This window comes from Aethalodelphis obliquidens, unplaced genomic scaffold (assembly GCF_003676395.1).
Source record: "Aethalodelphis obliquidens isolate GAN/ISIS:26980383/991018 unplaced genomic scaffold, ASM367639v1 scaffold25, whole genome shotgun sequence".
NCBI lineage: Eukaryota > Metazoa > Chordata > Mammalia > Artiodactyla > Delphinidae > Aethalodelphis > Aethalodelphis obliquidens.
This window is the reverse complement of record NW_020837969.1, coordinates 21,229,757-21,301,597: the sequence shown is the minus strand read 5'-3', so window position 1 is coordinate 21,301,597 and position 71,841 is coordinate 21,229,757. Positions and strand designations below refer to the sequence as shown.

The window sequence follows — 71,841 nt, the reverse complement described above, 5'->3', positions numbered from 1 at the left end:
CTGTGGCGGAACCAATCCTCATAGAGCCTGTCTGTCCCATGGGGACTGATGGAAATCTCACTGGGTCATCTCTGTGTTCCTTGCCTTTCAGAGGCTCAGCAACAGGTCAACAGGAATGGCCATCCTGGACTCATTCAGGCCCTAGTGATTTTCTTTCCTTCTTTCTAGAAATGAACATTTCTGTGTTCATTTTCAACTTACCAAGTATTTCAAGCGTACGATGAAGTTCAAAGAATAATTTAACTCACTTTCATGTGTCCCCCTAAGATTTTTCAAATATTAACATTTTGTTACCTGTTTTGGATTTTTTAAAATAAAATATTGCAGGTACAGTGGAAGATCCCTGTCCATCCAATTTCCATTTCAATTTCCCCTTGCTACCCAGAGTCATCACTATCTTGAAGTTGATGAAGTTATTTCCATTTTACCACATATATGTAATATATAAAGAATACATAGCATCATTATGTGTTTTTAAATTGTATATAAATGGTATCACACTTTACATGAGCCTTTTGCAATCTACTTTTAATATTCAACATTTTAAGAATAATTTTCATACTGGTACCTTAAAATCAAGTTTATTTATTTTTGAATGCTATGTGGTATTCCATTACGAGACTCTACCACAGTGTATCCACTCCTTTATTGATGGACATTGGACTGTTTATGATTTTGTTTTTGCTGTTAGTAACACTGTGAACAGTCTTGTCCATGCATGAGTTTCTCTAGATCTGCACTGTACAGTGTGATAGCCACTAGTTAAAATGTGGTGAGCCTAAATTGCAATGTGCTGTAAATATAAAATACATACCAGAGTTTGAAGACTTAGAATGAAAAAAATATATAAAATATCTCATTAATAATGTTATATTCATTGCATGTTGAAATGAGAATATTTTTATGCATTTTGTGAAATAAAATACATTATTAAAATTAATTTCATCTATAATTTGGCTACTAAAATTTTTTAAATTTTATATATATATATACATGTATAGATATATGACTTGCATTATACTTCTGTTGAATAAGGCTGTTCTATCAATAGATCAGGAGTCAGTAATCCACCACCCACAGGCCAGCCATCTATGTCTGTGAATAAAGTATTACTGGAAAACGTACCCATTTGTTTACATATAATGGCTGCTTTCCTGCTACAACAGCGGAGTTGATACTTGCAACAGAGACTATATGATCTGTGAGCCTAAAATATTTACCATCTGGCCTTTAAGGAAAAGTTTGTCTATCCCTATTTAACCTTTTTTGAACCAGGTTTTTAAAATATATTTTAAAGAAATATATTTAATATTGTGATCCAACACACATACACACACGAAACAAAAGTTCCACAAAACAAAGTTTCACAAATCCTCACTCTATATTTTCATATTTTTTTCTCGTCTGTTCTTATTAAAATAAACTGCTAGTTGGTAAACTGCCTTGGCTCATGAAATTGACCTGGCCATTCATTCACTACTAGTCATTTGAAAATCATTGTTCCCTTTGCATCTGGCACTGCGCATTTTTCTTTCTTTTAATGCTTCACTGTTATACTAAATAATTATGTGTATGTGTGCATATGTGTATCTGTATATACTCATACATACACACATTTATGTATTTCTTAGTTTCATCTATTTATATACATTTCATCTAGTGTTTTTCTGCACCAGCTCAGCAGCTATGGTGCTGGAATTTCTCCCTTGGCAGCTTTCTGAGCCTGAAAACCAAGAGACTCCAGGGGCCACTTTGAAGAGGGCAGCGTAGTTGGATTGCCATAGATCTGGCTTTTTTCCTAGACTGAGGACTTGTCGTTATTCACAGCTTCATATCTTGGCTTCATCTGCAAAAGCCATTATTGATGGATTTGATGAGGATAAAAATATTTCATGAAACTTTCTATGATTATATTTTGCCAGAGGGTAAAATAAAGATAATATACTGCCGTAGCACTTCCAAAAGATTTGACATCCCCACGGTCCCTACAGTGACATTGAAATATAAAGAATACTATTAGTTGTAACATTGCCATCACTGTCACACTTAGGTGTAACAGCTTTAAAACGTCTTTTAATCTGGTTCTAAGTGTTGGAGGTGGGGAGACAGACATGTTTCTAGGGAGCACATTTCATGGGAGCGAACTTTCTCTAAACTTTTCTGTTAATGAACAAGGGATTCCAGTGCCTGTGAGGACCAGTACAGGGCTGCGCAATATTGAACACAGAGAATGATCGATACATTCTTGGCTGTAAGGTCATGTGCGTTAAATGAGGCAGTTCTGATGCCAAATCAATACTGTATTGTGTATTTCCTACAGCAGATATTGAGATATAGATCTGCCGTAGTGGGAGCAGGCATGTAATCAGGAAATATCAGTTCAGACAAATCTGGGTTACCACCAACAGGGAAAGGGCTGGATTGATTGTGGTCTGTCCGGCTGCGTGGGGGAAATGTCAGGTCAGAGTGAATATTCATGTAGTCCTTGGAAAGAGGGAAAGAGAAATCAATAAGCTAAACCTTCCACTTAATAATGGAACTGTTTTCTCCAAGGCGAGTTCTTTTCTCTTGAACTTGGTATTCCTGTCCCTGATGTATCGGTCGTGCTATCTTAGAGATGCAATCAAAGATTTCATAGAAAGCCTAAGGGCAGATTCATTCCATAGTTCTGGAATAAGGGTTATGTTAACATGGTTCCATCTAAACATTGCACTAGATGTCTGGTTAAAATTGACCTTAAGTCTAAGGAATAAGCTAGACCCTTTGAAGCTATGTCAAGAGGGTATCAGGCACAAAAGAAATCTCTTGTTTTTGGTCTGAATTTGCAATTCCCTTGTCCTGTGATCTTGCAAAACCTACCCAATCTCTGTGTATCTCTATACATTGGCTTGTATGATAATGTTCAGTTTTTCTTTGTAGAGATGTTACATAGAATGTAGTAGATGACGTAAATGTTTTGGCAGACGGGGCCAGAATATGAAGGCAGTTCCTCCCAAATCATGATTTTGGTGCTTTTCTAAATTTAATAGACTCACTTCTCCTTAACCATGCTTGAGAAATCTCCTGCCATTCACGTGCGTAAGGTTTCAGAAGAGTCCCTGTTCTCTCTTCCCCAAATTGTTTTTTTAAAACTTACTGGCACTGATCAGGCTTCAGGAGCATAGTAGGTTCATAATCCATCAGCTGGTTTTTGAATAGAAACCAAATTAATTACTTTTATCATTTGTTTCTACATTTTCCAGGCACCTTTTAAAAATGAACAAGAGCAGCTCTGATTTGGAGAAGGTGAGCCAGGGCTCTGCTGAGAGCCTCAGCCCATCCTTCAGGGGCGTCCACGTCAGCTTCACCACGGGCTCCACGGACAGCCTGGCCTCCGACTCCAGGACCTGCAGTGATGGAGGTAACAGACTTGACCTTGATGGAGAGGCTTAGATTCCCTGAGTCTGGAAGGCCAGCCTGGGTTAATTGCCTAGATTCGGAAGGGCCGAGCTAGACCTACTGTCTTGGTCCCACTTTCCCTGTGAAGTAGACTCTACCAAGGAGCAGTTGACATTTATTCCCTATTGAGTTTATGACAAGGCGCCTCATCCCATATCTCCCTCTCCAGTTACACACAGCGCATCCGCATGGCAGCAAGGTGGGAGGAGGCTGAAGTCGGAAGCATATCGAAAGACTCCTGATTCCTTGGGTAATGAGACATCTGTGTATAGGTCTGCGTTCCATTTCTGTCCTCAGGATTAGTTTACAGGGGATTGGGTGCATGCCAACCACAAATTCCCCCTCCTCCACCCTCTGTCTCTCTCATTCTTTCATGGGCACACACACACACACACACACACACACATATGCACACACTTCCTTGGACACACAGCAGGCGTTTACATAAGTGTGTGTTGAATTAAAGCATGCCGGCTTCATTAGACCACCATCCACCCCACTTTCTGGATTAAGCTCTAAGGCGTAATATGTGGCTAAGTCCTGACTGGGTGTACAGTCGGCCCTTGGTATTCTCGGGCTCCAAATTCGCAGATTCAAAGACCTTCCAACCTCTGTTGGTTCGGGTTCAGAGGGCCGACGGTACTCCGCCATTTTATATAAGGGACTTGAGCATCCACGGATTTTGGTAGCTGAGGCGATTCCTGGAACCAATTCCCTGCACATAATGAAGGACGACTGTATTCCTAAAAAAAAGAACTCTTGCTTTCCTGTAGTTGTGATGGGTACTATTAAAACCTTCACCCTTTAACACTTGTGTGTGTGTGTCCTCTCCTGCTTTTCTCATTGACTTGCCCTAGCATGTTAGGTTTGGACGTGTGCTAGCATGACTGTCTTTCTCAGTCCTAAGGAAGTATTTCCTCTCAGTAGGCATTTTTGGAGTAGAGGGTTCCATTGTGAATTTACTGTCACCAACATTTTTCTATCTAAAAGATTAGCGCTGCTAAGACAAAAGCATATGTTGTACGTCAGCCTGTGGTGTGTTCTGATGGGAAACCTCTGACAGCTCTGACTTCAAAACAGGAAATATCTTAGCCTTGATTTGGGTGGGACGTGGCAAAAGAGGATTTTCTTTCTCTGCAGATTTTCCTGGGTTTCTATCTTTTTCCTTTTCCCATTCCATTGTGCAGAAATTCTACAAGGCACCTTATGCCATCGAAGGCTGGGCTGGGCACGTGAACCGTTAGTCCCTGTGCTGGTCAGCCCTGACCTGCTGTCTTGGGATTGTGAGCAATTCTGAGGGAGGGGTCTTTCATCCTCCACTTGCCAGCTGGTGTTAGTGAGAACTGGACTTAATTGCCCCAGCACTTTGCTTCTCAGAACCAGCAGATCATGATGTTTGCTCTCAGGGCTCTTACACGGTCTAGCCAGGAAGGTAAGATTAAAATACGTGACATGTGGGTGGATGGGTTAAGCTAGGAAATTGGGCTGCTCAGAACAGGAGTGCTTATGAAAGCTTCCAGAGAGAGAGAAATCAATGAGTGCCGATGTAGGGTTCAGAGAAGGCTTTTTTTTTTTTTCTTTTGGGCCGCGCCTGAGACATGCGGGATCTTAGTTCCCTGACCAGGGATTGAACCCGTGTCCCCTGCAGTGGAAGCGTGGAGTCTTAACCACTCCACTGCCAAGCAAGTCCCCAGAAGGCTTTTTGAGGACATGGGACTTCAGCTCTTGTCTCCAGAGTGGTTAAAATTGAGACGGTAGAGGGAGGAGGAGGGGTCTTTGCAGGTTAAGGAAACAATTCAAGAGGATAGAAGGCACAGGGTTAGTGGTGCACATGGGGAAAGGGTCAGACCAGCCCAACGCACTTCAGTGGCAGCAAATGAGGGGCAGTGGGACATGAGGTGGTGGGAGGCTGGGGGCTGGATTGTACAAAACTCTCAAAACCAGTTTGTGGAGTTCGGAAATAGGGAGCCATTTGAGGGTTTATGAGTACAATGGTGACACCTAACTCAGTCATTTTCGAATTAAAATGAATATATTTTCTTGTACGCCTGACACTGAAATCACATTGTAAATCAACTGTACTTCAATTTTTAAAAAAGAATATATTTTCATGGTTAGTCCTTTATCACGAACGAGTTATTCAGTGGAAATGCACCTCGAAATTTAGATTCCTAGAAGATCAACAAAAAGGTATATATACCTTCTTACCGGACTCTGGCTTCTCAGAGCAAAGCAGTTTCTATCTGCTGCTCCTGCTTATGGCTCTGTACCCAGAACCATGCTTTGAAACTGGCAAGAGACCACAGGCATTCTCTCTCTCTCTTTTTTTCCTTTTCTGTGTCTCTTAAACATTAAGCTGGAGAATGTCCAGAACCGCAGGTCCTAAAATGTAGGAAACCCTTCATTCAACCGCTCGTCAGTAGCCAAGACAGCTGGCTTTAATCTATTACTGAACAATTAGCTTTCCATCCTGTGAATCCGTACTCACTTTTACCTCGTAGCTGAAATACTGACCCATCGTGCCTTTTGTTACTATTCGGCATCTAGCGCCAAAGCTGAGAGAGGGAATCCAAACGGGAGAGGTAGAGTTAGGTCAAGAATGTAGCGTCCACCTCTTTAATATTATATATTAAGTCAAAAGAGACCATTCAACTATACATTGATTTTTGTCAGTAAGAATTCAGTAACGAAAACAATGCATTTCGTGGACTTTGTGCCTCTGTGGTATGGGTGGGCCTGGGGGAGTTAAGGACAAAGTCATTCTGGGGCATAGCATAGTAGTAGTCTGTGTAAACTTCTTGGAAGCTCATCAGGGTTAATGGTGAAAATTAGTTTTCTACCATTCAGGTTTTGTGGTTCCCCAAAATATAGTTTTAAATTTTCTAAGTAAAATAAACATAATCGAAAGCTATAACTTGGTTGCATTTTAAAAACGAGTGTGTCTAAACTTTTCGTTGACAAAATATTTTATATCAGTGTTAATGTCAGCTCTTCGTGCTTGTATCACATTCCATACTTCTCCAAGCACATCTGTTATCCCATTTGTCCATGTGGGCAGTTCCATTGAACAGTAGGTCAACTTGGTGAAAGGAAAAATCCATCTAAGCAGTTGTCGGGTTTATGCTTGGTTGGGGAGGGACAAACTGCATGTATTAGGACAGATCCACGAACGCTGCCAAGGGGAAGGTCCTCTGTAGTGGATGGATGGATGGGCGTGGGGGGAATGATCAGCAGAAATGGTCACCAGAAGACTCTTGTGCTTTTAAATGGTTACTTTTAAATACGCAGACCTCATAATTGCATTAAGATCATTTTCCCTTTTGATTTAGGATAACATTACAACTCAGTTCCACAGTAAAACAAACATCATAGATGCCAGGTTCCCCTCTTCCCAAAGGAGATGAGTGCTGTGTTGAACTGAAAATATGGGCAGAAGTGATAGATGAGAGGTCTAAATAACTATACAGTAGTGAATATACTTATAAACTCCCATGAAGCTATGCACCGAGGCAGTGTTTGTGTTCTGATTTTTTTGTAACTGCCAACCCAGAAACACAGGAAGTTAATTAAATATCTTGACAGTAGTCAGCTTGTGTTTCTCAACAATAATGCCAGAAGATTTTTGAAATATAGACATTAATTCAGTCATTGGTTTGATAGATATTTGTTGAATACAAACTATGGGCTGGATACAGTTTTAGATGCTGAAGATACAGCAGTGACCAAAAAATGCCCTGTCCCTTCCTTTCGTGGAGCTCACATTCTAGTGGGGAGAGATGGGCAATGAGGAAGATAAGGGACTAAAGTAGCCAGTGTGTCAGATGGCAGTAAGTGCTATGGGGAAAAGTCAGCCAGGAAGGGGCCAGGGAAGGGTGGGGAGATAGTAAGTCCACAAAGACGTCAGTCAGAATGAGTGACAGCCTGACCCTCACTGAGCCCTTGCTCACCCACTCAGGCTGTTACCTGAGACTCTAAGAAGAAATAGTATTTTTAAAAGAGTCATGTACCACAATGTTCACTGCAGCTCTATTTACAATAGCCAGGACATGGAAGCAACCTAAGTGTCCATCGACAGATGAATGAATAAAGAAGATGTGGCACATATATACAATGGAATATTACTCAGCCATGAAAAGAAACGAAATTGAGTTATTTGTAGTGAGGTGGATGGACCTAGAGTCTGTCATACAGAGTAAAGTAAGTCAGAAAGAGAAAAACAAATACCGTATGCTAACACATATATATATGGAATCTAAAAAAAAAAAAAAGGTTCTGAAGAACTTAAGGGCAGGACAGGAATGCAGACATAGTGAATGGACTTGAGGACATGGGGAGGGGGGAGGATAAGCTGGGACGAAGTGAGAGAGTGGCATGGACATATATACACTACCAAATGTAAAATAGTTAGCTAATGGGAAGCAGCCACATAACACAGGGAGATCAGCTCCGTGCTTTGTGACCACCTAGAGGGGTGGGATAGGGAGGGTGGGAGGGAGAACACAAGAGCGAGGAGATATGGGGATGTAGGTGTATGTGTAGCTGATTCACTTTGTTATAAAGCAGAAACTAACACACCATTGTACAGCAATTACACTCCAATAAAGATGTTAAAAAAAAAAAGAAGAAATAGTATTTTTAAAAAGGTGGTCCTGGGAGTTCCCTGGTGGCCTAGTGGTTAGGATTCCAGGCTTTCATTGCCGTGGCCCAGGTTCAATCCCTGGTCAGGGGACTGAGATCCCACAAGCCGCACATAGCAGCCAAAAAAAAAAAAAAAGAAAAAAGAAAGGTGGTCCTGAAAAAGGCATCTAAAACTCTCTAGCCAAAAATAGCGTGCTTTCTGACAATTAAGCAGGCTTGTTAGAGCACTTGATCCTAAATTGATGGGTTCAGTCTAATATATTACACTGATGTTTTGCTCTAACACAGTATATCCCCCACGGAGACAGACTGAGTCACCGGTTCTATTCTGGGAGATGTGTTACTGAAGGATGGAGAAGTTATCCTAAAGGAAAAAATAAGCGTTTTTAAGATTGTCTGTGGCCTGAGCCCTCACAGTATCTCTAAAGTGAAGCTTCGTTTTAGTTTGAGCTATTCCCTTTAAACTAAATTTTTAAAAATATATTATTACTTCAATGAAGTCAATACGTGTCTATGATAAAAATCCAAACAATGGAGAAAGATATAAAGTGAAAAGTCAGAGTCTTCAGACTCCCAGCTCCACCCCCCATTTGGAACATTTTTTTCTATATCATCCCAGAAATTCGTATCCATATTTTAAATATAAACTTCAGTTCTACACATTTTTGTACTTAATGTATCTTGAAGTCCTTCAAATCAGAACCTCTAGGTCTACCTCATTTTTTTTCATGCTGTATATTTTTTTCATTGTATAAATTGGTTAAACCCTTCTCTTGTCAATGCATGTTTAGGTTACTTTCATTACAAGTCTGCAGGAAGATCCTGTGACGTACACCAAGATAATTTGGTGAGCATATCTGTAAGATAAATTACTAGAAGTAGAATCGATATGTCAAAATGTATATGCATTTTTAAACAGATGTTACCAAATTAACCTCTAAAAATGTCAGTTTATGCTTCTGTCAACAGCATGTGAAAGTGCCTTGAACTAACTTTTAATTTTACTGTTCATTTGGAAGAAAACCCATGATGATTTTGTTACAACAGGGGAAAGATCATGGAACCACACATGGGCTGTAGACACGCAATATTTTCCACGAGCCTGTTTTCCAAACTGAGACGGTGCTTCTCCTGTTTTGCATGTCAATTGCCTACCCATCTGGATCACTGTTTCTTGGGATGATTAACTGGTCTGGAGAGACTTCTCACAAATGCCACATTTTCCATCCAATTGTAAAATGCTAATACTATGCTTCCATTTTCAGACCACGTTTACCTTCTTGAAAAAGCAAGGGTTCCTCTTGAAGGAATGCTATGTGCCTTCCTTTAAAAAAAAAAAATTAGAGTTTATTCTGACCAAATTTTCCTTTGGAGGAAAAAATTACTCTCTGTGAGGCTAGAACATCCCCTCTGCCACCACTCTTCACGTCTTCTGGGGGTGGGAAGAGGGGTTTTGGCCAAAACCTGTAAGACTGCCACTTCCTGTGCGACCCTGGCCTACACAGATGCCTTTAGTTTTCTCACCTTGAACATGAAGGGATTGAACCAGGCCACAGAGTGTGGGCGAGGTTTTCTCCATCTGCTTTGTTCCCTCTGCCTTGCATTTTGTAGGTGCTCAAGAAATGCTGAGTGAATGCATGGATTCATCTATACAGCCGTTTCCAGCCAAATCTCTTATCCTCATTTTTAAAAACAATCCACAGAACACTCAGTGTTTCGAACAAAACACTTTAAGTTGGAGAATCGTCAGACACCGAAGCTGAAGTTTGGAGCTGGGGGACTCTTAGCTGGGACCCTGCCCTTTGTCCCCACATTTGTTCTGGCCCAGCTGCCGTCAGGAGGCAGAGCCGGGCGCCAAGCAAGCCACACGGGCTCATTTATACGGTTCAAAACTGGACTGACCACTTCCTCCTGAAGCCCAGCTCTCCCTTTGGCTATAGAGAACAGTGAAAGTACCTATTAAAACCCAGCCAGAAGAGAGGACTCTATAATCAGAAAACCTCACAGTGCTGGGTTTGAACTTTTAGCCTGCATTTCTGCATAGGAGTTGAGCCTTTTTTTCCCCCACCGTTGAAATCCTGATTTCTCTTCTCTGCTTTATAAATATAATGGCACCAAACTGGTATACTTTCCTCTCCATCGTTTTAAGATCCCACCCAGTGCACCAAATGTGATGTGTAGTTTTTTCCTAGAAAACTTCTCTAGGAAGTTCTCTAGAAAACTTTTTTCTCTTCTCTGAAGCACAGGCACTAAGGAGATGCAGAGGTGTTCTGCTCTATAGCCGGCTGCAGGGTTGACACGCAGAATTGGAAATTGGAAGGAAAACTTAGGACATGGGATTTGTAGCTCTCTGGCCCAATTAGGACTCAAAGTCATTTAAAAAAACCAAAAAAAACACTAATTATGTAACTATGATGTAGGCAGACTTCCCAGCAAAGTATTTTTCATTCATATCCTTTGATATGAATTTTCCATTCATATCCTTTTTACACCCTTAATTGTAAGCCAGAATTTGGAAACAGGGTGGTCTAACACCGGCATAGAACCGGGATAAGCTGTGTCTGTGAGGAGGTGCCCCATGCGAGAGCCAACAACACGACAGAACCAGAGCGGGTCTTCTGGGGGGCTCTCTGGTCCCGCAGAAGACAGCTAACTGCTTGTCTCATGCTGGAGAAATCGGTTTTATCGAGAAGGGCTACACGTAGACATCTCCCTCCAAATATTAACAGCCAAGAATATTAACAGCTGAGATGTTATATGGTCCTGGGGTGCCTGGGGGCGATCAGAGTGAATTATGGTCTTTTTGCCTGGTGCGGGTCCACATCTGGAGAATGGTCAGAAGATGGTGTACCTGTCACCCAAGTAGGAGATTTTTTTTTAAATGCAAAAATCACAATATGTGTATGTAATGCCCAGTTATACAGAGGAAGTGCACATTTCAGACGAGCCTCACTTCACCAGATGAGGTCTGTGTAATGCAGTCCTTTACAACCTCTGGGGAAGTGCATGGCTAGGAGCCTTCCTGTGCAGTGCCGTCCTCTGATTACCGTGTGCTTTAGGCAGTGATTGTTGGGTGAGAAACACCTAACATCTAAGAAATAAAGAAAAATGAACCAGTCCACGTGCTAATCCCTGAAGCCGCACCTCCTTCTAATACCCAGTACTCCTGCCCCTACTTAGCTAAGTGGTTATGGGATATAGATCTGATCAAAGCCACGCACTCACAGTTCCCACAAGAAAGCAAGAGAACACACACAGGGCAAAGGAGAAAATCACTTCCTTCCAACGCCTGAACACACGCGTTATTTTCTGTGCTAAAGCACAACCTCTTGGTTTGCTTTGGTAATCTAGGGAATGAGAAGTGTTACCGATATATATATATATATTTTTTAAGATTCCTGCTATGCTTAAAGATTGAAAAGTTTTCCAGCAGCAGCTTGTGGGAACTAGAGATAGAGGAACAGTGGAAGCAAGATAACCATCTGCCTAGAGGTATTTTATTTCAGGGGCAGCTTTGAGACAAAATGCACATGAGGAGTTGTTGAAAATGGAGAGAATGGCTGAAATTATAGACTATTAGTGCTGGAAGGAGCCTTCGCAGGGATGCAATCCGGTCAGTTTTTGTTTTTGTTTTTTTGCGGTACGCGGGCCTCTCACTGCTGTGGCCTCTCCTGTCGCGGAGCGCAGGCTCAGCGGCCATGGCTCACAGGCCCAGCCGCTCCGCGGCATGTGGGATCCTCCCAGACCGGGGCACGAACCTGTGTCCCCTGCATCGGCAGACGGACCCTCAACCACTGCGCCACCAGGGAAGCCCCCCGGTCAGTTTTTAAATGAGGAAATTCAGCCGAGTAAGATTGACAGCTTACATCAGGGTTCATCCCACTATGCGCCCTCAGATCAGACCAGAGGCAGAAAGGAATGTGTTGAAAGCGTCAAGGAGAGCTGTAGGGGGAAGCCCAGGAAGACAAACCAAAGAAAGGGGTGGGAATAAGCATAAGGCTTAAGGAGGGGACTAGCCATGAAACTGATTTGTTCAAAAGCTCCCCGGCTGGTTGGACGGGGGACCCAGGTGTCCTGACCATAGGCAGGCTGTCCCTGTCTGGACAGGGAGACTGGAGGCACTGAGTAAAGCGTTGACCGGGATTCTGATCACGCTCTGCCTGCCGCCTCCCCAACCCTTATCTTCTGCGTGTTGTTAATGCATCTCTTTGCACAAACCTGGTTCCCAGCTCCTGTGTTCAACTAGCTGCGTTTACCAACTCTGTCCTCCTGGGGGCTTTGCGCTGGAGCTTGTACTGTGCAGGAGGCCCCTGCTGTCACTTACTGATGCTGGTCAATGGGGCTGAGGCACGGACATCGGCGCCTGAGGACATGGTCATCCACCTGGCTCCCTCCTGCCTGTGGAGCACCCCCATGTAAGGAGGCCCCCGTGTTGATGGGAGAGACTTGGTGCCAGCCCATTCTGTCCCCCTTTGGCTGGAGAAATCAGAGAGGGACTCAAGCAGACACAGCTGTTACCTGTTCAGAAGCAGCCCTGCGAAGGCCATGTGCCTCTGAGTGAAGTGACACAAAACTAACAGACAGTTTGCTTCCTTTGCGGCCTTTCTCCACTTGCCTCCGGCCTCTGTGTTTGTTGTGCGTCTTGCATCTTGGTCGTCCTGCTAAGGTGGGAGGGCGTCCAGAGAGGCACTATGTGCCCCACCCTTAGGCTACATGCACAGTCAACTAAATGAGGGGCGCACATCATAACTGCCTATTTCCTTGAATCTGAGACCCATATTTCTTTCACATTTTAACCTTCAGGATAATAGGATGTATTTTATAATGTATGGATACAGTTAATGTTTTGTTTTTTTTTTAATCCCCTTAAAAACTGTTATTAAAATATTGGGTATATCTTTGAGTCAGTTCTTAGAATGAAAGAAATGAGTATTATTTTCAATTGGCCCTTTCTTGTCTCTGATGTCAGTACCTTTTCTTATGTATTTTTTACCTGAACTCTTGTTTCATTGTGAACTCTCCATTTCATACATTGATATAAAGAGTAAGTCCAGTCTTCGCTCTTATCTCACCGTCTGTGACATTTCTGAAGGTCCCCATGCTCTGCGGAGGCCTGAGGCAGTGATGGAACTTTCCCCAAATCACATCAATATCCACGTGCACCTCTGGGAACTGTGGGGCCTGGGAACCACCCGCTTTCCCTTGAAATCTGTTTCTTCTTATGAAATCACATTCTCTGTCTTCTGAAATGTCTGTGGGCCTGCACTGTCCCCCAGGCCATCAGGGCATTTGTCAAAACTCAGAGAATTATACCCTAAAAAGGAGGAATTATACTGTAGCTAAATTGTACCCTCTATAAACTGACATTTTGAAAAAATCCAGCCAAGCCATACATGTTCAAGTTTGTTGGTGCTGTTGCAACATTGTTTGCAAAATATTAGAAGCAACCTAAGTGTCCATCCACGGGGGACCAGTTAAATAAATTTTGGTACTTGCATATGACGATACAGTATGGGATAGCTTTTAAAAAGAATTAGATAGACCTGAACATCATCTGATGTGGAATATCTCCAAGCCATAGTGGCAAGTGAAGAAAAGGAATACTGCAATCAGTGGGCACCGTTTGCTCTCCTTTGTGTAAATGTGTGTGTGTGTGTGTGTGTGTGTTTGGGTTGTTTGGCAGATCTCCAGAAGGATGTGTGGGAAATTGCCAGCCATGTTTCCTCTGAAGAGAGGGACTGGGCGCTAAGGAACAGGGTAGGAGGAAGACTTCATTGGCATTGTACACCTTTTTTGCATTTTGAGTTGTGTTCATTGTGCATATGTTGTCTCTTCAAGAAATAGATAAAAACAAAATAAAATAGATTGCTTTGATGGAAAGAAAAAAAAAGGCCCACGGGACCCTGGAACTGAGTGGCCTGGGCCCCCGGTCTGATGGTTTCTGTTTCTCTTTTTCAGGTCCATCATCTGAGCTGACTCACTCGCCCACCAGCAGCGGGAAGGAGCTCTTCAGCCCTGTCCCCTTCCCTTCGGGCTCCACTGAGGATGTGTCCCCCAGTGGCCCCCTGCAGCCCCCACCTCTCCCCCAGAAGAAGCTAGTGAGCCGGGCGGCCTCTTCTCCGGATGGCTTCTTCTGGACCCAAGGCTCCCCCAAGCCAAGAACAGCAGGTCCCAAGCTGAACCTCAGCCACTCGGAAACCAACGTCTGTGTCCATGACGAGTCCCACTTCAGCTACTCCTCAGGCCCCGGCAGCCGCCTCCAGCACACCTTCTCTGCTTCCGAGCCTCTGGAGAAAACATTCAAAGACAATGGCCCCTGGGGCCCAGCGCCAGGGCTGGCGGGCAGCCAGAGCCTGCAGGGCAAAGGGGTCTCCTCGGCCGCGGCCTCCCAGCTGAGCGTGTCCAGCCAGGCCTCGGCGGGCAGTGCCCAGCTGCAGCTGCACAGCCTCCTGAGCAGCATCAGCAGCAAGGAGGGCACCTACACCAAGCTGGGAGGGCTCTACGCCCAGTCCTTGGTCCGCCTCGTGGCCAGGTGTGAGGACCTCTTCATGGGCGGCCAGAAAAAGGGGCTGCACTTCAGCGAGAATAACTGGTCCCTGTTCAAGCTGGCCTGTAACAAGCCCTGCTGCGACTCGGGGGATGCCATTTATTACTGTGCCACCTGCTCCGAGGACCCCGGCAGCACCTACGCTGTGAAAGTAGGTACCAACCCCTCCTCCCATTCCACAGTGCCGCCAGCCGGTCCTGGCTGGGGGGGCAGCGCTATGGCTGGGGAAGTCATTTCCCCTCAGCCAGCTCCCGAAGGAGGGTAGTTTCCAAAAAATGCTCGGTGATCTCACTCTCTGCCTGGCCCAGGATGTGGTGCAGTGTGATTTGTACAATGAATACAAGGTTCATTCTGTGCTTTCAGGAACGAACCTACGTGATCGAGTTGGATTAAGACAGTTGCCTTTTAATGTGATGGAGAATTCATTCATTTATTCAGCAGGTTTCTATTGAATGCCTCCTATGAGCCAGGTATTTTGTAAAGATCTGAGTATATAGAGGTGAACATATGGTTCCTGTGGAGCTTATAATCTAATACGGGAGGTAGGCAATTCAGATATAGTTCTTAAAATAGAGCCGGAAGGAGAGTTAGACCCAAACATCATCTTGAACCACAACAGTAATATTATTGATAGAGCAGTCAGTATACAACTAGACTCTTGGATGGGTGTGTTAACTACACGACCTCAAATCCTCACAGGGGAGGTAGGTGTTACAGGTGGGAAATCTGAGGCTCAAAATGATTAAGTAATCTGCCCACAGCTGGCAGGTGGCTAAGATGGATTTGAAGTCTTCTTTGTCTTGTCTCAAAGCCTATGCTACCACCCTTTCAGTTAAGAAAAATGAAGTTCAGGGAAGCTAAGTGACTAGCCCAAAGTAACACAGCTGTTTAATCGTTGGCCCTGGATCAGGGCTGTTGCTAGCACGCCCCACTGCTCTTTTGGGGCACAGCTCTGAGTAAGCTGGTGGAGCTGTCTGTATCCATCTGGCCCCTCTGGTGGCCCCTTTTCTCATCTTCTTTTGGTGTCCCTTGAGTACCTGGTGGTCTGTGGTCCTTCTATAAATGCAGGCTTTTGTGAGGAGTGAGAAGGGAACCCTGAACTCTTTTCTGCCATCACCTGCCCCAAGACATTCTTTTATTTCTAATTAGAAAAAAATGCAAACGGTGAACTAACATGAAACGATCTTGGCGGGGTGGCTTCCTTCTTACCAGTAAGATTTTTTTTAATACTATGATTATTAGCCAAGGAAAATTGCAGTGAATTTTACTGTGAGATTTTTCTTTTAAAAAATTGGTGACACCACCATAAAATATAGATTGGGAACCCCTGATTTATTTGTTCAAGGGGCTCTGTATAATTACTCGCTGCCTTCTTGCAAAAAAACTAGGCAGGAAGGTAGCTATTAGGAGGATCCAGTTCATTGTCAGAAATCAAGGCCCCGAAAGACTAGATAGATTTTTGAACTTCATTGCCTCTTTATATCTGAACTCGGCAGTACTCTCTTGTTGAGCTACCCTTCCTGGTCACCCCCCCCAACCACAATTAAAAGAAAAAGAAACAACCCCAGCGTTTCCCTTCCTATTAGCAGGGTGCAGTATCCAGTAAAGGAAGAGTGAGTAGACCCTCCAGAGAGCTGGACATGGTCAGCCTGGTCATCGCTGGTGGCCCAGAGCCAGGGGCCTGTATCCATGCACTGAAAGGGATGTAAGTTTGAGCTCCTTGAAAGTCAAGGGGATGGAGGTGCCTTTAGGAAGTTCTTTGCTTCTGCCAACCTAGTGGACCTGAGAAAGGGATTTGTGAATAATGTCTCTGCTTCCACCCTGAACATTTCCTGTGTTCAAGTGCATGTGTTACTCTCCCCCGCCTACTTGGGCTGGACCTGGGCGGCTCCTTCACTGTCAAGAGACAGCTGACTTCTCCATTTTGAGGAGGAAAGAGCCTGGTGGGACAGGCTTAATCCCTCTTGCCCATGGGGTGGAAAGTGATATGGCCCAGGGGGCCACGTGGCGCAAGATCTGCCGCTGGATCAGAACCTCCGGGCAAAGGGGTTTGTTTTTTATATCCATGATGGTGACGTGCAACTTGGATTCTAGGACCTCCTGTAACAATGTAGAATTAGCCAGTTCTCCGAAGAACAGTGCAGAAAATTCAGCATTTCCAGAGGATGTTAAAAGGCAGCATCGTTCATTGCATTCGAAATCTAAACCATAAGGAAGCCAGCGATAGACCTTGGTCCTCTTAAGGAAGAGAGTCCCCGGGGTCTCCTCTTTGATTTTGCTGGAGCCTTGGCAGCTCAGGGACTATCTCCGTAATGTGTGAAAAGAAAATCTGGAGAAGAGCTTCCAGTATTCAGGGTCTGGGGAACAACAATATCAATTTGCAAATGGGCCTGGTCTGGGGGGGGAGGGGAGGGGGGAGGGGAGGGGGCGGGGCACGGAGCATCCTTCCACACTGCTGTTCCACTTCCTTAGTGCTGATCCTAGATGGAATACAGTCATCTGAATCGGCTGAATCCCCAGGAGTGGGGAGGGGGCTCCTTCCCGCACCGCCTGGCTGTGGCTGAGCTCATTTCATCCGTGCCTGGGAAGCGGGAGCTTCAGTTGCAGGCTCCCACCTGCTCGGGCTGACGCTGGTCCCTCGGTTTGTGGGCTTGACGCCCTGTAGCCACGAGGAGGTGAAGCCAGCTCATGCAGCCCAGCTCCACGAGTATGAGGAGGGGAAAAAAGCCTTAGTTGTGTGTGCTTTCGAAGCTGTTTCATGCCTCCGTCAGCCAGAACTCCGGTAATTAGGGACCTGCGCTAAGCGGGCTGGGCCTTTTTCATTTAACAGATGTGACTTAGCCCAGATTTTCAACCACGAATCAGGCCGTGGCACCAAAGTTTAAAGTGAGACTTGGCTCAGTGAAACGTTTGAAATTTGAGCTGAACCAAAGGTCTGTGTGAAGGTCTTGAGCCAGAACCCAAGCACAGACTCCCTGAAAATGAACTTGGGGGGCGGTGAGGGGAGATGGGGTGGAAAAGAAGCCGTCCCCTCCCTTCGCCCCCTCCTCTCCCCTCACCTCTAATTTGACACTGTAGAATGATCTTGGCGGTGGCCCAGGGCTGCCCCTCTGGATAACACGCGCTCTGTCTTTTGTTCGAGGCAGTGAGGAAGCTGCAGGTCTTGCCAGAGGGACCAGCTCACTGATTCTGAAATGCATCCAGGCCACTTGTCATTTACTCTCTTCTTTCATTTACACCTCTGTGCGAAGTGCCTGGAGCTCCCAAGGAGAGTGTTTGCCGGGCCCAGGCCTTTGATACCCTGGAGAAAGGGGATCCTTGGAAACACAGCCCAGGCCCCGGCAGCTGAACCCTCTGGGTTTGTACAGCCAGCCAGCTCTGGAATTGCCCAGCACCACCACATGGCTACAGCCGGACCCACAAGGGCAGTCACCATAGCAACCTCTCCCGGTGGGTGCTCACCTGGGCATTGTGTTGAAAGCCACACCTGTGCTGTGTCCTTTAATGCTCCCAGTGGCCCTGTGAAGAGGGACACTGCCCCTGAGATACAGAGGAGAAACATACTTGGAGATAAATACCATTGATCTTCAGTATTCGTGGATTCTGCGTTTGTGAATTCGATGCTGAAACTTACTTGTAACCCCACGTCAATACTTGGAGGGCTTTGGGGTTCATTCCTGAACTGGCACACAGTGGGCAGGGGTGGAAATCCGGGTCATCTGACTTGCACGTCTTCAGCTGAGGTGGTACAAAGGGACCCTCCGCCTTCTTGTTTCAGCTCTCATAACTGTACACAGGTGTGCTTTTTGTGTCTATTGAGTGCCTCATCGTCACACTTCTGTGCTTTTCGTTGGCGATTTCGCTTTAAAATGGCCACGCTGAGCGCTGAAGTCCTGTCTCGTGTTCCTAAGGTCAGGAAGGCTGTGATGCACCTTTGAGAGGGTGTTAGATCGGCTTAGTTCAGGCATGAGTTACACTGCTGTTGGCTGTGAGTCAGTGTTAGTGCATCAGCAGTATCTATGAATAAGGCGTCTTTAAACAGAAACACACTCAGTATACAACAAGGTTACATATTGATAAGTTGGTGAACATCTTGTGACCAGAGGCTTGCAAGAACTTCACATTGTATTTCCCCAGGAGCAGTGGTTCAGCATTCATGCATTCAGTGTTTGTGGCTACTTAATAGAACATAAGTACTACAAATAACAAGAATCAAGGGAAAGTTGCCAATGTTTACAGAGTTTATATTTAAACTAAGGTCCTTTTCACTCCAAAGCCCATACTTTTCACCTCCAGAACACTTCTTAGCTGTATAATCTAGGGCAAATAATTTAACCTCTTGAAGTCTCAGTTTCCTCCTCTGTAGTAGCATCTACCTCATTGAGTTGTTCAATGAGATTTAACGAGACACTACATGACAAAATGCTTGTAGGCATGGTGCAAGAGTTCAGTAGGTATATGTTGTAGTTGAGAAGCCCTCACTGGAGGGGATGACGTCAGTATCCATGGATGGCACAGCAGACGGGTCCATACACAGGGGTTGGTATTTATATGCAAGACTGTTTTTTGAGGACCCCTCCCAAATTTCCTTTAGTGTAATAGTGTTCCAGAAGATTGCCATTTAAAAATTGAATACAGGGCTTCCCCGGTGGCGCAGTGGTTAAGAACCCGCCTGCCAGTGCAGTGGACACGGGTTCGATCCCTGGCCCGGGAAGGTCCCACATGCCGCGGAGCAACTAAGCCCGTGCGCCACAACTACTGAGCCTGCGCTCTGGAGCCTGTGCTCTGCAACAAGAGAGGCCCGTGCACCGCAACGAAGAGTAGCCCCTGCTTGCCTCAACTAGAGAGAGCCCATGTGCAGCAATGGGGACCCAACACAGCCAAAAATAAAAACTGAATATAGCTGGGTGTGCTTGGATAAGAAAGAGCCTGCAGCAGTGCCTTTTAGGCATGCATTCTGAAATCACTTTTGTTAGTAATAGGAAGCACTGTCTGGGATAAAATGTACTTTCCTTTTATTTCTATTCTACTTCTCTAATAGAGGGATCAATAAATTAATGCGTTCTCTCCCCCAAGCCCTCCAATTATCTTTTAAAAAGTTTTCTCAGAAGCGGAGCTCTTTTATGCCAGGTTTTATGCTGAGCTTTGTAGAACTGCAATATAAATAAATCTCTTTGAAAAGGTACTTGCAACAGAACTTCTAAAAACGTCACCTGTAAGCATTGTGGTGCTCCATAAACACTGCTGTACTCATCTGAGTGCAGCCGTGCAGCACCCCAAAGGGTTATTTTTGGATTGTTTGCAGGATGATATTTTATAGATGGAGGCGAAATGCCTTTCTTCTCAGGATTACGCACTGATCCTTACCTTTCTACAAAGTACGGCTGGGGTTGCATCATCTCCTTCTGAGAGGGGCACCCACAGACCATATACCGACCCTTTCAGTGTAATTAGAGGGAAATTGAGGCCTGACAGGGGGCCATTGTGTCTGGCTCAAGACTCTTCAGTTGTGTGGCCACCAGATGAGGGTTCCTGTTGCTCAGGATCCTTAGTTGGCAGTCGCTGTCGTTAGTACAAGAAGATGTAGAAGAGGTGGGAAAGATACTGGGAATTCCCCAAAGGAGCTTGAGATCATCCGTCTGTTTATTCCCACCTCTGGTTCAGAGGGTGCCTTTGGGCCCTCTGGGTTCCCTATTCTCTGGAGAGCTTTCTGTTTTCTTTCAACTGCTCTGACTCACCCTTGGAGGAAAAGCTCATGGCTTCCACTTAGCGGCTCCACTGAAATCAGCCCCACAGGTTGTGCCAGCCGGTAGGCATGGCATATGTACCTGGATCTAGAAACTAGGGCAGCCTAAGAGAATTTGACCAAGTCCTAGAGGTTTAGGGCCTGCATCTGCCCCCGAGATTCCCCAAGAAGGGAACATCCCAGGGGTCGAACACATCTATTATAAGGTAGCTGCCAATTCAGGTGCGAGGGCTGGGGAGTGAGGCTGACTGCCTGTGTAAGCTCTTATCTGGCTTCCTGAGAATTTGTCCAGCCTACGCTGTGGGCATGGGGACGTCTTCCTACCAAGGGAACTCACTCTTGCTGGGTTGTGTGATAATTTTAGGTTTAACTTGTTAAGAAATTGCAAAACTGTATTCCAGAGTGGTGGTACCATTTTACATTCCACCAGCTATAAATGAGAGTTCCCATTTCTCCACATCCTCATAGACACTTGCGGTTATCATTTTATTATAGCCGTTCTGGTGGGCCTCACCTGGTCTCTCATTGTGGTTTTGACTTGCATTTCCCTTATGATTCATGATGTCGAACATCTTTTCATGTGTTTATGGCCAATTATATATTTCTTTGGTGAAATGCCTGTTGATCTTTTGCCCACTTTTTGATTGGGTAATTTATCTTATTACTGCATTGCAAGAATTTTTGGTAAATTCTGGATAGAAATCATTTTACTGGATATGTGTTTTGCAGATATTTCCTCCCACTCTATTACTTGTCTTTGCATTTTCTTAGTATCTTTTGAAGCATACACGTTTTGAGTTTCGGTAAGGTCAAGCTTGTCCATTTTTTTCTCTCATGGACCATGCTTTTGGTGTGGTATCTGAGAAGTCCTTGGCTCAGCCTAAGGTCTCAAAGATTCTGTCCTGTGTTTTCTTCCAAAGTGCGTATGTTTTGGCTCTCACATCTAAGTCTCTCCATTATGACCTAGGTCTCTGGGATCCATTTTGAGTTAAATTGTGTACACGCTGTGAGATATGGGTGGAAGTTCACCGTTTTGCATGCGGACAGCTACATGTCCCAACCCCAGCTGCTGAACCGAATGCTGGCTCTGGCCCTTTGACCTCACTGCCCCTTTCCCCCACAGATCTGCAAAACGCCTGAGCCCAAAGCAGCCTCATACTGCAGCCCTTCCGTGCCCGTGCACTTCAACATCCAGCAGGACTGCGGCCACTTTGTCGCCTCGGTGCCCTCCAGCATGCTCACCTCTCCCGATGCGCCCAAGGACCCCCTGTCTGCCCTGCCTTCACATCCCCCCGCCCAGGAGCAGGACTGCGTGGTGGTCATCACCCAAGAGGTACCCCACCAGACCGCCTCGGACTTTGTGCAAGACTCAGCCACCAGCCACCAGTCTGAGCCCGAGGTTTACGAGCGGCGCGTGTGCTTCCTGCTTCTGCAGCTCTGCAACGGGCTGGAGCACCTAAAGGAGCACGGCATCATCCACCGGGACCTGTGCCTGGAGAACCTGCTGCTGGTGCACTGCGCCCCGCAGGCCTCCCCGGACCCCTCCTCCGCCACCTCCTGGGCCCCTCCCACCACCATACCCCCTGCCCCTGCCACTACCCCTTCCTCTTGCCCCTCTGCCGCCCTCCCGGCCGGCGTCACGCCCACCCCTCCGGCTGGCCCCGCCTGTCAGGGAGGGCCCGGCGAGAAGCACTTGCCCCGACTCATCATCAGCAACTTCCTGAAGGCCAAGCAGAAGCCGGGCGGTTCCACCAACCTGCAGCAGAAAAAGAGCCAGGCCCGCCTGGCCCCAGAGATTGTGTCTGCCTCCCAGTACCGCAAGTTCGACGAGTTCCAAACGGGCATCCTCATTTACGAGCTGCTCCACCAGCCCAACCCGTTCGAGGTGCGGGCGCAGCTGCGGGAGCAGGACTACCGGCAGGAGGACCTGCCCCCACTGCCCGCGCTGTCCCTCTACTCGCCGGGCCTGCAGCGGCTTGCGCACCTGCTGCTGCAGGCCGACCCCATCAAGCGCATCCGCATCGGCGAGGCCAAGCGCGTGCTGCAGTGCCTTCTGTGGGGACCCCGGCGGGAGCTGGTGGAGCAGCCGGGCACCTCGGAGGAGGCGCTGTGCGCCACGCTCAGCAACTGGATCGACATGAAGCGGGCCCTGATGATGATGAAGTTCGCCGAGAAGGCGGTGGACCGCCGGCGCGGGGTAGAGCTGGAGGACTGGCTCTGCTGCCAGTATTTGGCGTCGGCGGAGCCCGGAGCTCTCTTACAATCGCTGAAGCTCCTGCAGCTTCTGTGAGGCAGCCCCCGTCCCGCGTGCTGCCCCCAGCCCCGCCCTGCCTTGCCTTGGAAACATCTGTGTCTCCTGGGAAATGGTACAAATGACTGTTGTACTTGGATGTTATATATATATGTGTGTGTGTGTGTGTGTGTGTGTAAGATATAAATACAAAAGACTGAGGATGTCACTGCCCACCCTGGTCTGGCCTCTTCTCCTCCCCTAGCCTCGAAGTTTTCGCCTACAATTGTGTACATTTCTAGCTTATTGCAAGGTCCTGAGGACAGTGTGGCCAGCAGAGTGAAGCCTGGACTCTGGTCTCACTACCCCATTATGGGCTCTCTTTACCCTCTTGTCAAGTGGCTATTTAAAAACAACCCAAAAAACCCTCCATTTTTAATTAAAATTTTCGGTTGACTCATGAGTAAAGAAAGCTCTTTTATCCTCAAGTGCCCAAGTGCGTTAATACCTTTGGCGGGTAAAATTGTTTTTAAGCCCCTGGAGCAGTGGCTTCAAGACCACCTGAACTGTCCTCTGTCTTACACTTCTCGTAAGATAGAGCAAAAGGCCGCAAGGGCCCCAGGCATGCGGAGACCAGTTAATCTTCCCCGCTTCTCTCCCCACCTAACAAGTCTCTTAGGAAGAATTCAGACACAGCTGGTGTGATCCCAGAATTTCAGAATTTAATCCCACTGCTTGAAATCCATTTCCAGTTTGCTAAAGCTGGTTGTCATTTGTATCAGAAGCCTGGCTCAAAGCAGAAGCCACCCCAGATGGTTCAAATGACAAGACCTTAACAGGGGACCACTTAGAGAGTTGTAGGCAGGGTTAGAGAAAAGCAAAGGACGATGAGGCAAAAGCAAGGGCAGGAATGGGGAGGATTCACTCAACCTGTTTCCCACCTGTCATCCCTAGGCCAAGACCAGTGAGATGCCAGACAGCAAGGGGACCTGGGTGATACAGTCTACAGGATTGGCCTCCCTGGGCAGGGTTGAGAAGGATGGATAGAGGGCTAGGTGGAAAACAGCCCACTGGTACTGCTGTCCTAGATAAGGACAGGGCAAGAATCGAACTCCAGTGTTCCCACTTTCAGATCGCTAGTCCCCCTGCTGTTCTAAGCTCTTTTGGGTTTCTATTTTCAAAAACTCATTCAAAATACTTTAAAAATACTCAAAGAAAATTAGGAAGCAGCAGATCTTTCCTCCTCAAAACTAGACTCACAAGAAGTCACTAAATACTCATTTGAAGAGAAACAGCCCAAGGCCCTTGTATTTCTACCTAAAGAGTAATCTTCCAACTTGTGAACTAATTTCTCAAACCTTGTTAATAACTATGGACAATTTTAAAGCAAATGCAAAGATCTTAATGAATGTCCTAGAAATCTAGGAATGTGGCTAGCAACCAGGATGGGGAAATCTCCCAGGTCACCTTCTGCATATTAATTTCACTCCTTTTACAAGCCTTCCATCCTGGGACTCCAGGTAAACACACCTACACTTGCAAACATCTGAGGTGAAACCTGGGGCTTCGGGGCACATTTGTCATTTCAACTCTCGCTTGAGCATTGAGGAAAGAAGTGGCTAAAACCAGCTTCCAACTATGTTTGTAGAAGAGAAAGAGTTTTGAACATGGAAATCACAGTTCTCCATAGGACCTGTCTGTTTCAGGGGGTATTATTTTGTCCGTTGCTTCTTCCTGGGAATTTTCCAGGCAAACCCTCTCCTTCGATTTGCTGTCTTTTGCTTTCTTGTTCTTTCTTACTTCAAATAAATAAACAATGGAGAGGGAGGAAACAAATATTCTGCCGGGGAATAAGGCGCTATTTGGAAATAAACGTCTCAAGAGGTACATTTTAAACCTCTGAATTAATTGCACCTTTTTTATATGCCACCCACTTCAGGAAAAAAAAAAAAAAACTGAGATGGTAGAAAAGGTTTTAGGAACCAAAATGAACCCAAAATTAAGGTGGAAAGAAAAGGAACTATAGCAATACATTCTAATTGAGAGGAATGATAGCGATCAAACTTACTTCTGAGCTGTCCACCAACCTAGAAAAGTGGAAAACAACCGGTTGCAGAATTCGTGTAATTTTAGGAAACTGTTCATCGGGAGGAACAAACCTTTTCCCGGTGCTTGGTTTTGAAGGGACTTTGCCAAGGATTTCCTTGTTTGAAGGCATCGCATAATGTTCCCAATAGCACATAAACAAAATAACATTTTTCTAGATAGGGCAATTTCTTCTATCCACAGTTGGTGAAATCCAAGTGTGGAGTGTTCAGGCCTCGTTTCATCAAGGTGGTTCTGCAGGGCACTGGCCACCCACTCATTCCCATTGGTGCACCTCTTCCGTGAATGGTAAGTCATGTGGCTACAAATATTAGCTTTGGCAAACCGCTTCATTCACAGAAAATTCAGGGGCTCGATGTAACTGTTTTTTTGTTACCCCAAAATACACCTGGAGGGGCTTCCCTGGTGGCGCAGTGGTTGAGAATCTGCCTGCCGATGCAGGGGACAAGGGTTCGAGCCCTGGTCTGGGAAGATCCCACATGCCGTGGAGCAACTAGGCCCATGAGCCACAACTACTGAGCCTGCACGTCTGGAGCTTGTGCTCCGCCACAAGAGAGGCTGCGACAGTGAGAGGCCCACGCACCACGATGAAGAGTGGCCCCCGCTCGCCGCAACTAGAGAAAGCCCTCGCACAGAAACGAAGACCCAACACAGCCAAAAATAAATAAATAAATTTATAAAAAAAACACCTGGGATGCATGGCTTTACCCCACAGAAGGTTCAAACACCGAATGGATTAAGTCCAGTAACAAAAGTTTCTTCCACGGACTGAGGTTCAGAAATAAGCAGGGACCTTTATATGATGACAGTCCTGTAACATCCGGCTATTTCATAGTTCTGTTATCTGTGAGTTCATCTCCTTTTTTTCTTGGCTTTAGACCCAACTACTGGTATTTAAATCTCCAGGTTTTTTTCCCTCCAACTCTGAGTCAAGTCGCCCCCATATCCTTTCCACATTGTAATTTGGGTGGTTAACGGGCCTTTCCCTTTCTCGTGCCAAGATGTGGAGTCGTTCTCTTTCCTGTAGGCGTTACGAAGCAGGCATCTAAATTATTATATCCTTGCCAGAAGCAAGATAAGCACTTCAGAGATGATTTATTTATCAAAACACATGGCTCAGATCTAAAAAGACAGGGCTCTGGGGAGCTGTAGTTATCACTGTGTGACACGTCCTGATTTTCAAAGGCTTGGGGCTGGAAAAAGCTCTTTTGTGATGCACACATGTACACAAAACAGTTATGAAGATTCTGAAGAGGGAAGACACACATCACTTTAATGACTTCTCTGAAATGTGTTCTTTAAATATACAGCCAATAAAGGAAGCAGCCCTTTCCCACTCTGATGAATGTCTATAAATCTTTGAAGATCTAAGGATAAGCTCGTTAAATCTCATTAAAATAGTAGATTTATAACGTAAAATCTGCTTGGCATATTTAATAGAGGGTGAGGTAAATGGAATTGATTATTAGAAACCAAAACTTAAACCAACTGCTGTCATTGCTAAAAATAAAAGACAAGAATAAAACATCTAGGGTAAGTTCTATGGGACAAAAGTCGACAAATTACTCTTTCCTTCTCTTTTCCAATGCTAAGTATGTGGTTAATGACAGTCAAGGAAACCTACTCCAGGCAAGAGATGTCTTTGGAGGACCTGTGCCCTGGAATGGAGGTCGTCTCAAGGAAAGGAGTCCAAATTAACCCGAACACAATATCATTGATTGAGGGGGAACCGGGGATGGGCCAGAACTTCCATGGTCAGTTTGGAACCTTACTGGATCCTGGGTATTCAGTCTTCTCTGATCTGCATGTTTCCTCCTGGGACTTGAATACATCCATCCCAACTTTCTGGAGTAGCGGAAGCAAAGTCAAGTTTACTTGGTGTTTTTCTGCATGCCAGCAAGCCAACTTGGTATTGGGCTATCCCAGTAGGACTTGAACATGTACACTTAGCACATATTCTGAATGCTGGATTCAGATCTTTCCAGATCTTTTACCAGAAGTGATTACAGCTATTTCCTACAAGAACACTGTCCTGAACACCGGATGTGGCTAGACTACCAGAACATTTATGTATGGTCTTAAGACCTAAAGGTCATTCTTCAGGCTCCTGACTTGATGCCCTGTCAGAGCTACTCAGGCATGGAGACAGGTTGAGGGAACTGAGCATGGCAACTGAACTCTTCATCTAAGGGTGGAAGAGAAGGCAGAAAATGAGAAGACAAGATTCAGAGACAAACCACCTGTTTTATCACTTGCCTGGAGCCAGCCCTGAGGACTTCCCACAACTCCCAAAAAGGTATTCTTGTGTCTTAGTCCAGTAGGGCTGCTGTAACAAAATGCCATAAAGGGTGGTTTATGACAACAGAAATTTATTTCTCATAGTTCTAGAAGCTGGTAAGTCCAAGATCAAGGTGCCAGCAGATTCAGTTCTGGTAATACCACACTCCCTAGTCCATACCACACTCCCTAGTCCTAATACCACACTCCCACACTCCCTAGTCCAGCAGATTCAGTTCTGGTAATACCACACTCCCTAGTCCATAGATGGCCATATTTTCACTGTATCATCACGTGGCAGAAAGGGCAAGGGAGTTCTCTGGGGTCTCTTTTGTAAGACCACTAATGCCATTCATGAAGGCCCCAACCTCATGATCTTATCACCACCCAAAGGCCCCACCACCTAATACCATCACATTGGGAATTGAGTTTCAATGTATGAATTCTGAGGGGAGAGGGGGGTACACAAACATTCAGTCCACAGCATCACTCTTGTCAAGACCCTCACTGGGATCATATGGACACTATTCTGTTCTCAAAGAGCTCCAGCCATGTGGAAACTATAGAACTCTAGATTGTGTAGATTTCAATTTCCAAGTTTATATCAGTTTCCTTTAAAAGTTAGAAAGACTTGGGACTTCCCTGGTGGCGCAGTGGTTAAGAATCCACCTGCCAATGCAGGGGACACGGGTTCCATCCCTGCTCTGGGAAGATCCCGCATGCCGCGCAGCAACTAAGTCCGTGTACCACAACTACTGAGCCTGCGCTCTAGAGCCTGCGAGCCACAACTACTGAGCCCACGTGCTACATCTACTGAAGCCCACGCGCTCTAGAGCCTGTGCTCCACAACAAGAGAAGCCCGCTCACCGCAATGAAGAGTAGCCCCTGCTCGCCGCAACTAGAGAAAGCCTGCACACAGCAATGAAGACCCAACACAGCCAAAAATAATAAATAAATATAAATAAATAAATTTATTTTTTAAAATTGTGCCCTTTATTTATGTCCTTTTTTTACTGACCATTCCCATCACCATGATGATGGAAACAATTTTTGGTTTTCCTAAAGGAATGACAGAGATCGCCTCTCCCCTACCCCTCAGTCTTACTGGCTTTATTTATTTTGAGAATATAAAACATAACATGGCAATAAAAGCCCAAACTATTCAAAAAATATATACTCAGAGAAGTATCACCCCCCCATCTCCTGTCGCCATGCCTCCATCGTTTCCACCCTGCTCCCACCCATCCTCACTGATTTCTTCTTTTTCCTTCCTGTGTGCCATGAACCAAATGGGCAGCGGCAAATATATTTATTTTGTCTCACACAAAAGTTAGTAGACTGGAGATACAAGAGCACTTTGCTTTTCTCTCTTAGCAGTGTGTCAACAGAAGCTTTCTTAAAGCGAGGAGGCAACTTGACCTCTCACTTGATTCAGAGAATTGACAAGGTTTCATCGCCTTCAACCCAGGTATTAAAAACATCATTTGCACAGCTTGAAGAGTATTCATCCACCAAAGTTTTAAAGATCCCTTAGTGCTATAGCTCCTCAGTTCTTAGGACAACATATTTCATTGCCATGGAGAGGTATGGACTGTTTTTCCTCCCAGATAGAAATCCTGAGGTTTGCCCCAAACCGCAGTCAGCATTGAAAGCAGACCCCTGAGTTTAATGATGAATTTTACCCTTGACCCTCACTCCTCTCTGGAGTGGCACTGCTGGTTCTTGCACTTGAAACCCAGCACTTCTCTGATAAGCTCTGCCTTGAGCCCGCACCACCAACTCGACCTGCTGACCATGGCCAGGTTGCAGAGGAAAACATTTCCACAATGATCTTCCAGAAAGAGCGTTCAAGGAGGGAAAAGACTGTGCTACTCTGCGGCTTGGCTTTTCTGTGGCTTTTCCCTGACTGTAGACAGTGCCATGGAAGCAACGAGAACTCCACTCATGGAAATTGTTTATGGAACTTAGAGTTAACTCTTCAACAAAAGGAGCCTGATGCTGTTAGTCTTGGCCGAGTTCAGCATGAGTCATGCGCTGTTTCTAGTACCTGATTGACTATGGACAGAATGAAGGGGCTTGCTGGCTGTTCTGTCCAGTGGAACAGCTCCACACGGAAACAGGGACTGGGGGAGAGAAGTGGGGGGTGAGTGTGCGGGCCACGCTTCCGGCGCAGAAGGCACACAAGGGCACAGAGCAGACAGAGCCTTCTCGGCCAGTGCCGACTCTACCCCTGCAGCTGGAGCTGGCAGCCTCCTCCCAGCTATGAATCACACATTTGACTGCAGCCCTCAGCCTGCTGACAGCCCCGAGCCAGCTGCCGGGCCCTGCCTGATCGTTGGGCAGCCCCCTTTGTTTCACCTCTGGAAAGACAGCAGCCCATCGGAGAAAGCATTGGAATGAAGAAAACCAAGGGCACTGTGACATGGGGATTGATGTCCTTTGGGTAGGATAACCGTCGCTGAGCAATGCCCAGCTCACAAGTGCTCCTACAAAGGAGCTTTCTCTGGGAGCTCCTCTCTGGGAGCAGTTTGCTGAAGAGTCAGGATTATCGCCTTCCAGGGCACAAACCCTGGAAGGTCTGGAACTTCTCCTCTGTGGTACCTCTAACGTTACCGTGAAGGGAAAGAAAGGCTGTCGGAGAGAGACACTTAATATCCCTGGAATGATTCTGTTAAGAGCATGTCACAAGCCCTGGGAATGCTACTGCGGGACTCTGTTTGCTGTCAGTGTGTCTGTCTGTAAGTGGACACCCCGATGTTTAGTGAACAGAAACCGGCCATGTAATCCAGGTTCTTTGTCCAGCTTTCACTCACACACCCCTGTGGTCTGAGCACCGAGAAAGGAATGCCTTCATCTGGGCAACGTTTCATTCGTGAACTCCCCGGGTTGTATAAACAGAAGTTTCTAGTTTGGTGTCTAATGAAAATATTGGAAAACTATGAATGACATAATAATAGTCTCCTTGTTTACCTGATTTCTCTGTTCCAAAAGACTTCAAGTCCTGGTGTTTGAAATATCATTTTACCTCCGTAGAACATTTCTCTGTTGTATGTAGGAATCAAGACAGGAAATCTACATTTTAGGAGGATTGGCTGCGTTGGGTCTTCGTTGCTGCGCACGGGCTTGCTCTAGTTGCGGCGAGCAGGGGCTACTCTTTGTTGCAGTGCGTGGGCTTCTCATTGTGGTGGCTTCTCTTACTGCGGAGCACAGGCTCTAGGTTCCCAGGCTTCAGTAGTTGTGGCATGCAGGCTCAGTAGTTGTGGCACACGGACTTAGTTGCTCCGTGGCATGTGAGATCTTCCCGGACCAGGGCTTGAACCCGTGTCCCCTGCATTGGCAGGAGGATTCTTAACCACTGCGCCACCAGGGAATTCCCTCCTGGGTCACTCTTGACCAGGTACTCTTGACTCACTCCTGGCACACTCATGGAGAGGCAGGGCCTGTTTTTTAATCTCATTGTAATAAGAGTGGCGATGGAGTATATATTCTTTCTCACTAAGTAGACCATGAGCTCCTTTAGGGCAGTGACCATGTCTGGAACGACCCCAGCCCCTTATATTGTATATAGTGGGTGCTTAATAAATGTGCTGATGGAATTGATTATGATGCACAGCTTACAGTGGATGATTGGGACCACTGCTTGGGGAAAATGGTGCTCCGCTCATCATCCAGGGCCGTACAGTTGCAAAGCACTTTCACACGTCTTATCTCACACCAGCCCTCCAAGGAGGTACAGCTTCCCCAAGGACAGTCCACACAGTGCACCTCAGAGAGAGGAACTGACCTGCCGGAGAGTCCTTATGGCTGGTGAGTGACAGGACCCAGACTGGAACCACGTCTTCTGTGGTCAAACCCATCGGTCTTGCCTCCACATTTCTGAAGAACGACTCACTCCTGTTCACACAGGGACCATCCGCACCGAAAAGCCTCTGTCTTTTACACCTAAGCTGCTTTCTGGTTTTCCATTCCAATAGTGACTACATTGAGCTCCATGACTAATATCAAAAGTTAAATTCGGGGCTTCTCTGGTGGCGCGGTGGTTGAGAGTCCACCTGCCGATGCAGGGTACATGGGTTCGTGCCCCGGTCCGGGAAGATCCCACATGCCACAGAGCGGCTGCGCCCGTGAGCCATGGCCGCTGAACCTGCACATCCGGAGCCTGTACTCCACGACGGGAGAGGCCACAACAGTGAGAGGCCCGCGTACTGCAAAAAAAAAAAAAAAAAAAGAATCTGCCTGCCAATGCAGGGGACACGGGTTCAAGCCCTGGTCCGGGAAGATCCCACATGCCGCGGAGCAACTAAGCCTGTGCACCACAACTACTGAGCCTGTGCTCTAGAGCCCACGTGCCACAACTACTGAAGCCCACATGCTTGGACCCCGTGCTCCGCAGCCAGAGAAGCCACCGCAATGAGAAGCCCGCGCAGAAACCCCCACTCACCGCAACTAGAGAAAACCCGCGTGCAGCAACAAAGACCCAACGCAACCAAAAATAAATAAATAAAACAAATTTAAAAGTTAAATTCAAAGGAACATTTTACAATTTCTCTGGCACGTCATGCCAACACTATCTGTCCCTCTAAAATGTGTAGCAATGAGGTGGGTAGTAACAGATGCACACAAGTTTTATTAGCACCATTTTCAATTGAATTACCTCATATGCACTCCCAGAGTGATGATGCCCCCCTCCGTGGTACCCAGAGAAAGACATTCTCTTTCCTCAGACCCTCTGCTCAGCCCTGACCAGTTGCCAAGCTGCCGCCCCGCTGTGCCGAGGCCTCGGGGGGTGAGGGGCCTGGGACGGGCACATAGGGGATGTCCCAGGCAGGTACTCACATTGAAACTGCTATGACTCCACAGTCGCTCTCCTGAGGTGTCTCCCTACCTCGGGCTTGCCACCCTGGCGCCCAGCTCCAGGAAGGACAGCTGGACAGAGAGAGCAGTGTGGTTTCTTTGCCAGATGGCTCCAAACACCAAATTCCATTTTCTGCCCCGAACTGAGGCTCCCTGGGCAGAAAGGAAGCAAGAGTTTTCACACTTCTCAAGCTGCTTATTTTCCACTCTGCATTGGGAGATTTTTCTCCTTAAGGCTGAGTCTGAGCGTCATTGAGACGCCAGCTTGGTGGCACGTAGGGCTTCTAATGAGGCTGTCCCAGTAGCCCCAGCACTGAGCCTCTGAGATGGGGCGCAGGGCTGAAAGGCTGGGTATGCGTCACCTTAGTTACTTGCAATAGAGAATTTCATGCGACCTCCTCTATATGAGGAGCATTTTCCTTCAATGCTTAGGTAAAATGTAGGATGAAATTTAACGAGAATCACCTGAATTCATAAGTGTACATAAGTTTACAAATCATTTCAATGTTTATCAGTGATTTTTAGGGAATACTGCTGAGAAAAATTTCCTTATGTAGTGTTCTGTTTGGGTTTCCCGAAATTCAGACCAGTTTTAAGACACAGTTCTATTTCTTGGCAATGGCCCAACGGTGCCTTCCCTTTGAGCTGCTTCTCAGTGTGATGTTCTTACAGCAGGAATTCAGTTTTCCAAAATAATTTCTCAGTCTTTCTGGCATAAAGGCTCCATGAACCTAGCCCAGTGTCCCTGACAGCCGCACTTGGTGGAGTTCAGACCTATGCCTGGTTTCTGTCCATTTCTGGCCAGAAAGGTCTGTGAGCTCAATCCTCTGCAGATTATTTCATCAGCCTTAATAAAGGCATGTCAGGGCTCTGGCAGGAAGAATCTGGTTTCAGAAGCAACTTTCCTTTGAAAGTGCCAGGGTAACCGCTTCTACCCAAACCCATGAGGATCGCATTGCAGGAAGCAAAACTATGATAGCACGGCATCTTGGCAGACAAGCTTCTTTCCTCTCCCCCCCACCAAAGCCTCCAGACAAATAGCTCTCTGGGGGAGTGATGTCTACATCAAAAGCTGCTTGTCGCTCAGTGGGCCTCCCAGATGGGAAAGTGTTTGCTTTAGCTGAGAATGACTATATTCTCTGCATCCGGAGTCAGGGGTGACTGCAACGGACCCTTTCTGGCTGTAGCCGGGTGGATTTGTGGGTGCCATGCCTTTCCCCCAGCTCCCGTCATCCAGAAAGGGTGGAGGAAGTTAAGACAGTACAAGGGCCCTGACAAGAACTGAAAGTCTCCAAAGTGGGCAGAGGCTGCCGCGTGTGCCATAAAGATCATAAAACCTTTTTTAAGCTTCTGAGTTGATAATATCCAGCTCTTGGTAAAATCTGGGATCTTGCAGAATGCTGAAATTAGATTTTTTTTTTTAAGAACACCAGAGAGGTACAAACATTTCCAACTCCTATTTAACTCACTCTTGCATCCATAGATCTCCTCAGGAAATTTGTCTGCATTAAAAAAAGTCAATGAGGGAATTCCCTGGAGGTCCAGTGATTAGGACTCCATGCTTCCTCTGCAGGGGGCATGGGTTCGATCCCTGGCTGGAGAACTAAGATCCTGCAGGGATTTTTGGCTCGGCCAAAAAAAAAAAAAAAAAAAAAAGTCAATGAAACATGTGACAGGCCACAATCCTAGGGTCAGAAGTCATGTTTTCTCTCTGTCAATCACTGAGCTGTAATGCAATCCCTGTTGGATGCCCCGAGCCCTAAGTAATGTCCTCAAGTCATTGCTCTTTTGATTGATAGAAATGTGTAGCACTGTTCAGCAACTAAGAGCTATGCTAATCTCAGAAAGTTTCCCTAAGTCGCTTTTACACCCGGGTGAGAACCCCCCACTCGCTTGTCCAGCACCCTTGTAAGGAACAGGGTAGCCATATGGGAAAAAAACAGAGATCAATGACACGACCATGTCCTGTGACTTTTATCCATGAGACTCATAGACACGAAGAAAGGATTATGGGCTTAGGATGGGGATAGTCAGGGCTTGAAAAAAGTTATGTTCATTTTCTTAGAGCATTCTAAGGGCTGGAATTTGGATAATTTTCACAAAATTGTAGAGCACTTAAAGTTTGCACACACACACACCTCTTTCAAACACCTCTCTTTTAATCAGTAGTTTCTGCACCTTGTCTCACCAATTCTTGTTCAAATTCTTCAGGGAAAATGACTATCCTTTACATCTTTGACATCCTTCAAAACGTGACCCATGAGCCAGCAGCATCTGTATCCCTGGGAATTTGCTAGAAATGTAGAATCTCAGGGTCTACCCAGGACCTACTGAATCTGAAGCTGCATTTTAACAAGATCCCAATGTCATTTGTTTGCACATTAAAGTTTGGGAAGTGCTGCTGTACACCTTTTAGTTCTCTAGATCCCCAGGCTATAAGCAAAATACTCAATTATCATACAAATGCTTTACTTTTTAAAAACTTTATTGAGATATAATTCACATACTATACAATTCACCCATCTATAGTGTACAGTTCAATAGCTTTTAGTAAATTCAGAATTTTGCATCCATCACCACAATCAATTTTAGACCATTTTTATTATTCCATAAAGACACTGCCACCTTCGCCATCCCTTCTCAAGCACCCATTCCTCCCAGGCCCGGACAACTCCGAAGCTACTTTCTGTCTTTATACTCGCAGTTTCTTAGAGCCTGGTTAAAACTACAGCTTTCCTTTTTCCGTCTCTCAAACACGACCTCACTATTAGTAATCACTTATAAATATGTTTATTTTTTATAATCAGTCCATTTAAAATCTTTTGGGGAAAAATTTAGCCCAGGGGTTACCTTAGAAGATAATCTGTGATGTCTTTTCCAGTTTTGTGGTTCTCCAGAGGCTATTTCCCCTTAAACAAACAAATGATGACTGCGTCTGTTTTGTAAGCAGTGAAGGTTTCCGCCCTTTCACAGATGTCAGGCACTTGATTATTAAACACCAGCCAGACGCAGCTGAGGACCGTGTACAAAGGACAAGCCATCCTGGCTCACTGGGCGACTCTAATCCGAGGGACACTGATGAGAATTAGAATTAGAATCTGGCTGTTTTGACTGGAGCCCTCTCTGTGGTCCGTGGTCCTGGGGTGGCACCTGAGTCGTTCTTTTCTGTGCTTTGTCAGTGCTCTGAGGGCCTTGTTTTGGGTCAAAATGAGGAGGTACGTGATAAGCTGTTAATAGATACAACTATTCTTTCAACTTATGATTAAAGCTATTAAAATATATGAATGGTTAAGATCTTCTACTGCCACGATTAGCAATTACGGTCACTAAAGCAGAGCCCCTATCCTGCTCTCTTTCTTACCGTCATTCCTTTGGAGTATTTATCCTCAGTCTTTGCGTTTAGCTGAAGTACTTCTCCAAGAGGTTAAGGCTTTCTCAAGGTGGCTGAACGGCTTACTGTAGCAGAGACTCTTTGGAATGTTAACATTCATTTTCTCCTGACACTGAGTCCCTCTACACTACCCATTGGTTCTTTCTTCTTTCCTTGTCTCACATGATCTTTCTCTCTCACCCTCTTTGGCTTTTTCTTGATTTCCACCTTCCATTAGTGGGGAGACATTGCCACTTGTTAAAATACTGTCCCAAGAGTTCCCCCATCCATAAGAATTTCTCAGCTGACCCACCCACCCTGTCTAGGTGGTCAGCCCTCAGGGGACACCATTCATTTCCCTTCTGAGTCTGCCCACCTTCCCAGGCAGAGCTCAGACCCGAAACCCTAACCCAGTAGTTAAAACTCAGAGAGGAATTTCTCCACCTGGTCTCCGCACCTGGTCTCTCCCAGGCGCTCCAAATCCTGCTTTGCGATGACTGAACACTAGTGATTTTTTTTTACTATAATGTCACCACCGTCTAAGTGCTTATGCTCCTGCTGTGTCTTTTGGGGGATGGCAAGACATACAATTAACTCCATTTCAAAAAAGAAGGGAGCTGGAGGGCATCCAAGTCACCACATCATCTGGTTACACAGGACTCAGTGAAGGCCTAAACCTTTAGCTTTCTTTGGAAGTTGCATCTGAATCAGATCTCATTATGTCCTTTGGTCCAATCTACATTTTTCCATGGCCCCTCCGAGGGCTCCGTTTTCATGTCTGAACTGGAATTTTCCACACCGACTCCTGAAGATGGAGAAGAAACAGCCCCAGGCGGCCCCCACCCCCGTTTCCGCACGGCCAGCTTTGCCTCCCGGTGTCCTTCCCAGCCTGGCTGAAGGGAAGGGTCCCTTGGCAGCCTCTCGGCACCACACGGGTGCCTGCGACCGAGAAGATGTCCTCTTGTTCCACAAATGATCCCTGTGGAGCAGAAGCCCTGAGGCCCAGCTCGGGATTTCTCCCCTTCCTGATCCGGGGACGCTCAGAGAAAGCTCGGTCTCGCGGCTCTGCACAAAATCTCCCTCTGTGTGGACGGGCCAAGGCCTCTGGGAAGGCGTGACCTGCCCGGTTCCCAGGAAAGTGGGCTCCTCGCAGAAAGAGGGGGCGAAGGGGTGACAGGCCGCTCAGGAAGCAGCGCCCTGGGCGCCCCGGCAGTGGGCGAGGCCGGGGCTGCCGCTGAGTTCAGGCCGATGGAATGCTCTGGAAACACCCTCCCAGTCAGAGCAAGAGGTGAGTCAGAGGGATCCAGATGCCGAGACTTAGAGGCAAGCAAGACTGCACACCGAGCGCCAAGGAAGGGAGGAAGCTGGGCGGCCCTCCTCCCCCGCCAGGTCCCTCGCTCTGCTCTGGGCCCCGGGGTGCGGGCAGGGGACTCAGCACAGGTTTCTTCCACCGAGTCCCACACATCCTCCTCTTGGAACAAACTAAACGTTTGGTCGCTCCTTGGATGGGTTTGCTCTTCTGGGCTCCTTGGGAAGGAGTGGGAGGAAGCCGCTTGCTTCTACCAGCCACCTCCACGGGGAGGGAAGATGCCATTCTGCTGAGGACTAGGCGAGGCTGTGCCTTGTCCCCCGCACATAGCAGGCCATCAATGACGTTCACTCCCTGGGCTGAGAAGTGGGAGGTGTGCTCTTGCACCACTTTTCAGAAGTGTCTCCCATCAAACACTTGCAGGGGCCCATTTTCTCAACAGAATGGACTGGAACTCAAGACAATTAACTCACAGATTCAGAAATAGTACCCATGTGCTCAGCACTTCCAAAGACGGGATCTAGCAGCTTAGAGAGGACGGCAGAGGCCTAATTGTGGCACCCGGCCTGTGACTTTAAAAGAAGTAGTTTTCACAGAGGTGCCACAGGCCTGACTGAGACAGGACCCTGCCTTGAACTTGAGACCTCGGACCAGGGTGAGGCTGGGGGGCCCCGAAGCCTGGAGCTGAAGCAAGTAGGCTGCTTACAGCACTGAGCTGGGGGCCCCCAGTTCTGAAGGGCTCTAAAGTCACCGCTGTGAAGGACGTGAAGGACAGCGCCCGGAGACAGGGAAAGAAGCAGCACGTGGCTGGCGAGTTCAGCTGGTTCCCTAGCTCTCCATGCTCACAGCACTTTACATGCTCCATTCTCAGGATCCCTCACCCTCCTGGGAGTGGCCAATTGCATAGTCAGGAAGGGGTGAATGGGGAGCCATGAACTTGACCTCAATCATGTCCAGCCCTGGGGGTGAGGTGTAGCAGCTCCAGCTGAACTAGCCAGGTAGACAAAGGTTCGCAGGGTACAGCTGGGTCAAGTGACTCATTCACAAAAGGAAGGATATTGAATACTTCCTAACAATTTCTTGTTCCCACTGTTCTCCCTTACTTATTACCATCTGGCCATAGTTTACTATCCTGTACTTACAGGGAGTTTTCGGACAATCTCACCTCTTAGCAACTTTCCTCTTCTCTCCTCGCTCTGCTGTCATTCAGTCTGTCATGTAATCACCATTGGTTTGGTTTGGTTACCGGGTGCCAGGCCCTTTAGCAGGCCTGTAGATAAAAAGTCCCAGCCTTCCAAGGGCTCACTTACAAATTGGAGAAATAAGCCCGGTTCATCATGAAGACCCCAGTAAGTTCTGTGCTGGTGGCAACAGGAGGAAGAGTTGGGACAAACGGTCAGGGCCCCTGTCAGGGAGATGGGGGGAGGGGAAGGCTTCTCAGAGGCTAGTTAGGACCACGCTGTGAGCTGGGTCTTGAGAGGTGGAGGATGGTTTTCCCCAAGAAGGAAATGGTGCTCATTCTGGGGAGAAGGAATGGGTGCACAAAGGCCTGGGACTTGAGAAGCACGTCACGTTTGGTGAGTGATAGCAGCTGAGGGCACCGTGAGCTGGCTGAAGTGACGGGGGACCGGGTGAGTGGGGGCAGGAGGGACTTCCATTTCTTGATTCTCCATCAAGCCTTGAGAGGCTCATACAGTCCTTGAATTGGAAGGAGGCTGTGGGGAGCAAGGGGCACCTTCCTCTCATCCCCCGTCACCCTCTCCGCCTCTGGGATAATTTATTCATACATCCCCCTCTTCTGGATCCTGACTCACTTGTCACAAATCTGGCTTCTCCTTGATTTGACTCTTAAGCACCACCTACCCCTCCATTTTTGCCTAGGAAGGGATGGAAAATCTGAATGAGATTAGCCAGTAAATGAATGAGAAATCAACCACATCAGGAATCCTAGCAAAAGCGCTAAACAAAAGCAGGAAGGATATTTCAAAGGAAAATCCCACATTGGAAGTAGGGAGACAAAAATAAAAAGAGAAAGGGAAAAGCAAACTTAGGTCACCTGTGAAAACCATTCAGTTAGCTAATGAAATACAGGATATGACAAAATGAATTACAGTAAGCTAGGAAAATAATCACAGCCAACCCTTAAATAGCAGTCGCTCTATAAGCCCTTTCTTAAGCATGAAACATTTATTAACTCATTTAAGCCTCACGGAAACCCTATGAGATGAATACTATTATTATCCCCACTTTACAGATGGGGAGACTGAAGCACAGAGAAATAAAGGAACTGAAGAAGTAAAGAACGGCTACATGCAATGGATAAGAATTAACAGTCTACATATATTATACCAGAAGTTCACGATCAGTAAGTTTACTTAAGGGGTTTGGGAAAATTCTCCCCTCATTCTCTTCCTGTTCTTACCGGGGAAGTTACGTTATACAGAGTGTATGCCAGCTTAAGCCTGAGGTACAGTCCTCTCTCAGTATCCTTCGTACCCACGGGGGGATCGGTTCCAGAATGCCCCTCGGATACCAAAATCCATGGGTGCTCAAGTCCCTTATATAAAATGATGTAGTATTTGCATATAACCTACACACATCCTCCCATATACTTTAAACCATCTCTCCATTACTTATAATACCTAATACAATGTAAATGATATGTAAATAGTTGCCATGAGATATGAGGCAAATTCAAGTTTTGCTTTTGGGAAATTTCTGGAATTTTGGGGGTAATATTTTCGACCCGTGGATGCAGAGCTTGCGGATACAGAGGGCCTATACATCCAGCTTGGGGTGTCTGGGGGGTAAAAGCGAACAGTGGGAAACAATGGTGCCAGGAGGATGGCAGAGACCATAGCACCTGGCAGCTCAGCGGGAGTGTGGCTGGGCACCCAGTGCACAAAGCATGCCGCCTAGGAGAGGCAGCAGGTCCCGAGCAGAACCCTGGTACCAAACCTGCTGTGGTATCTGGAAGCGATGGTGGGACCTGGCAGTTACTGAAGCATCCAGCAGAGCTATGTCCAAACAGAAGAAATGGGAAAAAGAGAAATAATCTTATTCATGAATAAATATACGAAAAACCTCCAAAGAATCCCTGAAAAAAAACTGTGGCAAGAGCAATAAATACAAGTGATTACTGAAGATGTAACCGCTAATTAAAAAAAAAAAAAAGGCGCTTCCCTGGTGGCGCAGTGGTTGAGAGTCCGCCTGCCGATGCAGGGGACACGGGTTCTTCCCCCAGTCCGGGAGGATCCCACATGCCGCGGAGCGGCTGGGCCCGTGAGCCATGGCCGCTGAGCCTGCGCGTCCGGAGCCTGTGCTCCGCAAAGGGAGAGGCCACAAGAGTGAGAGGCCCGCGGACCGCAAAAAAAAAAAAAAAAAAAAATTCAACTAGCCTTACAGAGAAGTATTTGCATTGCTTTAACTTAGAATTTAGGCAAAATCTGTGTTTTAACAAAAAAAAAGGTCATGAATAATTTTCCTGAAATGAAAGAACATATATTAGGTTATCAGAATATTAACCCAAAGGAGAGTTACTGTTTAAAAAATCTATTTAGGAATGTTTGTTGACTTTTGTTTCCTTAAAGTTTTGCTAAATAGTGATGAATCTTTTCTACTTCCTATTGTTTGAATAACATTGGTGTTTCTATGGATAAAATCCAAGACTCAAGAATACAAAAAGAAAGTTCATGGCATTTAGGTCAAGATTTGTTCCTTACCTCTTCCCCCACCCCAGCCCCACCCCTGCCCCCACAATTTTGATTCATTGTGGTAGTGGAGGCATGACCTTGTCTATTAATCTGAATGACATTCTAATTTCTGAAAGGGCATCCTCTGAATGGCAAATAATAAGATAAAAGCATTTAATCCGTTTAGTCCACATGTGTACCTGGGTCTCTTTATTTTAGAGGCTATGAGGGCAGACAGTACTCAACTAACCCTCAGAGTAATCACCCTGGCTATACCTAATGCAACAAATACTATTCAACTTTAACAAAATAAGAGTTTTATACTGTCTGGCTTGTTCTTAATTCTTCCCTAAGGGCCTATTTGGTTTAGCATCAAATATAAGCTTAAGAGACTCTAAACGTTAGCTAAACAGTCACTCAAGGGATTTAGAGATGATCTCTTTACACAATGGAGAGTTAGCATACGTCTGACATCCCCTGTAGACAGCACATCTTTATACATATCATACGCCTCTGATTCCTAATATTGATTATTTGAAAGTCAAATGAAAAACAATATTACGATACCCTCAAAAAATCAACTTCCGTTGTGTACAAATTTCAGCAAGACAAGTCTTTATCAATTTATACTGAATAAAGCAAAAAAAGAGAATGAAGTTTGTAGTGATTACATGATCAAATAAAAATATGTGTGCATATCTACGTATGTGTGTGCATACATATGTATATTTGCATATATCTTAAATTTGCATAGAGCACAAATGAAATGAGGAAGTCAGACCTAGTAGGAGCTCAACAGGGATCCCAAATTTGGTCCTCTAAGACCCATTCTCATGCTCTTTGCAATACCCTGTGTTGTACCCAAATGGTGATAGAAACTTGTGGGCAGAGGAGAAAAAATATACAGGGTAATATTTCTCTGTCTCAGTCCCACTAGTTGGCTAACGATTAAGTATTTTTGCATAAGTCGTGAACCATAAGATACATTTTTCTCATGTATTTAGACTTAATAAAATCGTTTTAACAGTTTTAAAGAGACAGCAAGGTTAGGGAAACGGAAGGAGAAAGAAATCCATGGTAATAAAGATAAAAGGAATGAAGGGGAATAACTCTGTCACCCTTTCTCTGTAATGGAGCGAGCGGGGTCACTGCCCATTGCACAACGGAAAGACCAGGTACCGAAGCAATGGTCTTTTTCAGAGAGAGAAAAGGCTTTATTGCAGGGCAGTCGAGCAAAGAGATGCGGGCAATGCTCAGATCTGTCTCCCCAATCAGCTTTTGAGTGGGGTATTTACCGTGATCAGGTTTTGAGTGGGGTATTTACCGTGGACGTAGGGAGCAAGATGGGGAGGGGTCTAAGAAATGACTGGTGGGGGGCTTCCCTAGTGGCGCAGTGGTTGAGAGTCTGCCTGCCGATGCAGGGGACACGGGTTCGTGCCCCGGCCCGGGAGGATCCCGCATGCCGCGGAGCGGCTGGGCCCGTGAGCCATGGCCGCTGAGCCTGCGCGTCCGGAGCCTGTGCTCTGCAACGGGAGAGGCCACAACAGTGAGAGGCCCGCGGACCACAAAAAAAAAAAAAAAGAAAGAAATGACTGGTGGGAAGTGTAAGTTTCAATGCGCAGGTGCGACTGCCTTCATGCCTCTTCTTGGGTCGTGTGTGCAATTTGGGGGGCAAGGGTGTTCCATGTGTTACATGCGGTGGCTTTTCAGCCTGTGACATCCAAAGTTCCCTGTCCTTATTCTAGTCCCTCAATGCTCCCTTGCCGTGCCCAGTTGAATGCGCGGTTAGCAAGTTGTTTCCACTCCTGCACTTTCCCTGGTACTCTTGGAGGCAAGCCTGTGGGGGGTGTCAGTTAATCATTTTGTTTCTACCTAATAATGGGCCTTGTAAGTTACAGGGTATGGTTTCATCTTTCTCTCTCTTTAGAGGAGCTTTTCTCCCAAGAGGTCATAAAACCATAAAAAGACCTGCAAGATTCTAAAATGTAGCCCTATGAAGTTACAAACTGCAGAAGGTTTAGAAACAGGGTGGGGAATGGAAGAGTGTAATAGGGAAGGTTCAGGAAGGAAGAGTTGCATCAAGCAACAGTAGGCTAGTTGGCCAGATCCGGCCGCGCTGGAAAGGTTTTCATGTCACTGTGCACCAGCAGAGGCAAAGTCACTCTCCCAGTTTATTTCCCTATGAGAGGAAATGTATTCTTTAATATTTGACTGTATTGCTTTCGCAGGGTAAATGCAAATATGTGTCTACATAAACACATTTAAATGTGTTTAGTTACATTTTCTAAAATTAATTATTTCCATGTTCATGATGCTTGGGTTCATATCAAATTGTTGGGTGGAGAGAGAGCACAGAGGTTGTATACACCCCTTTATTTACAGAGGAGGGAATGGATTCGGATATCACATATAGTTTGCATATGCATGGCTTATGTAACATTGTATTTTTAAATATGAGAGCATAACTAAGCCTTTAAAAACGATTTAGACTGTCTTGGGGTTTGTTTTTTTTGGTTTCCCTGGATTTTGTTTGTTTGTCTTTTTGCTTCTCCTAAGTCCTAACTTTTCGGCAAATGGAATGAAAGTAGTTACCTTGGTTGCAACTTTATTTCCCCACAGATGTGTCAGCTCTTCCGCTAGGCAGACCTCTTGTCCTTGTAAGAAATGCTAATGATAGGGCAACAGCAACCAAATAAAAGATTAGGTACTGCTGGGGAAAGACTATTACTCATAACTCGGTATACATCCTGTCAATTATCCTGCCCTGACGCATAGTGCGTGACAGGAAGCCGGGAAGCGATAAAAGACCTACCAACCCCATCTCCTTGAAGGGGAAGGTGGGGCGTTGAGTGATTGCTCACCAGGTGCCTTGCCACACACACCACAGCACGGGTCTGGGCCCAGTCATCACTAACAGCTGTAGACAGCCTCGGCTCTGTTATAAAGTGTAGGTATCAAAGTGTTTGACATTCGGATCTAAGTAGGTAAGCCAAGAGTATATGGAGTCCAAAATGAATGTCTTGTCCCAAACCAAAATATTAGTTAAGAGGGGAGAAGAATAATCACGTAAACCAAAAAGGTAGCTTTGCTTAGAGAACACATCTTTTGTCCATGCTTTTTTTCTAGTTTATAAATCGCATGATCTGAACAATGTACCATGGTTGAAAAAACTCTTTTCATATCTCTAAGTGTGTCGATGGACAGTAAGTAACTTAATTTCAGAATAGCAGACCCAGAATTGCAGGTATCCTGGTGGGCTTGACGTCTAAGTTCTTCTCACCCAATGAAGAGACTCCTTCTGTAACAGCCTGGGAATGACCCAGATCCAGTTACTCCTTGAATATTGCCTGTATTATGGGCAAATCATGACCTAACCAGGCACGTCTTTCTACTTTCAAACAGTTCTACTTATTAGAAAGTCCTTATGCGATAGGATGGGCTGGGTTTTGGACCCAGGGACCGACTGCAGCCAGCAGGGATCCTATCCTGAGTTCTCCACGGAGCTGGCTCTGCAGCGCCCCCTCGAGGACAGATCACCTTTGCACTGACCTTGGGCCTTATTTGTGATTCCATCAGCGGTAGCAAGAAGCTGGCTCCTTCAAGTACGTTTGTAAGCAGCAGATGTGGAAAAGGAAAAAACAAGAGGAGGAGATGAAGAATATGGCAGATGTCTTGGGGGCTCTGACGTGAACAGTCTGGTTATTTGGGAAGTCTCAGAAATATATTGGTTAGGAGGAAGGGAGACAGGAGGTGTTCATGCCCAGAACTGCCCATGCGTAGAAGGTGAGCAGAATAAATTCTCTGGGTACCGATGTTAACGGATAGCCAAGCTGGTGAACCATAACAACATTGGTGCCATTGCTTCCTGTGCAACAGAGGCTAATTAAATTACTCCTCATTTCTGGAACCATGAGGATCCAATGTGTGACTAACTCTCTGAACAGTTGTTTTTTTTAAGTCCCGGATTGATTTTGTCAATGGAAATAATTGACTTCTTTTTTTTTTTTTTTTTTTTTGCGGTACGTGGACCTCTCTCTGTTGTGGCCTCTCCCGTTGCGGAGCACAAGCTCTGGACGCGCAGGCTCAGCGGCCATGGCTCACGGGCCCAGCCGCTCTGCGGCATGTGGGATCCTCCCGGACCGGGGCACGAACCCGTGTCCCCTGCATCGGCAGGTGGACTCTCAACCACTGCGCCACCAGGGAAGCCCTGACTTCTATTTTTTCATAGTATAAAACATACTTTAATCTTCAGCAATACGAGCAGTGAGAAACACTGCAGTAAAGTTAAAAGTTGTCACTCAAAGTGACCAGATAATGTATCATGCAAATCAGGACACTTTTGAAAGTGAAAGGGGGTGTAATAACACCCTCTTATTATGCTGGGACAACAAACAATAATAGGGACTGCTCTGGGTAATCCGGCCATAGGGTTATCCTACCTAAGGGAGGTCTGTAATTGGTAAGACAGACGTGGGCACTGAAATCAGGTGGCAGTACTTGTATTTATCCACCAACCTGGAATGCAGCCTGAATATAGCTGGGCCATCTTGAAGCATAATTCTGCCTGCTGATGCCAATCTTCCCCACCAATAATAACAAAGAAAAGGGTTGCGGGGGGGGGGGGGCGGAAGCAGACTCTTCCAGAAACCTCAAAGAGCAATATAGATATTTCTTACGGCTTTTCTTTGAAGGAGGGTTCAGTGCTTTACATGGGTGCATCACACACACAGCCAAGCATCCTAAAATCCTTCCTCCCCGTGTCCATCGCCCCAGGGTCTCCGCCGCAGCAGCCTCCCTGTCCCCAGCTCCCTGCGATTCCTCACTCTCTCTTCCTCCTCATTCTCCCCTCAAATCTGTCCTCTTCCCTCTTGGCAGCTCCTCCCCACTGTTTCACGAGTGCAGTGAAAGAAAAGGGAGATTGTGAACATGCATGTGTTAACTTGCTGTGTGTGTTCATCACAACTTTTAGAGTTTCATCACAAAAAAATTAAAATTCATGTGAGAGAGCTAGATGACCCCAGTTTGAGACACGCTGGAGAACCGGAACTCAGACGGAGGGAAGAGAAACACGGGGACTGAATCATTGGGCACAGTCAGGGGATGGTGCTTTATTCACACGATGTGAAACTGGCATCTCCTGTCTCAGTTTATCCGAGGCATGAAGACAATAGATGATGTGTTCCAGGTGCTTTGTGAGACTGACTCTCCCATGGAAATGGGAAAGCTTGGCAGATGATTCATCTACACTAAGGGTCAAGGAGGTCGCTTTGTTGGAGGTGGAAGGGGTTTGTGGAGATTGTATTTATTTGGAGATGGCTATCAGCGTGTTACAAGTTCTACCTATGCCTCTTACCTCAAGCAGAGAGGATGGGCAGGGGGTCTTTGAAGGATCACTCAGAACACTTGTGCCCTACATCTAGATAGACAGAGTGGGCTTGGATTTGACTTGTGCCCGAGGAATCTAAGGTCCAGAACTGCCTGGCCAGCTGTTTTGATGGCAGAGTGAAGTAGATTGCCAGGTTGAGGGTTGGCTGCTCAGTTTGGGGGAGATTGGGGGATGGTTTGTGTTTCCCGTGGGCCTGATCTGGTGAGCCTACGACCAAGAGAAGGAATGAAGATTTGCCTTAGGACCTGTTTGGGTGGCCTTCAGGAAAGCACCAGGCTTCAGGAGAGGAGAAGGTGACGGGCTCTGCTCTTCCCAAAGGCCTGAGGGGGGCGTGAACAGCCACAAAATAAAGTCCATTTGCCCAGGTCAAAGGCACTTCAGTGGGAGCTTCCCAGGGTTGCAGAGATCAGGGACTGGCAAACTGAGGCCCGCAGGCCACTGCCTGTTTTGTATAGGTTTATGGAACACAGCACACCCATTCTTTGACATGTTGTCTATGGCGTTGTAATGGCAGAGTTGAGTTGCAACAGAGACCGTAGGGCCTGCAAAGCCTCATACATTTGCTACCCGGCCTTTTACAGAACATGTTTGCTGACCGCTGGGAAAGAGTCTCAGAAACTCTCAGAAGTGCCTCAGGAGGGAAAGAGTGGACTCAGAGAGCATGAAACCACCTTAAAACATTACCATTCAGGGCTTCCCTGGTGGCGCAGTGGTTGAGAGTCCGCCTGCCGGTGCGGGGGACACGGGTTCGGGCCTTGGCTCGGGGAGATTCCCACATGCCGCAGAGCGGCTGGGTCCGTGCGCCACGGCCGCTGGGCCTGTGCTCTGGAGCCCGTGAGCCACGCCTACTGAACCCACGAGCCACAGCTGCTGAGGCCCGCACGCCTAGAGCTCGTGCTCTACGGGAGGGGCCACCGCAGTGGGGGGCCCGCGCTCCTCGACGGAGGGTGGGCCCTGCTTGCCGCGGCTGGAGGGAGCCCACGCACGCACGGCGGGGACCCAACACAGCCAAAAATAAATAAATAAATTTATAAAAACATTACCATTCAAGTAAAAACTCTCCATCGCATTTTACTTCTTGCTCTCCCTGCATCCACCTAATCAGGTCTAAACAATTCTGATCATCAGTTCCAACAGCGGATGGGGTGAGTTCCACACCAACAGGCAATTCTCCACTGCCAGCTGCGTGTCCTACCATTCAACTTAGCTCCGACCCTATCCACCCGGAGACAGTGTCAGATCCCACAGGCTGAGGGCTTAGTCCTACCAGACTGCCGCCCCACCTCCCCCAGATGCCAGCAGCAAGTCCGGTTTGTTCCCTGTGCTTCTGGTCCACCGGCTGTAGATCTGAGGTTGCAACAATCCCTTCCTTGGGTTCAATTAATTTGCTAGAACGGCTCGCAAAACTCAGAGGAATATTTTACTTACTAGATTACCTGTTTCTTATAAAAGGATTTAACTCAGGAACAGCCAGATGGAAGAGATGCACGGGGCCAGGTAGGAAGAAAGGGCTCGGAGCGTCCATGCCCTCTCCAGTTGCATCATTCTCCCCAAATTTCCACGTGTTCAGCAACGCTGAAGCTGTCTGAACCCCGTCCTTTTGGGGTTTTATGGAAGCTTCATGACGTAGGCATGGTTGATTAAGTCACTGGCCTTTGACAATTGACTCAATCTCTAGCCCCTCTCCCCTTTTTGGGGTAGGGAAAATGGGGGGGGCCAAAAGTGCCAATCCTCAAACCACATGGTTGGTTCCCTGGCAACCAGTCCCCATCCTTAGATGCACCCAAAAGTTATGTGATCAATGTTACAAAAGACACATTTGTCGGGACTTCCCTGGTGGTGCAGTGGTTAAGAGTCCACGTGCCAATGCAGGGGACATGGATTCAATCCCTGGTCCGGGGAGATCTCACATGCCGCAGAGCAACTAAGCCCGTGAGCCACAACTACTGAGCCCACATGCCACAACTACAGAAGCCTGCGCACCTAGAGCCTGTGCTCCACCACAAAGAGAAGCCACCGCAATGAGAAGCCTGTGCACCGCAACGAAGAGTAGCCCCCTCTCACTGCAATTAGAGAAAGCCCGTGTGCAGCAACGAAGACCCAATGCAGCCAAAAATAAGATTAAATGAATAAATAAAAGACACATTTGTCACTCTCATCATTTAGGAGATGATTTCAAGGGTTTTAGGAGCTCTGTGTTGGAACCAGGGATGAAGACCAAATATATATTTTTTATTATAAACCACAACATCACAGGGACAGACACTGTTGCTGGAGGAGGAGAAAAGAGAGGGAATGACCCCTCCCTCCTTTCCTATTTGAAGGGGTTTGTCCTCAGCAGGCCCAGCTTGGGTATATGAGCGGAAGGAAGGACAGTGTGAGATGTTTCCTCTAAGTCTGATTGCAATTTTGCTCATTATGTAGGTCTGAACACTGTAAATTACTACATCAAGAACCTGCTGATTAACAGTAGATGTATTTTTCCTTCAGAGGTAAGGGAAGAACTTCCACTACAGAGCAAATATACCAGAACAGTGGGAGACAAAAAATAAACTCAGCTCTAACATAACATCCCAAGAGTCCTTCCTGTTCAGTATATTTGCTTGTTTTCTTCAGTGAGGAAAGCCGGCTTCCAGATGTGACTCTCCCATTATTTATATTGTACAGGGCAATGCTCATCGTTTTTGGAGCTCAGTGTTCTTATCTGCGAAATAAGGGTTGGACCAGCCCTAGATGAATCCTTTCAGTGCTGGTAATCTGTAAATCTTTCAAGAAGGGTCATGTTTCTTTGTGAATCTTTGGCAATGTTGCACAGGATAACTGCTATAGCCTTGGGGTAACTTGTATATAAACGCTGTGGGAATGATTCAGTGTATCCCCACCCTCACCTCTAAGAGATTCCCTGGGTGCTTCCTGACTATCCATGCCTCTCTTTTGCCCTTAGAAGGAGCTGAGGTAGAGAGGCTATGCATGAGGTTTCACATTTATCTGGCTAGGAGTTAGTCTGTTTACTGTTTCCTATAGCTGTGGTGTCCAAGGCTAAAGTGTCCTCCAGTGCCGTTGCTTTTGTCTCCCCTATTGTCTTTGCGTTTCCCCAAAGACTCCTTAAATAGGGTCTTGAGGGCTTCCCTGGTGGCGCAGTGGTTGGGGGTCTGCCTGCCGATGCAGGGGACATGGGTTCGTGCCCCGGTCCGGGAAGATCCCGCATGCCGCGGAGCAGCTGGGCCCGTGAGCCATGGCCGTTGGGCCTGCGCGTCCGGAGCCTGTGCTCCGCGGTGGGAGAGGCCACAACAGTGAGAGGCCCGCGTACCGCAAAAAAAAAAAAAAAAAAAAAAAAGGGTCTTGAGGCTTGCAGCTCTTAATCCATATTCCCCTGTCATGGCCCAGGAGCTCTGTCCCGTGGTGGTGAGGTGTGGGGAAGGGAGGCATCTACAGTCCTACGATTAGGTCTCAGTCTTTTACTGAGCCTGTCTCGGGCATTTCCCATCCCCCACGTTGAGGACTAGAAGGGGCTGGAGTTGGGACTTCTCTTCAGCCTGGTCGTTGAGGCTTTCCCTTGAGTGTGGTCCTTGCTAAGGAGAACAGAATGCTCTGGGTATATTTCAGAATGTTTGTTTCCCCTCCACCTGCCAGAAACACAAGGGGATTTTTCTCCAATCTTCACAGAAGAACCTGGCAGAGCTCCTGGAGGTAAAACTCCTGAAAGTGGGGGGGTCTCCCTGAGGCGGGGATGCCAGGAGTTTCTAACCCTCAAGGCACCCACACTGAGCCTCCAGCAGCTTGCCAATTACCCCTTCAAGTGTTCGTATCCATATTGACTGCAGCCTTCTGCTCCTGGGCTTCGGTTCCCAGGAAGATGTGACCCACTGTCTCCACCTGTCTGTCTTTCCAGGTTTAGGGGCGATAGCTGGCCTGTGACCTCAGTTCTCTGATGGATCTAAGAAGAGTTGTCAGCCTTCACTTTGTTCAACCTTTTTCTTGCTGTGAAGACAGGAATGAGGACTTTCACACTCTTCACACGTCTGACCAGAAACCAGAAGCCCCCTCACTGATTTGGGTAAATAAACTACATGAAATCACTGACAGTCGACAATTTTTTGTCCCACAAAATGGCAATTTCATAGTTTCAACCAAACTCAGACAAATGAAGTGCAGCGAGATTGCCAGACTTGAGATTCAGAGTGTGTTGTTATAGGCGACTCTGAAATTATTTTAAAGATTTTTTGGGTGATGTTTTGTATTAAAATTCAGTTTTATAAATCTCTAAAGGAACTTTTCAATTTTTTTTTTCTCAAATTTTCAATACTGCTTCACAGGGATTCTCACGCCAAGTCCTTCAAGCCATACCTGACACCTATTTTACTTAGTAATTATAATCGCTTCCAGCACTTTCTACTTTGCACAGATTTCCACATATATTTTCTCAAAGGTGGGTAGAATCAACATGGTCTGCAGGTATCTTAGTCTCAAGAATCAAAACTCTGTCACGGCAGTGGGGCCAGTACAGTGATGCTCTCCTGTGATAGATATTTGTGGAGGACGTGCGTTTGCAAACCTTAATCCACGTATGTATCCAAGAAATGTAACTGTTTTCTTACTTTAGCTTAATTCTGATTTGGGATTTCCATTTGGAGGGGACCAGCAGAAAGTTCCATTTCTATCATTACAAATGTCCCCCTCCCCTCTCTGACACACAAATAGTACTGAGAATGGTACTCAGAAGGGAGAAGGATTCATACGTGCTTCTCAGTGCATGCTGGCTGCCTCGTGACATAATTCTCTGAGCCCGTGGTCCCTAGAGGTGAGCTGCTCCCCGCTCTCAACCCAAGAAGACCACCTTCCTCGTTTGCTGTGAAGCCTGGTGTGTCTAGTTACATCACGTGGATTCCTCCAGAGGTGCTGGGGTGTGGGTCTCCGGGACACTTGGAATGATCTCACTACAGAAACACAGGGAAGGAAGGAAGGAAGGAAGGAAGGGGGGGAGGGAGGGACGGAGGAGAAAACAATAAGAACAACAGAAAGTGTCTCTTTCTTCCCTCCCTGGGACACAGAACACATTGCCTTTAGTGATCGCCAACCCCTGTGAAGGGAAGGTAGCAACCTTGTCCTCCATCAGCTTCTGCTTTCTGCTCTGTCCAAAGTGCCTGAGGCAAGGTCAGCACCCAGCAGCTAGGAACACCAGCGGGAAACCGAAAGAAGAAACCCATTGTATTTTTTTTATTTTTTATTTTTTTAACATTTTTATTGGAGTATAATTGCTTTACTATTTGTGTTAGTTTCTGCTTTATAACAAAGTGAATCAGCTATACCTATACATATATCCCCATATCCTCTCCCTCTTGTGTTTCCCTCCCACCCTCCCTATCCCACCCCTCTAGGTGGTCACAAAGCACCGAGCTGATCTCCCTGTGCTATGTGGCTGCTTCCCACTAGCTAGCTATTTTACATTTGGTAGTGTATATATGTCCACGCCACTCTCTTACTTCGTCCCAGCTTACCTTTCCTCCTCCCCGTGTCCTCAAGTCCATTCTCTACATCTGTGTCTTTATTCCTGTCCTGCCCCTCGGTTCTTCAGATCCTTTTTTTTTTAGATTCCATATATATGTGTTAGCATATGGTATTTGTTTTTCTCTTTCTGACTTACTTCACTCTGTATGACAGACTCTAGGTCTATCCACCTCACTCCAAATAACTCACTTTCATTTATTTTTATGGCTGAGTAATATTCCATTGTATATATGTGCCACATCTTCTTTATCCACTCATCTGTCACTGGACACTTAGCAGAAACCCATTTTAAATGCTTCAGTAAATGACCCTGCCACGCATCCAATACGTCCGCTAGGAAACCAAAACCTACCCATGATAATGTCTTCATTTGATCTGAGGCGATTTAATTCCTGGAAATTCTTTCCTTAATTTCCTAGATTTGACTATTAATCATAGAAGGCATGCAATGAATGACGCAACACAAATGAATCAGCAGAATGATACTGAAAGTTCAGTGTCTTCGGGGGAAAAAAGTCATCTGAAGACAAGCACGTTACAACACGGGATTCAAGAAAGTGGGGAAAATGTAATAAATGTTGCCTCGAAATTAAGACAGAGCTGTACACACAGAATTATCATTCTTTTAAGTAGATGGCGCAATTCGGATAAAAAGAAGGCTCTGAGGTGGCTTCAGACAGAAAGTGACTGTGAACGTGAGAGCGCTGAGAACAAACAGTAAGGAAATGAAATAAGGAATTAAGAGTGAAGCCTTCAGTGTAACTCAAACAATGACTTTATCGAACAAGCTATAGATATTATGCTGGAATTGCTATTGAGTGTGAGTCTGTAGGGGTTGAAAGGTGTTTCTTAATCCAGACGGGAGCTGCTTTCCACTAGTTCAAGTTTACATCAGATGACCTTAGCTGAGTGTAATTTTAAAGTTATCTAATACCAATCATGATCAGTCATCCATGATCAGTATCCCAGTGTCCCACAAGACCTAGGGATTTCTTTTTTTTTTCTCATTTACTGACATGTACCTACCTCTTCTTTTCCTGCCTTTATTTCTGTAGTTGGCAGGCATTTATTAGTTGGCATAATTATGAAATTATTCAGTAGCCCAGAAATCCACTGAAGCATGTGATTCTTATCTTACATTTCCACTGGATAACAACCTTTGAAGTCTTGCTACCAGATATGACAAAAGTCCAGTCAGAGCAAAAATCTGTCTTAGAATGCTTTCAGGGTAGCCGGATAAGGTAGAAGAGAGTCTCTGAGGCTGAGGCAGCCCAGCTGAGACAGTGAAGTCATTCATGCAGTAAGGTAAGGCCCTGTGAAGGGTTAGATTTCCTGGAGCAAAAGAGCCGACACATACACACGCTCGCGCGCGCACACACACACACACACACACACACACGCACACACAGACCAGTTCCATTTCTGGTAATATGGCAGACGGGATATTCAGATACACCTTTTTAAGTATAACTTACCTAAAAATGCTAGATGTATATTTATATAAGCATAGATGTGTATATAGATAGATGATTGCTAGACGTATATAACATTTGGTCTTTGGAAAGGTCCTTTCCTCAATTACTTACCTAAGATGGGAAACTCAGTGATTTATTCTCTGAATTAGTGCATGTCCTCAATATCTTTCTTTCACCCTAACAGGTAAACGACTGAAATGCCTGATATAGGATTCTTGGGAGTTTCTTGCACTAGCCTAAATGTACGAATCCACAGACCTCTAGCTTCTGGTGTTGCAGGTAAGAGATCCAAGAGCAGTCAAAAAAGGGAAATCCTGGAACTTGTTTTACCAGGTTATGCCTAAGTGTGCGCTTGTCGCCTCAATCCAGCCAAGGATTCTGAGCCTTCTTACTCTGAAAACTCAGGTCTTTCTTTGGCTTGGGAAAATTTTCTCCTGTTATTTAAAATTATTTCTTCTACTTCTTCTGTCCTTCTTCTTTTAGAATGTATATTATTCAAATGATAGGAATCCTGCATCCATTTTCCAAATCTTTCTCCTTTTCCCTCATGATTTCCATCTCTTTGCATGTTTTGCTCTGGGATTTGTGATGTTGATGGTCCTTGACTTTCTAGGCCACGAATACAATCCTCCTCAGCTACCATCTACCCGCTTGATTCATATGCTGAATTGGTAAGGTTTTTTGAGCTCTAGGAAGACTTTTTAAATTTTATTTGTTGTCCTATAGTTTTGTTCTTAAGTGCTCTTTTTAATTTTAGTTTTTAGGAACCCATTTGTCTGCTCCAGTAGGTCTGTTCCATTGGGTGTAAGATCTGAATGTTGTTTCTATGTGTTCTCTTTGGCTTCTAGACACCTTTAGATCCAAGATTCTTCTAGATCCCCTCCCTGTGGTCCTGGTGTAGAAACTGACAATCCCCCTCTAAGACATCCAGAGGAAGCATCCTTGATCTCTCATCGTCTTGGGCTCTCCCGGCGCCCATGGCAAGGAGGGCTTGTCCAAACCTTTACGTCCCTTTAGGGAATCCTGGCACAGTCAAGTAGGAAAGAATACATGCTAGGGTTCTGCACATCTTGATTGACAAGCTCTGTTCCATTCTCCAAGCTCACCCAGCTCAGCACCACTGCTTTTGCAAAGAAGAAGCGGGCGTGGGGAGTGACCCATACAGAGAGCCCAAGCCCTCATATACTCCCACTGTAGGTCCTGGCTCTTAAGAGGCAAGTCTCTTGGATTTGGGAGCAGAGGGAAAGGGAATCTCACTTGGATCACATTCTGAAAATCCGCTGCCCAAGGGTTTCTTTCTGTAAAATGAGAAAATTTAGACTAGTGTTAGATCATATTTAAGGGCTCTTTCAACTCCCCAGATCTATAAATCAGAGATTAGATAAAACATATTCACGACTGTGATAATTCATGGGATTAGAATGTGTCATGAAAGGAACACTTTAGGTCGACTGTTTTTGAGAAAAAAAAGTTTTTGAGCTGTAATGCTTTTATGAAAAACCAACAAATCAGAAGATAGGAGATTGAGCATGGAGCTGGATGGCGAGATCCTCCAAGCTTTCAGATCTCTTAATTCTGATCATATATTGAATATAAAATGTTTTCTTCCCGTAACCTAGGATAGTGCTTCTCTAACTTTACGTACGAATCACCGACGGTGTAGGTTCTGATTCAGTAGGTCTGGGGGAGGGCTGGAGATTCTGTATTTCTTACCAGCAGGGATGCCCACCCTGCTTGTCCGTGGTTCACATGTTAGCAGCAAGGCCTGGAGGATTTGCAGTGGTGAGTAGACCTCTGGCGGCCATTAGTAGAAATGTACAATCATTTTGTCATACAGCTGTAACTTCTTTTTCTGGGAATGTTAAAAAAAATACCCCCCCAAAAGCCAGCAACTGATCTGTCTCTAACTGACATTATAAAGGCAAAGCCAAGATAGTTTATTAATTTGGACTCTATTAATCTGGAATTTTGTGTCATTCCAGAGAGGCCACATTGCCAGCAATAATCAAAGACGGGGTGTGTGTGTTTAGTCCATTAAGTGCTAAAGCAAATGCATTAAAACAGAAGAAGAAACGAAGGAGTTACAAATGATTAGTCTTTATTTTATTAAAACAATTTTTAAAATCTTCTAAGGCTTTAACTTTGATTCTCCTATCCTTGTCAAGGGTTGCCATAAATTACATTTTTAGGAAGTCCTCACTGATTCAGGCTCTTTTCTGAATCAGACTAGCCCACTCCTTTTTTCTTTCTTTAGAAATTTATTTATTTATTTATGGCTGCATTGGGTCTTCGTTGCTGCACGTGGGCTTTCTCTAGTTGCGGCCAGCGGGGGCTACTCTTCGTTGTGGTGCACGGGCTTCTCATTGCGGTGGCTTCTCTTGCTGCGGAGCACAGGCTCTAGGCATGCGGGCTTCAGTAGTTGTGTCCCACAGGCTCAGTAGTTGTGGCTCATGGGCTCTAGAGCGCAGGCCCAGTAGTTATGGCACATGGGCTTAGTTGCTCCGCAGCATGTAGAATCTTCCCGGACCAGGGCTTGAACCTGTGTCCCCTGCATTGGCAGGCAGATTCTTAACCACTGCGCTACCGGGGAAGTGCCTAGCCTACCCTTTAGTTAGGAAAAATGAGGGCAGGTTTTTTTTTTTTTTGCGGTAAGTGGGCCTCTCACTGCTGTGACCTCTCCCCTTGCGGAGCACTGGCTCTGGACGCGCAGGCTCAGCAGCCATGACTCATGGGCCTAGCCGCTCCGTGGCATGTGGGATCTTCCCGGACCGGGGCACGAACCCGTGTCCCCTGCATCGGCAGGCGGACTCTCAACCACTGCGCCACCAGGGAAACCCCTAGCCTACTCTTTAATCAGGAAAAATGAGGGCAGTTTTATAGTAGTTTTCAATTTCTCAGTCTTTTGGCTCCTCTCTGTCTATGTTTCTCAAACAGAAAATAAAAAGTACAATGTTGTTTGACTAACTATTGTCAGTGGCTCAAATTAAACAAAAATCTACAAATGTTTGAAAGGTATCCAATTTTGGAAACCATTTTTTCTATTTTTTTTTGAACTACAAGTATATTTTGTATTTTGAATGTCAATAGACACATTTCCTGGCTTTGCCATAGTAAATAGATAAATGTTCCAGAAATTATCCTTTTTTTCCAGATAACACAAGTAATATCACTCTAGGAAGGAAGATAAACATCCTACACCACCATGTGCTTATTCTCACAGTTGAAGCTCATCAAAGTGAAACAAACTTGCAAGTTGATATTAATACCAACTTGATATTGTTATAAACCTCTGGCCTCATATACAACTCAGTATCACTAGTCCTGAGCTGTTACTGGAAAATTGTCCATTGGCTCATGGAAATTTTCCGAGTTTAGTCATGCTCCAGTGACCTTGCATTTGGATACCAAATGAAACCCCAAAGCAGGTCTTTTCCTTTGCTGGCTTCCACAGCATCATCACATCCATTTATGTTATAAGAGTTATACAGATTTTATATATTGTAGGAAGTTATATATGATTATTTAAACCTTTTGTTAATCAGCTTTATAAAACCATCTAGAATTATTACAACTAATGACCTGGACTTGACAGTTATGGAGAGAACTCTCTGTGCAGATCATTTCAAAGAGTCCTGTTCTGGGGTTTAGAGGTTGGGCAGGCTTTCTCAGTAAAGTTTTGATGGGAAGTGCAGGTAATGGTTAATTACAAATATTTCCATATCCTTAGCGTTTCCAAAACTACACAAAATTTCATATGCATCTCTGACTCAGGGATCCACATGTGGTTTGTATATGTAACCAGACATTACCTGGTAAAGTCTCTGATGACTTTAATTCACTAAATGAGAGAAAAAACTATTCCTCTACTCTCTACTCACAACACTTTTGACACCAGACGTGTAGGATTTTTTCCCACATCGACCAACTCTCTGACGCCAGGTAGCTGACCTACAATTCAATTTCAGGTGTGGCACCGTCTACCTGGAGTCAGCATCAGAGCCATAGGTTAAGGGATCCGTCTCCCAAAACAGACCCCACTTCAGATGCCAGTCCTAAGTAGTGGGTCCCTAGGTCAGTTACACTTCTGTCCAACTTGGCTACAAATTGGGGGTTCCAAGACTCCCTCCTCTGGTTCAATAATTTGTTATAACATCTCACAGAACTCAGGGAAACACTCACATTTACTAGTTTATTATCTAATAAAGGATATGATAAAGGATACAAATGAACAGCCAGATGAAGAGACACATAGGGCGAGATCAGAAGGGCCCCAAGCTCAGGAGCTCCTGTCCCTGTGGGTTTAGGGTGCATCACCCTCCTGGCACGTGGATGTGTAGAAGCTCTTTTACACTGTAGTTTAGGGATTTTTATAGACGCTTCATCATGAAAACGGGATTGGTTATTAACTCAGTTTCCAGCCCCTCTCCCTTCCCTGGTGGATGAGGAGTGCAGATGAAAAGTCGAAGCTTCTAACCATCGCTTGGTCTTCCTGGTGACCAGCCCCAGCCTCTGGAGGAAGCCACTAAGAGTCACCTTATTAGGACAAAAGACACTCCTATCACCCAGGAAATTCCAAGGGATTTAGGAGCTCTGGGTCAGGAACTGGGGTCAGAGGCCAAATATGAGGATAAAAGATGCTCCTAGGGACTTCCCTGGTGGTCCAGTGGTTAAGAATCTGCCTTCCAATGCAGGGGACGCAGGTTCGATCCCTGGTCAGGGAACTAAGATCCCACATGCCGCAGGGCAACTGAGCCAGAGCACTGCAACTACTGAGCCCGCGTGCTCTGGAGCCCGTACATCACAACTAGAGAGAAGCCCGTGCACCGCAACAAAGATTCCCATGTGCCAGCAACTGAGACCTGACGCAGCCTAATTAATTTAAAAAAAAGAGATGCTCCTAGCACATTTATCACTTAGGACATTACAAAGATTTGGGGAGCTCTGGCCAGGAGCCCAGGACAAAGACCAAAATATATGTTTATTATCATATCACAGTGTTGCACTAACCTCATCAGTTAGACTACATTAGAAATATCTGCCCTAAGGTTAGCCCAGCCAGCAGCAGATTTTGTTCACCTGCAGTTCATAACACTTCTTTGTAACAAGGTATAAGAAAGGAATAGAACCTTACTTGATATCTACTAAAATTCAAGACACCAGTTATCTTTGTTTTTTTCCCCAATTTATTTATTTATTTATTTTTGGCTGCGTTGGGTCTTCGTTGCTGCACGCGGGCTTTTTCTCTAGTTGCGGCGAGCGGGGGCTACTCTTCATCGCAGTGTGTGGGCTTCTCATTGCGGTGGCTTCTCTTGTTGCGGAGCACAGGCCCTAGGCACGTGGGCTTCAGTAGCTGTGGCTCGCGGGCTCTAGAGCCCAGGCTCAGTAGTTGTGGCGCATGGGCTTAGTTGCTCTGCAGCATGTGGGATCTTCCCGGACCAGGGTCCCCTGCATTGGCAGGCAGATTCTTAACCACTGCGCAACCAGGGAAGTCCCAGTTATCTTACTTTTTAAAACCTAATTTATTGTTTTTATAAAGGTAAGTCAAATATATCCCCTTCTTGTCTTTCAGTCTGTGGAGCTCTTCCATCGAGTGGGGACAGAAAACCCAAAGGTAATCATTGGAGCCACTGTTCAAGGTGGAATTGGAAGCAGACAGTTCCATATGCCAGCACCCAAAGGAAAAAGGAAAGAATCAAATATAAAACAAATATATGATTTGCTACCAAATCACGCACAAAAAACAAAGTATGTATACTCTCCCGTATCTGTGTACCCGCTGTGACAGCCATAGCAGTCATTTGAAAAATGGAAGTATTTATGGAATCTGTGATTTCAGACTTGGAATAGGGAAAGAGATAAAAATAAGATGCAGCTGAGGGCAGCCTCGGGGCGATTCCACCTCCAGGAGGAAGGGGCTGACACCAGCCTGAGGCTCTTCGTACCCCAAAAATTGAGTACTTCACTTTGATTCATTACATTTATTTACTTCTAAAAACCAGAAATACATCTAAGATATGTTTGAGGGTTAAATGCGTATTAATAATTCACACAGCAGGTGGAATCAATTCAATCAGATCCCTTTCCCCACCCTCTCCAGAGCCCTGCAGGACCAGTGGTGTGCACAGGGTCCAAGGAGATAAGGTAGATTCTCCACCAGAATCCTCTTCGGTAATCGCCTTCCTGGGTCAGGTGGGGCTGGCAAAGGGCCCCACTTGGTGCAGGGGCTGGGATGGGGCAGAGGAATGAGGGTTTTCTGTCGCTGGAAGTTCTGATGCAATCACAGACAGGTAAACGCTGAAAGTCAAGTCCCCGAAGAAATGCAAGTCAGAGCCCAAACCAACATTCTAAGCCGGGTCAGCAAGCCTGGGGGCCAAGTAACAAGTGGGAGCTAAGGTAAGGCGCCAAATGGGTTAGCAAAACAAGAGAGAACAGCTGAACGGGAGTATCAGGCAGGGCCCAAGGAGGCAGCGATTTGAGGTCAGGCTGACTGCACTGCGAAGCACCTAAGTGGTTCAGAATGAACCCCCCACCCCCGACCCCCAGGCTTTCTCCTGCAGGGCCTCCCTAGATTTGCCTGGTGGAAGGCTCTGGAGAAGTCTGGAGCTTGCATTTCTAAGGTGGTAGGAGGTTCCCATGGTCACAGTGCATTAGCTACCGGAGCCCTTATGGGGATCGAGTGTTCAAGGTCGGCTGTTTGTGGCAGGCTGGGGGCAGCAGAGATCTGTGGAGCATGGTCGGGTGGAAGCTGAGGACAGGAGGCCGTGGGGTGAAGCTTCAAGGGCCCGAGTGGACCTCTGGTTTCTGATGCGTTCGGTCTGGAAGATTCTGAAGGAGACCCAGGCATCTTCCACTGAGATGTCCTCTTTCAGGGCTGGACAGCTATCCGTTTATGACTTTTTTTTTTTTTTTTTTGCGGTACACTGCCGTGGCCTCTCCCGTTGCGGAGCACGGGCTCCGGACGCGCAGGCTCAGTAGTTGTGGCTCACGGGCCCAGCCGCTCCGCGGCATGTGGGATCTTCCTGGACCAGGGCACGAACCTGCATCCCCTGCATCGGCAGGCGGACTCTCAACCACTGCGCCACCGGGGAAGCCCCTATGACTTATTTTGACCCTCAGCATACTAAAGGGTTTTCCAGAGGTCTTTCCGGGTGTCACATCTCCTCCTGCTGCCCCGCCCCGAGCGCCTGCCCTCGGCCAGGCTTATTCTTATGGAGTGGGGTACTCCTGGGGAACGAGTACAGTGGATTTTTATACCAAATGCCACTGAGTTGAGTTGAATGCACTGGTTCTTTCTGTTTCTCTAGAACTACAGAAGCTTCCCCCACTGCCCCTTCACCAAGTTAATATTGATTAATTATTGGTAGAAGTCAAGCCCAGGAATAAACACTTTACATGTGATTCTCACTGAATCCGTCCATGCTCTAGAGCAGACCCTCCCAAGCATCCAGGACCCCTTTCTTCCTCTCCAGAGGAAGCCTGTCAGGTACTGCAGAGCGACGGAGCCATTGCGGACAACGACACAGCCCTTTACCACCTACTTGGAGTCTTGTGTCTTGTTTAAGAAAATGTTATTTTGAGTTTTCCATCACTCACAGCCAAACCTAATCCATACCGACTAGCAAGGTCTGCAGGACTAGGCTGTGAAAACTCTAAAAAGATCGGACAGTGAGAATAACCGAGCCTATGAGAATGCAGGAAAAATAGCGCTCCATTAGCCTACCACCCTTGAAAATTTGAAGTTATTTTTATGACTTTGTAGAGAAAATTCCTACATTCTACTTTTTATAGGTCGACAAGGGGCTGGCCCTGAAGAACTGGGTGCACTGCTGGATTTGCATTGTCCTGTGTCACGGGCGGTGGCGGGGGGGTAGTTTGTGTACCTTGAGGGAGGTGCCTGGGTGCCCGTTCCACATGCTTATCTGGCTTATCTCATTAGATCTCTTTGACTGAAACTCTCACAAAGTCTCAAATCGAAGCCCAAAATCACCTCTTAACCCAAAACAGTGATTAGCTTCATAAATGAGGTTTGGTGGCAGATTCCAAGGGCTGCTTAATATAAGGAACTATTCAAGTGAGGGAATTATATGATGGGTAGTTATATATAATACAGATAAGAGTAACGCACTGTGACCCATCCCACCAACATTAGCCTTTTTCTACATAAAATATTCATGCAGTCACTTTATTAAAAAAAAGTTTATAAAGCGTCTGTGAAATTATTTTGTGAATTGTCTATCCTTTGACCGTATATCAGTTGGGGTTTTCCTGTGTGTTATAGCCTTTTGTGGGAGGGCCTTCTAAATCCAGGATTGTAGCAGAATTAATTCTGATGCATTTTAATGCCATTCTCCATTGTTAGTCATTGTCAGAAAATTACAAATATTCTACGTTGGGTACTGTCAAGTGTTATGCATCATAGTTCCACATGAAAAATCTTCTGCTGATAATTACTAGTGAGGCTTGGTTCACTTGATGGGGTTCATGGAGCTCTATTGACTTGGGGCTAATTAAATTGTTGCCTGCTGCGTTTGAGATTCGGCCACAGAAACATGCCCATAATTAGCGCAGCCTTTGTGCAGGAGGCCTGAGGTGGACTGAGACCAACTTAGTGCTTGCTTAGTGCCTCTGTGTTTGCTGGGGGTGGAGGTGGGGAAGTGAGATGGCTGCACAGGCATGAACGTTGTATACATTCTAAAACTTAAAACATCATAAAAGGCATCCAAATCCGAAGGGCTATAGATCTTATTCTGAGCCACACCATTTAAGTTGTTTTGCAGCTACTGAAACCCCCGCCAGGTGGGAGAAGTTAACTGTATGCTGCCCACAAGCACTTAGACCCCAGACCAGTTGGAACCAGGTTGATGATGTTGATCTTGATTACCTCACCACCAACCAATCAGAAGAATGTCCAGGAGCTGATCACACACCCCACAACGCCCCTCCCTCATCCTGTCTTTATTTTTATTTTTATTATTATTATTTGTTTGCGGTACGCGGGCCTCTCACTGTTGTGGTCTTTCCCGTTGCGGAGCACCGGCTCCGGACGCGCAGGCTCAGCGGCCATGGCTCACGGGCCTAGCCGCTCCGCGGCATGTGGGATCTTCCCGGACCGGGGCGCGAAACCATGTCCCCTGCATCGGCAGGCGGACTCTCAACCACCAGGGAAGCCCCTCATCCTGTCTTTAAAACCCATTCCCTGAAAGCCTTCAGGGAGTTTGAGTCTTTTAAGCACTGGCTGCCCTGGACTCCTTGCTTCGCCCTGCAACAAACGCTTTCCACCACTTGGCTTTACTGCCCATGGGCAAGCAGACTCAAGTTTGGTAACATCTGCAGCAATAGGGATGGAACCGGAAATTATCACACTAAGTGAAGTAAGTCAGAAATAGACAAATACCATAAGATACCATACAGTACTGTACCATATGATATCACTTAAAATATGGCGCAAATGAACTTATCTACAAAACCGAAACAGACTCACATAGAGAACAGACTTGTGGTTGCCAAAGGGGGCGGGCAGGGAAAGGGATGCACTGGGAGTTCCGTGTTGGTAGATGCAAACTATTATATTTAGAACAGATAAACAACAGGGTCCTACTGTATAGCATGGGAAACTATATCCAGTCCCCTGGGATAAACCATAATGGAAAAGAATATTAAAAAAGAATGTCTCTGTGTATAACTGAGTCACTGTGCTGTACAGCAGAGACTGGCACAACATTGTAAATCAACTATACTTCAATTAAAATTAAAGTTTAAGAAGCCTTAAGTATGGCTGACCAACCCTAATTTGACCATGAGTGTGACAGGGACCCTGAATCGGCTGAGCGTCTGCTGTCCCACTGCAGGAGGGGCGCGGGGTCCCAGGCGCTAGTACCCAGTGAGAACCCGGAGGGAGAGGGATGCTAGGCACCACAGCCGGGTCTGCAGCCCCTCTCGCTCCCCGCGGCTCTTCCCAGTGATTGGGCGGCGCCAACTCCCAGAGCGCCCTGCCCACCCCGCCCACCCCGCCCACCCCGCCCACCGGCGCAGGCTTCCCCAGTTCGCGGCGCGAGCGCGAGTTAAAGCCGCCTGGGCGGCCCGTGCGGCTCCGCCTGCCCGTGGCGTCTTCGCGCAGCGCGCCTCGCGCCCGGGTCCCCGCGCTGTCTCCTCGCGGCCGTGGGACTCTGGTCGCTCCTTCGGCTCCTGCCGCCCGTGCTGGCAGCAGTGGGCGGCCTCGGAGGCTCCGCGACCGGTGAGTGGGGCCCGCGGGTGGGGCGCCCCGGGAGGGACCGTATCCCGCTCTGCAGGCTGCGGGTCGCGGGGCTGCCCGGCTGCCGGGCGGGGGCGGAGGAGAGCTTGGGGCGCCCCTCGCTGGGTGTGCGCGGCTTGTCCCCCGTCCTGCGGTGACCTTTTGTCTGGGAGGGCGAGGGTACACTGTCTTGAGGGGCCCCCTGCTTCTCAGCCCTTTACTCCTTAACAAGCCTGCCTGGTGGGTGGGCTCAGCGGATGGATTGGATGTCTTTTCCTCTCTGGCCCTCAGGCCGGTGAGAAAGGAAGCTCGTTCCGCACCTGAGTGCAGGGCGCACACTCCCTTCTAGGTTCTTCCTTTCCCCAACATCCAAGGGAGTGGAATTGGCTTTCTAGCCCTGGTCTCTGATGGGCCCGCAGCCCAGGTTTAACCAGACAGCAAATTTAGCCTCTTGGAGGCCCGGGACCTTGAGAAGAGGTGCTTCCCTCCAGAAACAGCCCGGGGGAAACGGAGCTTGGGCCCAGGTGCGATTAGCAAGCAACTTCCAGCGGCGCTTGTTAATACCACTCAGGTGCAGGCGGACCCCAAGGCAGAGGAGAGCTGAGTCGGGGTCCCAGGGTGACCGAGACACCCAGAGTTCCCGTAGGGCTGGTGGCTGGTGACCTGGGCAGGTGCAGGAGGTGCCCAGTGTTTGTCAAACGACCTGGCCTGCAGGATTGCCCATCTCTCCTGACAGGTGCTCCCAATTGGCCCTCATGGATGGAGGCAGATTTTAACTCATTTTTTAACTCATGCAGACACGTTGTTGGTCAAGGTACTGTTAACTGGTTTGCAGGAGATGTCACTTAGTCTCTGAGCTGTTTGCCCTCCAGGAGGGATTCTGACCCTCAGGGTTTTTGCCTAACCTGGTGGGGCGTCTCTGCAGCAGGAAGCCCTTGCCCTGGGTGGTCTGTTTGCTCCACCCCAGAAACAGGGTTTAAAGTTACTTGCCTTTTTCACTAAGCAGTGTTCGCCCAGGCCTTCTGGTATGAAGACATCTTTGTGATGTCTGTTGTAGAACAGCCCGTGATCATTACACTTTGTATATTGACAGACTCGGAGAAAGCTACCATGAACTTAATATGTAAATAGATTAATAAATACATTTTAAATTTATTCACAGCAAGTATGTACCTAAATTTGAAAAGTAATGTTTGAGACCCATCTACAGATGGTGTTCAGAATCCATGTGCACACTGGGTCTCCAGACTGAGAATCACCAGGGCAAATAGTGTTCCAGGTGGGCCTCGCCTAGCAGTGTGAGTCTTTGAGGGTTGACTGCAGCCCTAACTGGGACCCTTCTGGAAGGATCTGCTAGAAGAGGTCGCAGAAGAGCTAACACTTTGGGAGCACTTGTTTGGTGGGTATTGTGCCCAGTGACTTTGTACTCTTTTAATCCTTGCATTTTCCTCTTAGAACCACTTATTTACTAGCCTCACTTTACAGACAAGAAAAACTGAGGTCCAGAGGGAGGCAGTAACTCTCCCGAGGTGATGTTGTTAGTACGTGGTCTAACCAGAACTCCAACCTAGTAATTAGCCTGACGACTGAGCCCGGGGTCCCATCTTAGGGGTTGCTGACCTCACTTGCTCGCAATTGAATGGTTTTGGTCAAGTCAAGTGGGATTGCCTGGATGGTATGTGAGTAGCTGGCAAAGTTGTTAGCTATTCATTAATAACCAGTGCCTCCTGAGTCTTTCACTTATAATGCAATTTATAAGCCAGTCTTTAAAATCAAACACTGAGTAACTATGCTAAAAGCACTATCTTAGAGGGATGCAAGTAAGACTGAGGTCTGGTTCCTTACCAAAGAAGGTGTAGTCTACGCAGTGGGCTTCCATTGTCAACTCCCATCACATAGCTTTGCACACGACTTTCCATCCCGTATGCACACACTGTCCCTGGGGTAGGATTGCTGGGTCTTCACTGCGTCTTACGGAGACTTCTGCCAAATGGGACATGTGGCTTATGTTTTCTCGGAACCAAGGATTGGCTTTTTCTCTTTGAAAGTTAGGCAAAATAGTAAACTAAGTATAACCAGACCTTCTCTGAGCACCACATCCATAACAGGCTTATTTTTGACCATTAATCGTTCAGGGTTGAGAAACACAAGTTCATGATTTGAATAAAGCTGATAATATAAATCAGTATCCTGCAAATAACAGAAAACTTAAGTATTTATAACCAGGCTATTAGAGGTATTCTTATAAAGATGGTATATAGGACCCCAAACCGTAACTTCATTTGAAGCTGTATCGACCCATGTTTAAAAGGAAACTAAAGTCAAGTGCTTTGAGCCTAGACCTCTAAACTTGCAACGCTTCATACTCTGAGTCTGTAAGACCGAATCAGGCCTAGAAGATAGTAGTATCTTTTTAAGCACAAGTGTAAGTCTGAGCCATTCTAACAAGACAACGGGGAGGCGAATGACAGCTCTCCAGCAACAACTCCACAGCATCAGAAAGGATGGTCCCCAAGGATCGTCACTGGAGAACCTGCATGGGTTTTCAGGGTACTGAACCCCCTAGCGTTCTCCTAGATGATAGTTGAAGGAAGGTCTTCCAAACAGAACAGTGAAAGCAGCTTACATGAAAAGGTCTCCTGGACCCAAGGAATCCAGGAACTCTGATGGCTTTGCTTCTTGGTCCTTCATTGCAGATGAAATACAGTGTCAGATGACAAGGCAAGCTGCATGTGGTGGGAGATGCATTCCTGTGGCCTGACTCTGCAGTGGAGAGCAGGAGTGCCCGGATGGGGCGGACGAGCAGTGTGGTAAGTGGTCTCACCGCCGTGTCCTGTTGTGTATCATGCACTCACCCACACCTGGCCCTTATTGCTATGTGCCTGGTTGACAGTCAGTTCTCATGGTTTTCACCCTCTTAGGGGGTGTTCGGAAATGTTGGTAGTTCTGGGTGTCTTGGTAGTGTAATTCGATTGTCAGAAGTAGCCTAACCTTTGAAATCAAAGTAAAACTGGTTTAACTCTACTCCACGTTCAGTGGGAGCTCGGAGTGTTCTTTGTCCTCAGCTGCAGCAAACACACACTGCACTGCTCTCCACCTTCAAATTCCTGCTCGTTCCTTTTGGAGCAGTTCAGCTCTCTCCTGCCAAGTTCTGCCTTAGGAATTTCACCATAAGTTCTAAGCTATATCTCAAGGTATTTTTCTCAGGTTAAAAAAAAAAGTTCCATCCCTAAGGGAAATTCTGGCACTGTTAAAATCATTTATTATTTCACCTTGCTGCACTAGTTAAGGCTCATTTGATTATGAGTCGTAGAATCCACATGAAGCTGAGGTAAGCTGGCTTAGGAATCTATCGTAAGGATACTGTGCTTTCTAATGGAACTCAGAGAAGACTACCTGTGTCTCATAGTAAAAACACGTATCTCCGAGGATCAAAGACAATTGCCCCAGGAGGGGAAATCCACACGTGTTAGCCAGGCACCCTCAGAAATGTCTGTAAGATGACCTATTGAGCCCCACAGGATGTGAGTCCATTTCCTCAAAGAGATAAGAGTTCAAGTGGGTCATTGACTATAAGATATATCACATACACAGACCACTTTTATGTATAATCATTTTCAAATTTTTAAAAACATCATTGCGGGGCTTCCCTGGTGGCGCAGTGGTTGAGAGTCTGCCTGCCGGTGCAGGGGACACGGGTTTGAGCCCTCGTCTGGGAGGATCCCGCATGCCGCGGAGCAGCTCGGCCCATGAGCCACGACTACTGAGCCTGCGTGTCTGGAGCCTGTCTCCGCAACAAGAGAGGCCGCGACAGTGAGAGGCCCGCGCACCGCGATGAAGAGTGGCCCCAGTTCGCCGCAACTGGAGAGGGCCCTCGTGCAGAAACGAAGACCAAACACAGCCAAAAATAAATAAATAATTTTTTAGAAAAAGTCATTGCTTTACAAAAACAAACAACTTCTTTTTTAAAATTTTATTTTTTACATTTTTATTTTACTTTGGAGTTCAGTTGGTTTACAATGTTGTATTAGTTTCAGGTGTACAGCAAAGTGATTCAGTTATACATATACATATATTTATTTTTTAAATTCTTTTCTGATTTAGGATATTACAGAATATTGAATAGAGTTCCCTGTGCTATACAGTAGGTCCTTGTTGGTTATCTAATTTAAATATAGTAGTGTGTATATGTCAATCCCAAACTCCCAATTTATCCCTTCCCCTGCCACCTTTCCCCTTTGGTAATCATAGGTTTGTTTTCTAAGTCTGTGATTCTGTTTCTGTTTTGTAAGTAAGTTCATTTGTATCATTTTTTTTATTGAAGTATAATTTATTTATTTTTGTATTATTTGTAATACTTATTTTTTTATTTGTAATATTTATTACAAATAAATATTTATTTGTAATATTTATTTGTAATAAATAAAGTATTTATTATTGAAGTATAATTTATTGAAGTACAATATTTTATTAATTTCAAGTGTATAACGTAGTGATTCGATATTTTTATACATCATAAAATGATCACCATAATAAGTCTAGTTATGATATGCCACAATACAAAGATATTACGTAGTTATTGACTATATTTCCCACACTGTACATTTTATACCTGTGATTCATTTATTTTTTAACTGGAAGTTTGTACCTCTTAACCTCCCTCACCTATTTTCCTAATCCCCCCCTACCCACCTCCCTCTGGCGACCACCAGTTTGTTCTCTGTATTTATGAGCTTGCTTCTGTTTTGTTATGTTTGTTCGTTTTTTAAAAATTTTATTGGAGTATAGTTGATTTACAGTGTCGTGTTAGTTTCAAGTGTACAGCAAAGTGAATCAGTTATACATATACGTGTATCCACTCTTTTTTAGATTCTTTTCCCAAGTAGGCCATTACAGAGTATTGAGTCCCTGTGCTATACAGTAGGTCCTTATTAGTTACCTATTTTGTGTATAGTAGTGTGTATATGTCAATCCCAATCTTCTAATTTATCCCTCCCCGCTCCGTTACCGTAACCCTGGTAACCATAAGTTTATTTTCTACATCTGTAACTCTATTGCTGTTTGGTAGGTAAGTTCATTTGTACCCTGTTTTTTAGATTCCATGTATAAGCGATATCATATGATATTTGTCTTTCTCTGTCTGACTTACTTCACTCAGTATGACAATCTGTAGGTTCATCCATGTTGCTGTAAATGGCATTATTTCGTTCTTTTTTATGGTTGAGTCATATTCCATTGTATATATGTACCACATCTTCTTTTATTTATTTATTTATTTTTGGCTGCATTGGGTCTTTGTTGCTGAGCGGGGGCTCCTCTTCATTGCGGTGCACGGGCTTCTCATTGTGGTGGCTTGTCTTGTTGCAGAGCACGGTCTCTAGGTGCGCAGGCTTCAGTAGTTGTGGCATGCGGGCTTAGCTGCTCTGCGGCATGTGGGATCTTCCCAGACCAGGGCTCGAACCAGTGTCTCCTGCATTGGCAGGAGGATTCTTAACCACCACGCCACCGGGGAAGCCACATCTTCTTTATCCATTCCTCTGTCGATGGACATTTATGTTGCTTCCATGTCCTGGCTGTTGTAAATAGTGCTGCAGTGAATATTGGGGTGCGTGTATCTTTTCAAATTATGGTTTTCTCCAGATATATGCCCAGGAGTGGGATTGCTGGATCATATGGTAATTCTGTTTTTAGTTTTTTAAGGAACCTTCATACTGTTTTCCGTAGTGGCTGTACCAATTTACATTCCTACCAACAGTGTAAGAGGGTTCCCTTTTCTCCACACCCTCTCCAGCATTTATTGTTCGTAGATTTTTTGATGATGGCCATTCTGACCGGTGTGAGGTGGTACCTCATTGTAGTTTTGATTTGCATTTCTCTAATAATTAGTGATATTGAGCATCTTTTCATGGCTTCTTGGCCATCTGTATGTCTTCTTTGGAGAAACATCTGTTGAGATCTGCCCATTTTTTGATTGGGTTGTTTGTTTTTTTGATATTCAGCTGCATGAGCTGTTTGTATATTTTGGAGATTAATCCCTTGTTGGTTGCTTCATTTGCAAATATTTTCTCCCACTCTAAGGGTTGTCTTTTCGTTTTGTTTATTGTTTCCTTTGCTGTGCAAAAGCTTTTAAGTTGAATTGGGTTTCATTTGTTTATTTTTGGTTTTTTTTTCATTACTCTAGGAGGTGGATCCAAAAAGATTTTGCTGTCATTTATGTCAAAGAGTGTTCTTCCTATGTTTTCCTCTAAGGGTTTTATAGTATCTGGCCTTGCATTTAGGTCTTTAATCTGTTTGGAGTTTATTTTTGTACATGGTGTTAGAGAATGTTCTAATTTCATTCTTTTACATGTAGCTGTCCAGTTTTCCCAGCACCATTTATTGAAGAGCCTATTTTTTCTCCATTGTATATTCTTGCCTCCTTTGTTGTAGATTAATTGACAATAGGTGTGGGGTTTATTTCTGGGCTTTCTATCCTGTTTCATTGAGCTATATTTCTGGTTTTATGCCAGTATCATACTGTTTTGATGACTGTAGCTTTGTAGTATAGTGTGAAGTCAGGGAGTCTGATTCCACCAGCTCCGTGTTTCTTTCTCAAGATTGCTTTGGCAGTTTGGGGTCTTTTGTGTTTCCATACAAATTAAAAATTTTTTTGTTCTAGTTCTGTGAAAAATGCCATTGGTGATTTGATAGGGATTGCATTGAATCCGTAGATTGTCTTGGGTAGTATAGTCATTTTGACATTATTGCTTCTTCCAATCCAAGAACATGCTATATCTTTCCATCTGTTTGTGTCATCTTTGTTTCCTTTCATCAGTATCTTATAGTTTTCTGAGTACAGGTCTCTTGCCTCCTTAGGTAGGTTTATTTCTAGGTATTTTATTCTTTTTGATGTGATGGTAAATGGGATTGTTTCCTTAATTTCTCTTTCTGATCTTTCATTTTTAGTGTGTAGGAATGCAAAAGCTTTCTGTGTATTAATTTTGTATCCTGCAACTTTACTGAATTCATTGAGCTCTAGTAGTTTTCTGGTAGCATTTTTAGGATTTTTTGTGTGTAGCATCATGTGCTCTGCAAACAGTGACAGTTTTACTTCTTCTTTTCCAATTTGGATTCCTTTTATTTCTTTTTCTAATCTGATTGCTGTGGCTAGGACTTCCAAACCTATGTTGAACAGAAGTGGCGATGATCTCGGGTGACCTCAGCCTGCAGTGGCTTGAAGCAGGATCTCAGGTCCCAGACCAGAGATTGAAGCCAGTCCATGGCAGTGAGAATGGCGAATCCTAGCCACTCGACCTCGAGGGCCAGTGGCTAGTTCCAAGGCCCTGGGTCATCTGCTTTGTGGAAAAGAATTTCAACAAAGAGACAGAGGTAGTGAAACAAGTAAAGTGTTTATTAGGAGGAAAAAAGTATGTGTGGATAGACACACACAGGCAGGCTCAGAGAGAGTTGCACCCTTGGGGTAGTTCACATCACTTATATGGGGCAGTTCTTCCTGGTTCCCTCTGGCCAGTCATCCTGCTTTGCCTGGCACTGAGTCCATATTTGGTCTAACTCACGGCCCTCCCCTGTGTGTGTGTGTGTGTGTGTGTGTGTGTATCTTTTAGACAAGGTGGATTCCAGCGCAGGGGTTTCTGGGAAGAAGAACATATTATGATCTGGCGCCCTCTCCCTTTTCTGACCTCTGAGGAGCCTTTCTGTTGCATGTGCAGTCGCGAAGGTGTCCTTGACCTCAAGAATGAGAGATACGTGGTCTCTCTATCTTCTCTCCAAGCAGGACTCGGCTCCCCTTGCTTCTGCCATTATGTTTATCCTAGAGTATCTATCCACAGGGGACAGATTCCAGCTGCTCAGCCTGGGACCCATCCATCTCCTGCCTCAAATTCCCCCTGAGAGACGTGGACCCCAAGAAATCTTTATTGGGAAGATAAAGGCCGAAGGTCTGTCTTCTGTAGCTTCTTCAGGCTGGCATGGGGCTTACAGACCCTACCTAACTGGAGCCATGCAACTCTTGCCATGTCTTGCTGAGGGACCCCGGGGTGACTTCTGTTATTCTTGCAGGGTCTTTTCGGGGAGCAGCTGGAATCCATGCATCACCATTACCCTGTTGTGCCCTCGAGGAAGCAAACTGAATAGGGAGATGAGAGGAGCGGGGGCTAAAGACTAGTGACGACAGTTATACTCCGAGACTCAAGCAGGGGTAAGAATCCGGTTATACGTGGTCAGCACATTTTTGTTAATCTCAGGGTTAAAATTTCGCATGTTTCTCCGTTTCTAAAATGGAAGTTCTGAACCTGTTGGTCCCAGCCCTCCTACTTGGGCTGAAAGGTCTTAGTTATAGATTTATAACAGTACGGAAGACAACAAAGCACTAGGCGAAGTATAACATAAATCAGTGTGACTGAAAAGAGGAGGGGTATAAGAAAATGGAAGCCTGTCAGAAAGTTTTTAATACCTTGTGGGATCCAAGAGAACAAACTAGAGAACCAGTCTTCAGTTTTCCCACCCATATTGAATAACGAGGATTGATGGTTAATTGTCTCCTGAAGCCAGGTGGCTTATTGTTGAATTGCTTCAGTGTTGGTTTCTACCTGGGAAGAGGGGTTAACGTACCTGCGACAGGAAGTATTGGCGGTTGCACACACTCCTCCTTGTTCTGCCAATGGATAATCTGGGGCCAATCGGTTGTCAAGTACCACCTTGGCCAGGGAATCTAGAGACTCCGTAAATTAATAAGAGGTTTAGTAGTCTCACTGGCTGTGGTGGTAAGAGTGCGACGCAAGTTTTGAAGGACGTATTGGTGGGCAGCTGTCCCCCAGCCATGGTAACAGTGCATACCCAACGAAATGGGCATCTCCATCTGGGATATTCCCGGGTAAGTTTCGAGTCAATCCAGTGAACGGTTTTAATGAACTGACCCAGTGCTTGGATTCATTTGAGGAGTGGATTGAGAAAGGGGAAATCAATGTTCCCAGCCTACACTGCGTGGGTGTGGAATGATTGTGTAGGCAGTTAGTAGCCCACAGTTGTTTATCTA

At 46.0% G+C, this 71,841-nt stretch overlaps 1 protein-coding gene and 1 long non-coding RNA gene across 3 annotated transcripts in view; both read left to right on the top strand.

The window, feature by feature from the left end:
* The window catches only part of PRAG1 (PEAK1 related, kinase-activating pseudokinase 1), a 48,746-nt gene extending 24,457 nt beyond the window's left edge, over nt 1–24,289 (top strand). Inside the window, exons 4-7 of one of the 2 annotated variants that reach the window (XM_027122734.1) lie at nt 3,243–3,400; nt 3,608–3,688; nt 14,035–14,774; nt 21,493–24,289. In XM_027122734.1, the coding sequence (XP_026978535.1) occupies nt 3,243–3,400; nt 3,608–3,688; nt 14,035–14,774; nt 21,493–22,659 (2,146 nt within the window). In that variant the 3' untranslated portion in view covers nt 22,660–24,289. The remainder of the gene's footprint in view (nt 1–3,242; nt 3,401–3,607; nt 3,689–14,034; nt 14,775–21,492) is intronic. The other variant, XM_027122736.1, reaches the window with a different exon arrangement.
* A 27,029-nt stretch (nt 24,290–51,318) lies between these two features.
* Nucleotides 51,319–70,998, top strand: LOC113628810 (uncharacterized). Its single transcript, XR_003436254.1, has 5 exons — nt 51,319–51,818; nt 52,761–52,855; nt 58,146–58,187; nt 65,504–65,617; nt 70,866–70,998. It is a non-coding gene; the product is annotated as an uncharacterized LOC113628810 (long non-coding RNA).
* The last annotated feature ends 843 nt before the right edge of the window (nt 70,999–71,841 follow it).